This window comes from Vitis riparia, chromosome 19 (genome assembly GCF_004353265.1).
Source record: "Vitis riparia cultivar Riparia Gloire de Montpellier isolate 1030 chromosome 19, EGFV_Vit.rip_1.0, whole genome shotgun sequence".
In the NCBI taxonomy this organism is placed as follows: Eukaryota; Viridiplantae; Streptophyta; class Magnoliopsida; order Vitales; family Vitaceae; genus Vitis; species Vitis riparia.
The window spans coordinates 19,165,792-19,237,880 of record NC_048449.1 but is presented as its reverse complement, the minus strand read 5'-3'; the positions used below and the strand labels follow the sequence as shown (position 1 = coordinate 19,237,880).

Sequence of the window (72,089 nt, the reverse complement as noted above, 5' to 3'; positions counted from 1 at the left end):
CCAAGAAAAAGACATAGACTATAAGGAAACCTTTGCTCTCGTGGGTAGGTTAGAAGCTATTAGGATGCTACTTGCTTCTGCATGTTTCAAAGACTTTATTTTATATCAAATGGATGTGAAAATTGCATTCTTAAATGGTTTTATAATGGAAGAAGTCTATGTTGAACAACCACTCAGTTTTACAAGTTTTGACTTCCCTAACTATGTTTATAAACTTAAAAAGATACTTTATGGTTTGAAAAAGGCGCTTAGAGCATGGTATGAAAGGCTAAGCAAATTTTTCTTAGAAAATGGTTTTAAGATGGGTAAAATTGATACAACTCTTTTTATCAAAAACCAAAGAAAATGATATGTTTGTAGTTCAATAATATTATATTTGTTGCTACTAATGTTTCTCTATGTGAAGAATTTGCTAAGTGTATGCATAGCGAGTTTGAGATGAGTATGATGGGAAAACTCAACTTCTTCCTTGGACTTCATATCAAACAACTAAAGAAAGACACATTCATCAACCAAACCAAGTACATTAAAGACCTTCTTAAGAAGTTCAAAATTAGGAAACAAAATCAATGGGGGTAATTTGTTGAAATTAGTAGAGAAATAGGGGTAATTTCAATTTGACTCGATCTTTGCAAGTGATGATATGTTATACCTGATCTATGTGTGTTTTAAATTTCTCTTCACACCATCTTGTTGCATCTTATTTAGACATATATAAGAAAAAGGTCAATTCTTGACCAAAAATCAAAATTCCCATAGTAAAAAAAATAAAATAAAAAAAATATTCAAAAATGGGCTAAATAAGAAACAAACAAGCAAAATTTAAAGGGCATTGATCAGTATTGACCCAAGCAATTGACCAAATGGGGAACCCATCAACAAGTTTGTCGATGGCTGGGAATATTAAAAGCCTCCCACACTTCTTTTCTTGCCCTATTTGCTTTAAAACTTTAAGGGGTTTTGCCAATTCACTATCGAAAAAAAAAAGGTTTTGCAAGTTTATGGCCTAAAAAAACTAATTTAATGTAAGATTCAAGGCTCTCTTGGCTAGGGTTTTTGGTTTTTTTACCCTTTTCTCTCTACCCATGGTTGTTCCCAATTGTGACTGGGCATCTTCTATGGCTCCACGAAGAGAACCTTCTACTTTTAGGGCACAAGGAAAACATCTAGCTAAGGTAGTCGAGTCGAAGGCTTGTCTGAAGGCAAGATTTTACTCCTCAAATTTCAATATGGACAATGAGTACAAAAGGTATAAAAACCTCTTCTCACAAAGGAAAGTAGTTTTAGGCCAAGACATCAACTCCATCTAGTTGAGTTATTTTAGTTTTTAGGAGATATTTGCATGAATGGGATGGTTGTTTACAGATACAATTACTAAGTCGGTATTTTTGACATTAGTTCATGTATTCTACTCCAAGATGAGATATAGATATGGAGGACCTATGACTTCTAGTGTGCGAGGAGTTAAGATTCAGCTTGACCCAAACAGTATTAATTATATTTTCAATAGCTCGACTATTGGTATTAAGATATATGAGGCCAAGGCATAGCCCACAATCACGGGCTTTGATGCAGGAGAGGTGATTTAGCACATTTGTGTACTTCCTAATGCCACCCGGGTTGGCAAGCCTTCCACACATGGCCTTACTGTGATTAGTAGAGTGATCCATCACATGCTATGTTATAGTTTTTTGCCTAGAGGTGGTCATCAAGACAAGGTCTCATATTTTGAGGCTTTCCTCATTAATTTGACTTTGACTAGATGCAGGATCCACCTAGGCTACATCATGATGCATCACATGAGGGCATGTTGTGAGAGTGCAACTCGGGTGTTGTCCTATGGACACTTTCTCATGAAAGTGTTCAAAGAGGCAGACATTGACCTTTCTAGAGGGAGAGATATGTGGAGGTTACATGCATATATGACATGTATAATGACTTTTCAATAGGACAAACGAAGTTTGAGAGAGTAAAGGATGGTTCTTAGGTGAGGAAGACTATTCCAACTAAACCCAAAGAAGTGGTTCATCCACCCCTAGTGCACAAGAAGGGAATGGGATTAGAACTATGGAGAGAAATGGACCCACAGGATGGCTAGGGAGATGGACCTAAGCTCAATATCCTTCCACTCTAAATTGAGCATCCTACACAAACCACATAGGTTGAGACAAAGTACTTTATTCGGGATGCCTTCACCAAGCCAATGGGGGACAAAGTAGTCTAAAAAGGGTGTCTTTTCTGAGCCTATGTGCACTAAGCCTGTATTTATTGAGTATTTCTACATTGAGCCTTTTTAAATTAATCCTTCCTACACCAAGCCTACTTATATAAAGACACCACACCCTTAGGCTCTTCAAGCCCTTTTTGTTGATCATGCTTCCTAGACAGATATATTTGCTCATATTATCTCATTGGGGACTCATATGGAAAAGTTAGCTCTTGTGAGTGATAAAGTTTTCTACTTGATTGAAGAGTGTATAGATCAATACTAGACCAATTTCACCTCTTAGATTGAGTAGTTGGGGACTCGTATGAGTCATTTTTCGATTCAAATAGATTAGTATCACAAGGAGATGAGAGCTTAGTTTGATGGTGCGTGTCTCTACATGGATTAATCGTCTTAAGGCCTTTTTTGTCACCCAACATGTTGATATGATGGCCTATCTAAGATCAATCTTTCCCCCACCTTCTCCACAGCCTTGAGACCACTCAGAGTATTCCTCTAGTTTATTTTTGATATTGTCAAATGAGAAGACATTTTAGACACACATCTATGAGAGACTTTGCATATTTTCTTTGGACAGACACTTAGATAGTTTTGGGAGGATATTTCATATACTTAGATATCTTTTTAGACATATATACTCTTGGACATGTTATTATCCTCTCTACATACTTCATGGATGCTTAGTTTCAAATATATTTTGGATATAGATTACTATATGATGATTTGATGATTGTTGTGATTTTCACTCTCTTGGCTTTATGACATAATCATTACATGATGATTGTCTTGATTATCATTCTCTTGATTTTATGGCATGATTATGCTTTCATCATTATACACTTACACTATGTTATATGTCATTTAAGCTAAAGTATCTTGATATATATATATATATATATGCATAGCTTGATGGGGAGAGTTTGTTTCCTCTTAGATAATCAAGGTTTATCATCATAAAAAATGGGGAGATTGTACTCAAGGGTTCCCCTAATCATGTTTTGATGATAACAAATCATGGTTAATGTACTAATGAGTATAAAATCAAGATAAGCTTCAGGATTCAATTGAAAATTTCAAACAAGGAATCAAGTTAATCATCAAGGGAACCAATAAGTGTAAGATCAAGGGAACATGAAGACTATTCAAAAATAGGAACTAATATAAAATGTTCACTTGGGTGCACTTAGAAGTTTCAATTCATGCATCATTCTTATACTCGTTTTGAAACTTAAAAGTCATATTTTTTTAAACTTGAGTTCTTAACCAAAATCATTAATCAAAATCCTTTCAATTTAATTTATAAAAAAGTGCTTAAAGATGTTGTCTAAGTGTTAGAAAGAATTGAAATAAGTCTTGAGCCAAAATTTTCCAACCGATCGAGGAAGGACATAACTAGCTCAACCTATTAAGGAAACAGTTAACCAATTACCCTTTCCTAGTTGAGGACCAGTCAATGGGTGAATAAAATCTTCCCTCTTTTCTAGAATGGTTCCTCATCCGATCAAGGAAAATCCTTTCTCAATCAAGGGAAATCCTTTCTTGATCAAAGGACACCCTTTCTTGGTTAAACCCTTAACAGTTACTTGTCAAACATTTAATACCCAACGGCTAAACAACCAGTTGATTGGAACTCAATTGAGAAAGGCCTGTTAGAGCACTCTTTGGTGCATGAGGTTGGAAACCTATAAGTAGAGAGCTTTTCTTCATTTATTGCATAGAAAACACCTATACTTTAAACTCCTTTCCATCCTGCTTCTCACATTCAAAGCTCTCATTCTCTCTTTGGGTGCATTAATCTCTCTTTTGGTGCATTAAACTCTCATTTGAAAATCATCCTAGTGTACCTTTGTTGTTCATCCTAGTTTTCTTGTAGTTGTTCATAATTGTGCTAGATTGAGTGCTCTTCTATTCACATTTATTGAAGTAAAGAATTGAGTGTTAGTGCTTCAAGTTGAGGACATACTTGAAGAGAAGTTGTAGTGTCCATTGGAGAAATCCAATTTTAAAGACTTGGAAGCTTGGTTGAAGCTATAAATTAGTGGAACTCTCACTTGGGAGGAGTTCTAGGAGAGTAGACATGGGCGGAATTCGTCAAACCAATATAAAATTAGCTATCATATCTTTATTTTTATTAGTGTTTCATTGTTGTTTGAAAATAGTTTTTCAAAAAGTTTTTAAAACCCAATTCGTTTTCTCTTTTATGTGTTTTTATTAAATTAATTAGTCTTGTTTCACAATAGCTTTTAAGAAAAATAAGGTAATTTTTACATTTTTATAAGAGTTTTTATATTTTCTACAGGATTTTTCTATCATTTTTTAAAATTTTTAAAATGTATCCAAATACCATTCAATTAACTATTGGATATGACAATTAATCATCATTTTAATGAAATGTAGGATTTTCTTCTTGAGAATGGACTAGGCATATATATATATATATAGTCTCATGTAAGAGAATGAAAATTTTTAAAAGGCAACAAACATACACTAAGCACTATTATGTTTTCTACAGTTGGAAAATAATGAAAGAAAATAATTATTAAATTTTTCCTCAAACTTTCTATCATGCAAAGAAAACTTCAAACTTAATTAAAAATATATAAACAAAGAATGAGATAGATCATTCATCTATTATTACAATTTAATAATAAAGCTTATAGAAATTTTGTAACACAAACCATGATATTATTTATAAAGTAGAATTGCAAGATGGGTAGTTATCTAAAAAAAGGTAGACAAACAAGGACTTGAATCCAAGGAAGGGCAGATATGGTAGACTCTTGAGATACCATCAGAAAATAAAACACTTTATCATAAGTTGTCAAACTGAAGATTTTGTACAAAAATTTAGCTACATTAATTTGATTAATATAAAAATATATATAGCAACATTACTATAAAAGAAATTTTCTTATGATTCAATGAAAATAGCACGAAGAATACACGATGAAAATATTTTCCATTCATCATACTTGATTTGTATATATGAATATCAAACTGAAATATATAAAGCCTAGATAGATAAACAATATATGAAATAATACTAAAAAAACAATTGAACATTGAATTATTCTCACAACATGAACAATTCTAATTCCCAAACAATATTTGAAGTAAGACTAAAAATATTTTCCATTATCTAGAATGTGTCTAGATAATACAAAGCAAACTTATTTGAATCCATGACCACCCATTATCAACAAAAGGTGAATTTCCATTGTTTGACACTAATATTTTTGTTCTACTTCGGTCATAGAGAATGGATTAGTTGGAGGAGTTTGATTCACCACTGAGAATGGCAAAGATGAAGATGATGCCCTAGTCCATAACTCATTAGCTCGATGCTGCACATGCTTATGGAGCATTTGGATCTTTATTGCCATTTGCTCAAGCTCATGCATGCTAAGCTCACTAATAGGTTCTTCCCACCAACCCTTGCTTCGGTTTGGTACTTTTTTTCTAAGAATCTTCTCTCGCTCCTTTGCAACTTCCATTTTGCTCAATAGTTCGCTATATTTTTGGTGAAGCTCATTAAGTCTAAATCGTCGATGAGCCTCAACAAGATTGAGGGTATTGTCATTTGGTGGTGGGTTTTCATATAAAACCTTGTTTGTAATTTTCTCAATACTTGGTTGACCAAATGAGAATGCCTTACCAGCTGGGGAAAAAACCAAAACCCCAACTTCTGCACCACATAGGGTAGAAAGCTCACTTGCCTTTTTGTAAATTCCAGATCTACGTTTTGAAAAGGTAATTAGGCGATCCTCTTCATTGGGTATCCTCTTCATCTCAATCTTTTGGCGACCTTTAGTTTGCTTTTTCTCCATGATAAAAAGTTTGTTAGAAGACACAAATCAAAGAAATGAGATATTGTTTTTCTCATCTTGATGTTATGTGATAAATATAGAGAATGGACTTAGGAGAATAGCATACTCAACACCATGAAATTATGTCAACTTTCCACGTATAGAATTTATATTTTACTCTTTTTTAACATTCTAAATCTTGGGAACATTTTAAATGTCAATTATATATTTTTATATTTTCCTTATATTAAAATTAAGACCATATATTGATTGGCTACAATGTTACCAACTTTATCTTTTCTAGAACTTCAAACAATAGCATATATGTGATATTAGATAACAATAATCTTTATTGTTTCCTAGTTAATAAATAAAAATTTTCTTGAGGTGTTTCCATGAATGATTAATTCATTAATTATGCATTTTAAAATGAAAGGAATATGAGATTAAGAAAGAAGCCAAGGAAAGAGATGGGTAGAAAATTTTTTAAGAGATTCCAAAGCCTTCTTCCTGAAAAAAAATATATATATATAGAAAATTAATGACATATTTACAAGCATAGAAAAAACTATGACCTTTCTAAAGAGACATATATATACATGCCACCTTGGATCTAAATAAGCTAAAAAAAAAAAAAAAAAAAACAATAGTCAACAATCATCATGTTCATTAATGAATTTTATTAGTTCATTCCATAACAAAAAAAAAAAATGTTAGAAAAGAAAAAAAAAATAGAAAGAAATCTCAAATTCTCTTTATGAGAAAAATATAAAATATAAAATATTAAATATTAAAAAAATTTACATAAATATTTTCAAATTCTATGTTCTTTTTCTATAAGGAGAAATAAAATTTATAGAGTTCAAATATATTTGTTTTTATTTTTCCCTTTTTCATCCCTCTTTTTTTTTTTTTTTTTCTTCAAACTTTCTATGCTCCAAATGAAGCATAATTTTTTTTTTAAAAAACATTGAATCGGAATAACTTCTTCACCATAAATCTAAATTGACCTAAATCTATAGTAAGATGATGTCTTAATGATAGATTAAACTTTTTCATGGGATTCAAAGTTTTGCTCCTTCAAAATATTAATTGACAAAAAACAAGCTTTGGGTGAAATATATATATATATTCCCAAATATCATCAATTGGTCTTTCACAGCCTCAAAATTTGTTTTTCAAGTTAGTATTGTATAGTATTTAGGTCATTGCAATCATTAAAGAGAAGGAAGCTCAATTTATCATATTGTTATTGTCAAGAAAGGTTTACTCTCCATTGAAGAATATCATAGGACGTATCAACAAATTTAATTGTGATAATTTAATTAGTCATTAAACAAGGAATAAAAGATTTGGACAAGATTTTCTGGATTAGGAATTAGCTAAAGGTCTTAGACCCAAGTGTAGCTTTTATTGTCATGTTGTAAAATAATCAAAATTACTATTATAATATGTAAAACTATGAATATTAAGATGAATATGATAATTTTTACCCCAAATCAAATTTAATCTCAATTCTTCAAAGTGATGACTTATGTACAACTATGCATATCAAAATGAAGATGCACCAATATTCTATGTCAATTTGGGTGCAACCAACCATATAAGGAATGACCTATGCAACATCATTTATATAAAACCTTACAAGGGACAAAATGTAATTTATATTTGAAATTGAGAATATCTACCAATTTCACTTATTTGTAATGCTCAACTATGAACTATGAAAGTTGATTTCACAATAAAACATATTCTTGTGCTTTCTAATTTGAAAAAGAATTTAGTATTAGTTCATCAACATACAAAATACACCCTTGTATTTGAATTTGGTTTTTTTTTTTTTTTTTAACTTTAAACTTTCATTTGGATTTTTTTAGTAAAATCTACTATTTTTTTGTTAGGTAAAATTCATTGGGTATTGTAAGGACCAACACAAATTAGGCCTAAACCATATTTTCTCAATTATATTTATTTATTAATAAACTAAACCTCCTTCACATATCTATATCCATTGATACTGAAATAAGAATTTAATGGATAATTTCTTAAATATCATAATTTAGTTGAAGCCAATTCAAAAGGAAAATTAAAATATTTCAAAGTGATAGGGAATAAGAACTTTTATTACATTTTGAGAAATATCTTAGCAAATGTCATATTGCTCACTAAATTTCTTGTCAATGATCCCCATGACAGAATGGAAATTTTGAGCATAAACATAAACATGTCATGAATATTGGATTAATTGCATTATTTCAAGCTAATGTCCTACCTAGTTTTTGGGTGGATGCCTTAACTGATAATTTTTCCTCGTATAAATCAGTTTCAACACTCAAAATCTATAGTAGTTTAAGCATCTTCAGCCATCATTACTTTCCATGCTAACAACTTTGATACTATAGTAATCAAATATGACAAGCATTAATGAAAAATGCAATTAACACTATTCAATAAGTAATCATAGGAACATAAGTATAAGGCAAGAAGACCATACTTGTGTATTCTAGAGTAAGTCACATAATGCACATCTTCATGCTTATGTACTTGAAACTAAACTAGGTAAAAAAATAAATAAATACATGAAAAATTGTGAATATATAATAACTTAGACATAGTGAATAGGACATATAAAGACATACTCCTATATACATTAGTTTCTATGTTGCAAATAGTTTATTTCTTGACTTATAAACAACACTCCTTATAACAAATTAACAAAATAAGAAAAAAAAATTGTTTTTGCACTTTCTTTACTTCATTACTTCATTAAATCCAAATACATGTCCACAAATTAAAATGTCAGCTTAAAATTACTTATATATATTTTAATTCATGTTACAACTTTATTATATCAATAAAAGTTCAAAATCCATATAAAGATGTCAAAAAGATAAATCAATGCTAAATTTACAAAAAAAAACTTGTAAATTGTAACTAGCATCGATTATTTGCACACTTTTCTCACATATCACCCAATTGTGATTCTTCATCATCAACTACCATTATCTTAAATTTTGGTTTATTAAGAGGAAAGAAACTAGTAAGCTATCTAGCAACACTCCCATCAATATCAAAACTTCATCTCAATATATTATTTTATTTTCCTTGAAAAGAGAAGAAGCTTGCAATGCAAAAGTACTAAGTATTCAACTGTTTTTTATGCCAACCTATTTCACATAATACTATGAATCCTTTAATAGATACTCTAATTTCTCTCACAAACAAGAAAGAAAATGTAGGTTGTATAAACAACTTAAAACCTGGAACTTGCAATGGTGGGGTTGAAGCACCATGATTAGCCTATCATGAAATAGGTTCATTATACATTTTTGCTTCAATAAGATGTAGTTTCTTAAGGTATTCAAATCTGTTGGAAAATGTTCCACATTTCATATAAACTTTTTGAAGATCATTTAGATTTTGAATTTGAAAAGTTAATAACTTATTTTTTTCTAAAGCTTGTAGAAGTTTAAAATTGGGATGTCTCATTTTTTGATGCCATATTCCAACAAGTACTATCTTAGAGTTAATGACTTTAAGAGCTTATAAGTGTTCTTCTTCTAAAGCATGCAAATATCCTCTTTTATGCCCTTTATTGGAGTTTTTGTTGTGCTGATCCTTGATGACAAAACCAAAAGAAAATTCAAAAACACGAGTTATCATTTATGAGTTGGCTTACTGAAAGCAAATATTTCTTTAAATTAAGAATAACTACAACATCATTTAATCTAAGATTACCATGTGGTGTTTGGAGAAGTATAGTTCTAGTGTGTGTGATTTGAAAACCATGAGTATCACTAACAAATATCTTTTCCTTACCTTCTTATGATTTTGCACAAATAAGTTTACTTGTGCTTCATGTATGATAAAACTCAGAATTTGCATAGAGGTTTTAATTTCCCCTACTTTTATTTAAATTTAATGTTTCTAAGGCTCGAGAAACATTGTCTTACTAATGCATAATAATATCAATTGTAACATGTAATGGTAGAATGATTTGCATGACTATAGATTTGACATATAACTTTTAGAGTAGTTTGGTTGTTACCATTTTGAGTTTTCATATTTGTATGGTTGAGTTTTTCCTTGACTTTCATCTTGGAACTAAGATTTTGAGTGAAGCTTTTGTGGTATGATCATCCAATACGACTTCTTTGTTGAAATCTTCCTCCTTTATATTTCTCCGACTTCTACCCCTTTATATAAAGAAGGCCTTTGCATGATCAACAAATTGCTTTTACTTTCTTTTTTTTTTTTTTTTTTATTTGAATCTACTCATGACTTTGAAGAAATATAATAAACTGATTAAATTTACTATAAAGGGGTTTAGAAAACAAGATTATTTAAAAATCTTGATATTTTAGGCTGAGACCCCTTGCAAGTTGAAAAACTTTATCTATACTAGGTTTAATAATAGCAACTAAATTTTCACAAAGAAATCTAAATTTTTAAATCTAATCATCAAGAGTTGATGAACCGTCTTGAATGCAAATAGTTAGTCTTTTAGTTGGACTTCTTTCTCTTTGTTATTGGGTTGCAATTATTCTCGTAAGTATTTCCCAAGTTATGCTACTATTTCCATCCTAATAATGAATATGAAAACTTCTTTTAACATGACACCAAGTAACCAAGAAGTGAGTAGGTCTTTTTTTTTTTTTTAAATTTACATTTCAGATTCAAGATCCATACTTTTCTCCCAAGGTTTCTTCTAGTTTCTCACACAACCAAATGATGTGCTACACCAAAGCTTTAGATCAAAGGTATGACTTGAGACTACCAAAGAAAGAAATTAAAAAGATTTGAGCATTGATGGAAAGATCGTATTATCAATTTCGGTTCTTCATAGTTGGCCATTTTAAGAATAATAGAAGATTCCTATGATACTCTGAAGAAAAAATTGAAACTTGAAAATATTTTGGAAGAATATTTCTAAATCATAATTATATTGATGAAGAATTAAACTAGAGAAGTAAAAAAAAAAAATTAACAGCAAACCTATAATTTGCTATTATCAAAACATACAAGGATAAGTCATCTTATATAGGGTAAAGTTGAATTGATGAGAAAATAAAATGAAAAGAATGAAAGTTTTGAAATTTGTCAATGTTGATATTAAGCCTCCAACAATCCTCTCTCCAAAGTTTTAAAATTAACATAGTTTTTGTTTAGCATATTTCTTGCTTGAATGATTATTTTCCATAATAGATTATTCATTAGAAGTAATAAAATCTCTTAACTGTCATCACATGAGGATAAAGAGGGTACTTGAAATAGAGGCAAATTCTTCAAATGAATATTAACTTTTCAAATTGGCTTGACAAGCGTTCCATTTGTACTAGCTATCAAGAAGGCAAACATTGCAAGCTTCTTTTTTACCTTCCAAAATAAAATTTGCGATTTCCCCCTAAAAAAAACTCATAAGGATTGATGGGTCAGCCCCAATTTTTTCCACTCAATATTTAAGATACTATGTCATTTTCACTAATGGTTAAATAAGATTTACATCACTTTATACATTAAAGCACATATCTAATTTTTATGATTTCTTTGTAAAATTTCAATGTCTTGTTGAAAATTATTTTAATTGAAAAAAAATCACAATGACTAAGGGCTGAGTTTCACTTCCTCGATTTTTGTGAATCATTCTACATAATGTGATATTTCTCAAACACTTTCTTGTCCACATATTCCAAAATAAAATTGTTGGGAAATAAGAAATAATCAACTTGTAGTTCAAACTAGCTAAAGCTCATAAGGATGTTTAATGCAAATCTTCTTACCAAATTATGGTAGATGTGTTTCTCACGACAATATGACTTATCAATAGCTTATCATTATCAATTTTGAGTATGGAAACTCCATATCACAAGCTATTTAGAAAACGTCTTAATTATAGTGGTATGAAAAGTACTTGGTTGTAAGTGTGTCACTCGTCTAAAGCACCATGAGAAGAATAAATTCTTAATAAAAACTTGTCCTTGTGTTTTCATTGGATAGAGTCATTACATAAAGGATTTAGGTGTCTACATCTAATCACAAATAAAGTTTTTATCTATCAACTTGTGTTTTTTTTTATGAAAAGTCTTTCCTTTCAAAACTATAATCATGGTTTCTTTGTAATAATCTCTTACACTAACTACATTTTCAAAATTTGATGAGTGGTTTTTAAGATCAAATAAAAAGAAAATTGATCAAGCCATTAAACAAAAACAAATTGATCATTTTCTCAATCTCTAGTCCACTTCTTGTATCGATATATTGCATTGAAAATGAACCAACTATTACCACTTACGATTATTGCCCAACCACTGAACTTGAGAATCATGCTCATTCACTGAGGCCCATAAGAAACTCACTTATTGACAATGAACATGATAAGAATACAATAGTTCATAATTTTTTTTATCTAAGTGGAGAATCATTTGTGCTAACTGCCTATTTTTTAGAATATAGAAAAAAGTTCACAAACCATAGTTGCTCATTAACAACTCATGAGACCATGGCTATTGTAGGACTATCACTATCTCAAATGGTGAAACAAATTTCAATAGTAATATCCATCAAATGATTATATAAAAAAAAAAAAAAACTCATGGAGAAACCTAATTTAGGGCACAATATGGTTGTAGTTGTTGTAAAAACTCAACAAATTCTCAAACAAAAACATTAAAATCAACTATGAATTATTCCAATTAAGTAATAGCAATGCAAGAAGAAATTGATGTTTTGCGCCAAAAAAATACCAACATTGTTTGGTATAAACAAGTTTTTAAGACCAAATATAAGGACAATGGTAGTATAGACATATTCAAGGCTTAGTTGGTAGTCAAAGGCCTCACACGAATTCCATTGTTAGACATTGAAGAAACCTTTAGCCCTATAGTTAAACCAACCACCATAAGAGTTATCTTTTCCATTGCCATCATTTCAAAGTGGCAAACAAGCAATTACATATCAAAAATGCATTTTTGGATGGAAATCTCAAAGAAATGGTATATATGGAGCAACTTCCAATATTTATTCATCATTTATATTTAAACCATGTGTGTCTTCTAAAGAAATCTCTTTACAATTTGAAACATGCACCACATGCTTGGTTTGAAAAATTATCTCAATCATTATTTAGTTTTGGTTTCCATCATAGCAAAGACTCCTCCTTGTTCATCTACAAAACTACTTATAATATAATTCTTTTCTTAGTCTATGTAGATAGTGTTCTTATTACAAGAAGTAGCTCCTTTCTTATTCATCAATTGATGAACAAATCTGGGAAGGAATTTTCTCTAAAAGATCTAGGTAAATTGAATTATTTTTTAGGGGTGGAAGTCAAATATTTTGTTGGTAGCCGATTCTTATCTCAAACCAAATAAGTGAGCTTCTTACTTGTTGTAAAATTCTTAAAGCTAGTAAAATGTCTGAACATATGGGTCTTAAATCTTCTTTCAAGTAGATGATGATCAACTTATAGATCCAATTGGATATAGATGAATAGTTGGAGCTCTTAAATACATGACATTCACCTGCCCTAATATCACCTTTGTTGTCAACAAAGTTCACTAATATTTTTAGACACCTCGTCTTAATCATTTCAAGGAAGTAAAATGTATACTTCAATATCTAAAAGGTACCTTAGACCATGGCATTAGAGTTTTATCTCAAAGCACTCTAACTCTTTCCAAGTTTCATAATGCAAATTAGGTTGGATATTAAATAACAAGAAGAAGCACTAATAGTTTTAGCATTTTCATTGAAGCTAATTGTTTTTCATAGTCTTCAAAAAAACAATCCGCAGTTGTAAGATTAAGTGCAAAGTTCGAATATCAAGCTCTGGCCTTTACAACAACTTAAATAACTTACATCACCTATTTACTAAAGGATATAGGCATCAAACTAACCAAACCATTTAATTATTTTCAAAAAATTTAATTGCTTTACACACATCTCAAATTTTAGTCTTCTTTGCTCACACAAAGTGCATCAAGTAAAATTATCATTTGTGTACGATAAAAGGTTGTTAGTGGCTCTATTATCACACGTTACATTACTTTTTATCTACAAATAGCTTATGTTTAACTAAACCATGGCCACAATAGTCCTTCCTAGCATTCAAGTTCAAGCTTAGCAATCATCCTATTTCACATCTTAACTTAAGGGAGGTTGATGAAACACCTGGCATAGAAAGCAATAATTCAATCAATAAATTTTTTTTAGGCAAGAATATGTTAATTCTAAACCTTTAAAAGAGAACCATTGGAGGCTCAATATTAGCATTGAAAATTCCAAAACTATCACTTTTTTCCTTTTATTTTTTCAACAACTCAACATTAATATAGGAACTACCATTGTATGTTTTAGAATTAACAAATTTGTGTATATATGTTTTGGTGATAGCATATTTGTAGGTTTGTTCTTAAACCTTTCTTCTTCTTTTTTTCTCTAGTTTGAAATATTTGTATATATTTACATTTTTTATCAATACAATTCATGGTTCAACAATATTCTTTCAAAATCTTTTCAAGTTTCAATTCATTCTTCAACTTCCACCATGAACCTAAGCATTAAAATAATATCTTAGAATCAAAGAATATTTCAAGTAAACTTTTAATCCCCATGCAATGATAATCAGAAGATTCTATTACGTCTATCATGACTACAAGCATTAGAGTAGTATCTTAAAATCAAAGAATAAACCAAGCAATATAATGGGTTCTTACTCTTATTCCACTTACTTTCCATAATTTAGCGTATATTGAGTTGAACTATTATATTTTCCTTTATGCTCAAATATGATCAACTTCACACATTTTTAATCATTATATCCCATATATTATATCCAAAATATCGCATAGCTAGGAAAATCAATGTTTATAACTCTTGACATGTTTAAGATAGGATTTCTAAAACTTAAGAGGTAATCCAAGCTATCCCACTAGCTATCATCCATTATAGATTTTTCAACCTCATGAGCTCCAATTTTAATTGAGTGTTTTTATTTCCTTTATAAATCCTCTAATTGCATCCATCACCATTTTTTCAAGTGTTGCCTTAACTTTTCTTTGTTGCTTAGTCATGATAATGTTTAATGTGAGCTTGGTTTTTCTTATCCTCAATGAACTCAATTTAGAATAAGTGTTCAAAAATAAATAGTGTCATGTTATGGTTCACCACAAAATTCAATTAGTTTGTAGATCACTAATTAAATCAATAATCCCTTTGGATTGAACATATTGAGGTAAATTTTCATATGGTTAACACATGCTCTTTAAGGTCAGATTTAGGTTATGTAGAACATAGGGATAACGGTTAAGGGTATTTTGCTTAGTTGCTTTACCCTATTGCCTTGTCATTAGTTGCATCGTCTAAAATAATTTGAACAACATTAGTTTTGTCAAGCTCTTGAATTACCTTTATCAAAAGAAATGCTACATAATCTCCATATTTAGAATTTCCATTTAAATGAATCACTTTTAAAAACCCCTTTTTTAGAACCAACCATTATGCTCACAAGATGTTCTCCTTGACTATCTATCATATATGTGAAATTGTGGACATCCTTTTTTAATTCCCTTATATCTCTTATGAATTAGAGCAAATTAGTCACGTTCTTTTTTTCTTATGTTTTTACTTTTGTGTGCAACCTATCATAGATAGAAAGAGTACAAAACCTAATAGCTTGGAGTTACCCAATATTTGCGAGTACTTTGAAAAGTTTGGAGACTTGACTAATTTAATAAGTAAAACACGATTAGAAACATTTGAGCAATTTCCTTAACAATAATATCTCTTACAATCATATTGAATAACTTCTATGAAGTTCCAAGTCCATTAATAACATATTTTATTTTTTCACTTTCCAAGAATTCTTGTTAAGTTTATTATCATTATTATTAATGGACGTGCACGCTTATTAGTATTATTATTGCTCCTTCATGCTCCTTTAATGTTTAATTACATCATTTCTTATTGACTTGCAAGGTTACCATGGTGACTCTTTTTTACAAGAATTCTTAATAAGAGGACTTTTCGATAAATCATGACAAACAAAAATAATATTAAGAAATCGCTACCAAAAAATTAAGTATTGCCAACCCACTCATATTTACTTTTGTGACAAATTTAAGTTATCACAAATTTCTAACACACCTACTCCGTTGCAAATTGAATTGTCCATCGCCTATATATAACTATTTACTGATGGTAATTGCAACAAAAAATACCCATCGGCAAAAATATTATTGCAATGGATTTAAACCATTACAAATGTTCAACTAATATACTTTGTCACAAAAACAATTTACTTGTGTAAAAAAAATGTTGAACTTTCATAAACAATTTTTTATATAAAAATTACTACTCACTAAAACAATAATATTATACTAGATAATAATATCACACATAAATTGTTCTAAAAGTAACTGTTGTCTTATGAATATGAAATCTTTTCACCACAGTTGTAAATATGAAATCTTTTCACCACAGTTGTATGATAAATATGATCTAGACAATGACAAAACAATTTTATGATTATTTTTTTAGTTTCATATAATATTTATAGAGAATTTATTTTTTAATCATAATAGTTTTAACATTTTAATATTTTTTTAATTACTTTTTTATTGTCCATTTTATAAAGAAATTAATGAAATATTGTTGATATATATATCAAGGATGAATGATGAAAATATTGGTTCTTATGGATATATCGCAAAATATCGGTGCCTATTTTGACACAAAATTGTAGGAAGCTTTCTCCACATGTCCTTCCCAAGTTTAAGACCCTTTGGTTGTCCAAGTTAAGCAGATAATCCGTCTGGACCAAGATAAACTCCATTTGGCGTAGGAGAGATAAATCTTCTTCTTCCTCAATGCTAAACGGAATGGACAAACTAAGCTGACTAGGACTTCTAGACAGACAAACCAATCCAACAAGAAATTCTAGGCATTGGACAGATGATTGATCATACACAATGTCTGAGCGACAATCTAGACGACATTTATACCCAAAAATCAATGTTAATCAGTCTTTGCACGCAATCAGCGACATTAACAAACATAAATGCACAATCAACGATATGGTCAGAGATTCTTGCACGACAGCCAACAAATGGCACCAATCAACAGTTTTTGTTTGGCATGATTGCCCAATCTGCACTGAGATGATGACATTGACTACCTTATTAAGGCTTAGTATCCACCATGACGGTGATAATTAGCGCAAGAAAAGCATGAATGCACAATCAACGTTGTGATGATGGCACCATATGTTCTGTAAAAACCCTTTGAGAAACATGAAAAAGGTACGCGCATGCATACCCATTCAAAACAATTGAATTCACTTTTGCTGGTTTTTTACTTAAGCTTTGGAGAGGCGTGCTCGAACCACCTGTTCAGACATCTTTTTGTGCAAGAAAGAAGTTCATATGACTCCAATGAAGCTAGACGAACCTGTATCCAATTAGCACAACACCAACTAAAACATCATCTCATATATATATATATATATATATATATATATATATATATATATATATATATATATATATATATATATATAGACATAGATATATCAAGGATGAAGGATGAAAATATTGGTTTTTATGGATATATCGAGAAATATCGATGAATACTTTGACACAAAATATCAGTGAGATGAAAATTGATCAAAACTTATAAAAATATTGAGAAAAAAATCTAAATAAATGGTATAAAAAGTAATAATAGAAATTTTGAGGTTGTTTAATTAAAGAAATTGGTACATGTATGATATAATTTGTGGTCCAATAATAATATTTAAATTTTAAAAATGCATTTTATAGAGACTTATATAATTTGAATATATTCAACAACATAAAAAAAATGATAATACATGTATAAGTATTTTTTTTATTTTAAAATGATGATAATTTATTATAAATTTATATTTATTTTATATTTAATAAGTATACAAAATACTCAATAATTAAAATTAATTAATTTATAATAATTTTATTTTAATTAATTTAGAATATATATATATATATAGTAATTCATGCATGTATAATTTATAATATGTATTTATATGTAGATAATATTTATAATATAAATGCATAAGTATACGATATTTACATTTATGAATCTTATATATATTCTTTATATTGCAAATAACAAAGTTTGCATGATGATACAATTGCTTCCTTTCAAACTTGAGGTCGTGGGTTCAATCCCTAAAACAACATCCAAGCCAATATAAAGAACCAGCAAAGAGTGTTGTGGTTAGCCAACACTAGCTAACAACCCAGTCAATAATCCAAAACTAGCAAGAAGTATAACAAGGTGCTCCATGTGAATGTACTCTATATGAATTTTATGAAATCAAGATTTCTTTTATTATTTACATTTCCCAACCAACTTAATCTATTGGTAATAGCGATGATCCAAATCCATTGGATAGTCTATCACTAAAAATTTTTATTGGCGATGGAAAATTCTCATCGATAGACTTTTGCCACCACACCTTTCCCTAACTACCATGTGTCGGGATTATCAGTTGGTAAATGTTTATTTTGACAATGTATATAGTCGGAAAAAGAAAATTTTCTTGTAGTGAATAGAATATCAAAGTGAAAACAAAATATCATGTAGAGAACATAATAATTTAGGTTTTTTTGGCTTAAAGACTACATCCATAAGTGAAAAACAATGAAGAACTTTTATTATTGTGCACAAGAATATTGATTTTTACAAATATATCGAAGTTGGATTTTATGGATATATTGAAAAATATCAAAAATACTTTGACAAAAAATATCAATAAAATGGAGATTGATTAAACTTTGTAGAAATATTAAGGAAAACTTCAAAATATGATATAAAAAAATAATAATAATGCAAATATTAATCATTTTCATGACTTGAAAATACATTTAAAATAATTAATCATTATATAAAATTTATAATTTATTTATAAGAATATCTAGTAACAAAAGAATATCAAACATTAGAAATTTTTTCAAAATAAATTTTAGAAATTTTCCAATAATATTCATTTTGACTTAAATTTCCTAGCTTCACTCACACCTTTAAAAGGGTTTCATTAACACCTTTAAAAGGGCCCTTAAGTACCCTAGACACCAATTCACTTGACTATAAGAATAAGGTTAGTCATCATATTTGTTAGATTATCCACTATAAGGATTTTTGCACTATAATGTCTCCATGAGTAATCACACCTGATGATATGCATCTTAACATTAATATATTTAGTCATCTTATCGAGTATTTGATTTTTAGTCAAATGTATAATACTCTCACCATCATCCATGTTACCAAGCATAGGTATTATATATATATATATATATATATATATATATATATATATATAATATTATTAGAATAAAACCCTTAAAAGTATGACATGTGTAACAATATATAATTTTATTAATATTTATATTATAATTTTAGTTTTAGTTTATTTCTTATTTATGTATTATAGTTTATTTGAGCATTCAAGTTCACATCTATTGCATTATACATAACTTGATGTATATAGAGTGTCACAAAAGATCTAAGTTATGGGTTCCTTGCAAGTTGATGAATAGTTTACAATTGATTCATGGATTTAAACAATCTATCTGAGGTTGTAGTTCACTACCTTCTAATTGGAGGGATCACTTATCTTGCTCATCAAAATAAGTTTTCCATGGTGAGTGTACTAGTTTTTAGAAAATTGATAGACGATAAAACCTTTATTCACCATGTCGGAATCTTATGTTAAATCATCAAGAAAATTAATAGGAAGACATACCCATATCCATTGGAGTGCAACAATGGTGTTTCAATCTTCCACATCTGAAACGATGTATCACAGAGAACTTGATGTCACTTAATGATGGGATGTGAGTAAAATAGCGATACATTCCATTTAGACTAGGGACCATAACCCTATTTATACTTGTACTCTATTTTATTTTATTTATTGGTCTATCATAAATAGATTAAATAATATATATATATATATATATATATCTAACATTGCATAGCCCATACCCTTTAAGAGATACTTTATAAGCCTAATGAATTAATTAATTTAACTAATAACTTTTAATAGGTTAAAAATAAATAGTGCACATGTACAATTAATGTTAATATGTAGGCTCATAATTAGAAAATTTTCTCAACATTAATGTGTATGATTAAGCATTAGATAAGACTTATTGTGAATCATGAAATTGGATACAAGGTAATCAAGATTTTACCAAGTGATTATGTTTTATGAACTCTCAACCTTAAAAAAATATTGAACTAGTATTGAGGTCTTCAATGACTTTAAACTACTATTCATTAAGGCATGTTGTAATAGATATTATCAAGATAGGCACCATGATAATTCATAGGTTTGAGAAAATATGTCCCCTTAAGTGATCTTAAAGATTTTTTATCATGAAATTTGTGACTACAATAACTCATTTAGTGGAATTTGACATATACTCTTTGTGAGTTAGAACATGTTAGTTATTCAAATGATAGGAGAATATGAGACTTAAGGATTATAGAGGTAATCTTGAGAAATTGATACCTCATTAGATTATATACACCAGGTCATGGGGAGCCTTTATGTAATGGTTAATAGGTCATAAACCCGAGAAATTGATTAATTTGGACTTAATCAATTACCATCGTCTTGATATAATTACAAGGGATTGATTGGTGCTCAAATATGTATCTCGGAAGGGGATAAATGATGTGTTTTAGATATGAAAAAAGCATTAATCACTACCTTTTAAAATTGTACTAGTGTCTATAACATGTTATCTTGAGTGAAAAGACAACAAAGAGAAGAAAAAAAAGTGAAATTGAAGCAAACTCAATAACTAAGATAAAATGAGGGTGAAACCATGTTAAGAAAAAGAGTTGGCACTCATAGGAAGGAAAAAAATAAAAATAAACTAAGGCATGAAATCCAAGAAAAATCAAGGAGAAATAGCAAAAGAAGGCTAGGAAGAGGAGGAACATGAACAACAACCCATGAATTTGAAATTGTATGCAAAAATGAATAGAAAAGACAAAATGAGCAAAAACTAACATTCCAATTCAAAATTTTCAAATTAAGGATAAGCATTTTGAATGGAAGAGCAAAAATAGAGCAAATGTAGTGTGTGAATTCAAAATTGATCCTATTTTAAATTCAACAAGTGCATTTTGAATTGAAGATTTCTCACTTTGAATTTGCTCACCAAATTCCAAAATCAAACAATTATTTTGTATTTTTTTAGTGTTCTTTATATTTTTGGAAATACATTGCTAGTAAAAGGTTGTAAATGTTGTTTTGAGATAGTTTGTTTAATGATGGATGGATATCTAATTTTGGATAAATGTGGTTCAAATCAATTTTTAGAGCTAAATATAACATTCGAAGGAATTTCAAAAATTAGAAACATGATTTTTGAGTGTAAAATGAAAAAAAAAATGACAATGAAAATCCAATTATCAAAATTTTCAATATCTATTTCGATACAAAATAGGTCATTTTGAAAGTAGGCCTTATATCAAATTGGATTTCAAAATTTCAATATTGGCTTTAGCATATGAACACTACAAATTTGGAAGTTTGATGGTCTTTATCAAATATTTTTTATACTAAGTACTCATGTATCAAAACATTTTATACTAAGCTACAAGTCTTGAAAAATAAAGTTTGTATCAAATTGAAATCAATACATGTATATTTAGTATCAAAATTTTCATATTATCTACAACATTTTGCAAAAAAGATCTCAATTTCTTCATTTGTCAAAATTTTCAAGGTGCATATGATAAAAAAATTTATAAACAGGTTTACACATTTTAATATAGTTGTCACCACCTAGGCTAAGGTATCCAAGTCATTCCATCATCAATTTTACTTTTTCTCTATTTCAATTTTTGTAGTTATTGATTTTTCGAAGGCTTAAACATCACTTATATGTGATTCCCTACATTTCTAAGCTACATAAATAACCCAAGGTCTATTTTTTTTTAATGAGTTTATGTTCATTGATCTTAACAATGGAAATGAGGTTAATACAATTTCTCTAGTGGAGAATCCATTGAGAAAAGCTACTAATGGATGTTCAAATATTCCTACTTCTATAGTTGTTGCCATTATTATTTGAGAAAATTGCAGGCAAGCAGCTATTTGTTGAAGTTCTAAGAGATATTATTGAAAATGTTGCTCATACTATTACGACATCTCATGATCCTTAATTCCCATGGACCTCTCATTATTTTAGGTACATTTATATTTTGTTTTGGTTTATTTTATTTTGTTTTAGGATTTGTTAGTTTGACTAACTTGCTCTATTCTTAGATGATTTTTGTTTTGCGAAGCAAAACATTATGTTGAATGGGAGATGAATGTAACATTTTTTCACCTTTATTCTATTTTGGTTTTTCTTATTTGTCATATAACAAGGAATTGTACAATTTAGGTTGAAGTGTGATACCTTAAATTCTTGAAATTGTTTGCTTGTTTACTTAAGATATCACTTTTCGCTCAATTGAGTTGAGAATTTTCCTTCAACAAGTGTTGAATACTTCTTAAATTTCAAGAATTTATTTTAATACTCTATACAAGAATTTAAATAGATTTAAAACATTATTTCTTGGTTTTGATGATGCTTTGAGAGACTAGTTATTTTGAATTTGATATGAATTGATTTACTTTGTTATAAAAAAGATTGATTTGGTTGTTAGGTAGACATTTTAAGTTTTCGTATCTTTTTTATTTCTTAATTCCATTAAAGACTCAAAGCACATATAATGTCTTTAGAAGAAATATTTTTTACAATGCATGGTTAAGGTTTCAGTGTGTATATTGATTGGAACACCTAAAAAAATGAACCCTATTGCTAAAATAATTTTTTTTTTTTTTTAAAAATACATAAAAAAAAAGGTTTTTAAGGCAAAGTGCAATGATTAATGGCTATTGTAGTCTTTAAGCCTTGGTTCTCATAACCAATTAGTTTGGAGTCACCAATGCCTTATTTTCTACATGAGTGGAAGGGTTTGTTATCACTTAAACTTGAACTAAGTTGGAAATTAAACCTTATTTTAGTACTTAAAGTGAAACCTGAGGAGTTAGTGGCCTTAAATGGTTCTTAAAACCTGGCCACTTTGATGAATACCTAGGAGGTACTAGTGTAACCTTTTCAAGCCGTAAGCAAGGAGATTTCTAGCTAAAAAAAAAAAAAACAAAACAAAAAACAAAACAAAGGAAAAAAAAAAAAAAAAAAAAAAAAAGAGAATGAATCAACATATGTCTTGCCTTAAAGAAAATAGAAAGAAAGAAAGAAATGAAATTTGAATAAAATAAAAAAAGAATAAGAAAGGTGTTTTCCAATTGTACTCAAGGGTATCAACCTTATTCTGGTTAAAGGAGTGTTCTTTTGTTAGCCAATGTCCCCTATCACCATCCTATACTTGTTTTTTGCTCATTAGTGGTTTGGTTGCAAATTTAAAGTTGTAGCCTTTTTGCATGCATGGGATGTTCAACTCTTGATGGTTATAAGAGAGAATGCTAATCTCAATGCTTGGTGATGAAAGAATCCCCAAAGGATACCCTTATCATGAACATAAGGCAAGTGACACCATTCCCCTTATGAAGTCATATTACCTCTTACATGATAGTAGGATGGATTATGATGTTAGATGGTGAGGGGAAAATGGGTTGCTAGTGAAGAGATTACTTGTTAGGTAGCATGGTCAAATTTATGATCGATAATAACTCAATTGTGCACCTAAGTCAACAATCAATGGTGCCAATATCTAATGTATTTTTAATGGATTTGAATCTCTTTAAAGTACTAAATTTGCCAAGTTTGTATTTTTCAAACTAGGAACTATTCTCACTAAGTTTGCTTTTCTCAAATAGTTTTCTTTAGACGACCTTCCACAATACTCTAAACTTTCACTAACTCTAGCAAATGTCTTCAAAAGTTGAAACTAAACATCAGTACCACCCAAGTTTAGATTCGTTTAAATTTTGAGAACTTCATAACCGATAAGGTGAGAATAATTTATTCACTTGAAATATCTAGCAAATACCTAAGCAATTTTATCCAATTTTGCCTTTGTGCAGTTTTAGCCAAAAGTGAGTTGATTGGGTCTATGCATAAAACTTTCTCATTGCTATATTTTTTAACATCTCATTTTAAAAATAGGAAGTGAAAATAAATTAAGAGCTTGAAAATTAAATAATAAGAAAAATAAAAGACCTATGAACAAAGAATAAGACCACGAGGTTGGATTGACTTCATAGAAGTAAAAATTATTTTTGTAAGTTGAATTATAACTCTTCCACAAGTTTTGCGATGGCAATGAAGCACGTTTTTTCAGGTACCCGTCTTACTTCTTTCTTAATAAGATAAGTTTAAAGTTTAAATAAATAGGTTTTGGACGAGTTTGAGATTTTTTTTTAAAAAAAAAAACCGAGACAAGTTCAAGTATTGCCTTATCCCATCTCGCCCTGATTATATATAAAATTAATTTTAAAAATTGATTTAATTTAATTTTTATTTCCCTATTTTTAATATATAGATGATAATAATAATAATAATAAAATACTTTTAATAAAATAAGTTTTATTTATAAAAATATATTTATTCTAATGTAATTAAAAACATTTAAAATAATTTTTAAAACATTAAAAATTTTCAAGAAAAAGTAAATGGGATAGGACAGGAGAATATTTGAATTAGTTAGGTTGGTGTCAGCCTCCATGTTCCTCTACACAAGTTAATCTTACAAAATATCTTTTAACTTAAAAAAATTATAATACAAAAATAAAATAATATTGGTTTAAATTTTTTTTTTCAATAATGCTAGCAATTGCTTCCAAATTATGAATTTTTTCTTTTCTTTTTTATATATAAATATATAAATTAATCATTGATTTAAAAGATCTAAAATATAAAAAATTGGTAACAAGTGGAAGCAGGAGTTTATTAAATAATTAATATTTTTAACATCTAATTTTAAAAATAGAAAGGGGAAGCCATACCATTGGAAGAGTGCAACTGATCAAGGGGCGTGGAGTGGAAGAAGATTGGGGAAATGGGAGGTGGCAGCTCCAGCAAGTACAGTTGCGGCAGTGCTTCTGAAACCCTAGAATGGATACACGCTATTCACCAATTTCTCACTCCATATTCTTTCCTAATCAATGCTCACGTAGTCAATTTCTTCAATGATCGACTCTGGGAAGCTATCGATGAAGATTGGATTGATTGCCTCAAGAATGAGCCTGTGGACCATCTTCTCCAGATCCCATCTGGAATATTCCAGGTAAAAACTTCAATAACTTTTGGTTTCAAGTATGATTGAGTTGTCTAAGTGCTGAATATGTGCTGGAAATCTCCCAAATTTGGTTTCAGGATCACTGGCCTCCTTCGCTTCAGCAATTTGTCATTGCTTTAAGCTCCCTTGTGCTTCCTCGACATCAGGCAGGGTTGCAGTCGGTAATTTTCATATTTGTTATATCAATTCCAACTCTTGTATCTATTTGTTTCATGGATTACTGCATACTTTGTTTTGTAACTGGTAGTTTTTGGATGTAATTTAGCAATTCCAATTCTCAGTTCTAAGTGTTTCATGGATTAGTGAATACTTTGTTCTATTCATTGTTGTCATACAAGCCTTAGATCATACCTTTTTAGCTTCCTGAATGAAACAAAATTATGCTTGGCTTCTGTGACTACCACAGCTAACACATTTTTATGGTTCACCTTGGATAACGGCTGAGCCCAAAAAGGTTCAATAGTTGTGGAGGATTGAATTATTTGACTAGTCCCTCTGAGCCTAAGTATTGAGTCTTCTTCAACATTAGCAGCAGCTATTGCTGAAAAAGTTTATCTTCTTGGGACAACCCTTGGCCTGTTTCCTTTTTTTTTTTTTTTTTCTGTTGCCTTTATTGGGTCATGCCTCTTCTTGTCATGGCCTTTCTTCATGGCTTGCCTTTACCCATTGTCTGGGATTTGAACTCAGCCCTTAATTTGTAATCCACCAAGCAACTTGCTGCTGGCTTGAGTGTGGGTAAGTCTTGAAACCCCCTGCTATAAAGTTTTGCATAAGCCCCATTACTACGACCCTTGGAGTCCATTCTTATAATTGACCCACTTGACCTTTTGGGCATGTTATTTATGACCAGCCCCAACAAACTGAACTTGTTGACACAATCAACCATAGTGCATGCCTATTATCTCTTTATTGAAAACTTTTGTGTCAACAATGTGGTGTTGAATGGATGAACAGGTTTCTTAATTGCTCTTTGGCACCATCTAGGGAAAGATCTAAGTGCGACCTGGCACTCTATTATCCTTTGTTAGGTTTCTCCAGTGGAGCTTGGCATGAACTGTACAATGCCTTCTTGTGCTGGTAAATCATTTACTTCTTTAATATGAATGGCCTTAAGGCACTGCTCCACTTCTCGAGGAAAAGTTTCAAGATCTCTCATATTCTGTATCCCGTTGATGAAATCCAGTTTTGAGAATTGCATTTTGGTTGGGCCATTAGTACTGCTTGATTGTCCACCAACCATGCTTTTTTTTTTTTTCTTTTAACTAATCAATTTAATCTACATGCCCCTTCCATGAACACATACTTCAACTAGCCTTGTGTTATCCCAATGAAGAATCCAAACACTGTTTGAAGACAATGCAGGCTGGAGACTTGTTGTGTGGAACCAATTTAGTCAAATGATCCCATTTTGTGCTTGATCCATGACATGCATACCACATGGCATGCCTTAGGAGCCTTGTGGGAACAATGTGCAATGGCCACCACACAACTCTGTCTAACGTGCTATTGCAGCTTATCTCAACTATCTGTTGGAGTATTTTGGACTTGTTCTTACATTTTCTATCAGTTATTTGTTTTTTCTTTTTTTCCTTTCTTTGGTAAGGATCTATTGTCCTACACTGTACGCACTAATTCATTTATGAGTTTTTTTCTTATAATATTAAAATCGGAATACACAATTAAGGTTCTAATCTTTTCCAATTTTGGACAAATCAAATCTTAGTTAAAGGATCATTCAATGTCTCAAACCATGCCTTGGGAGATTGTCTTAGGCCATATAAAACTTTTATCAGGCATTACACTTTCCCTCACGTCCTGAAGCTCTAAATCTCGGGTGAGGAAGTATATACACTTCCTCATGAAGGTCACAATACATGATGCTTTTTCACATCCAAATTAGGAAGGCATTCTTTGCTACAAAACTGATGTTATATAGACTTATTTTTACTTCAGCATAATGCTAGAAGGGAAAGGATGATTATGTTATAGACCAATTAGTGAGGAGAAAAGAGGACTTTTGTACATTTTCTGAAATTTAAACCTAGCTATTTCCTTCTGGAAATAGTTTATTTGAGAAATTGTTCAAGGATTATACTGGTAGCTCCTTTTACTCAAATTGAGTAGTTTGACTTGGCTTTTTGTTTGTTTGTTTCTTCTCTTTTATTTATTTATTTTTATTATTTTATTATTTTTGGTTATTAGACTCAGTAATTTTTTTATCTTTTGTGACTTTTGTAGATATTGCCCAACACGGGCATGACTTCACTTGATAGTGTTCTTACTCAGGGCATGAATATGAAGAAAAAACATGAGGTAGGTCATTGACCTGTTCAGTTTTTAAACTTCATTTTTCTTTTTTCATCTTCTCCTTTTCATTTTCTTTTTTCTATATCTCATGGAATCTAGGCCTAGAAAAATTTAAAGTGAAGGTTGCACTTGGATAAACTCCTAACTGAACAATCCAAACATCAGCAGGTCCTGCTTCTTGAATGATTTTAATTTGTCAAGAAATATATGGTTAATAACTCAGGCGATAGATTTTGGCATGGATGATCAGGGTTTACCAATTTACTTGATTTGGCTTCTAGGGAAACAGCTTGAAAATGTTGATTCATGTCCAGCACGATCTTTAGAGATGGTTTTTATGTTTGGTCATTGGCTTCTAACCAAAAGATTTCAAATTCCCAGTTTTCCTTCTTTTCTTTCTAGACATTGAATCTGTAAGGATTCTGTGATTTGGAGGAATGGCTTTTGTGGACAGGTAGAGGTTCTTTCTGCTGTTGTGGATTCAATTGCAAACAGTGTGGGAGCTGATACAATAGTAGATGTTGGTTCTGGTCAGGTGGGCCCTGTTCTTTCTTCTTCTGTTTTCCAATTTTGTACATGTGATCCTAATGTTGAGACTGCTTAATTTTTTCCCTTTTTTAATCCTCTCATTTCCATTTGAACATGTTCATGCAATCAATTATTAGCCAGGCATTATATGCCATCTTAGCTGATGCATGCTGATTCTAAGAGTTGAAATATCTTACTGCATTTGGTTAATCTAGGTGTATTTTGATGTTTATTAGGTACATGTGGTTTTTTAGAATGATTTTAACTGTTTAAGTTGCCATTTCCTGCTTGTAGAATTGCAACAATTGATTAGAATTTTGAGGAGCTGCTTCAGCTTTTATTTGTATATTGTCCTTTGAGAGGAAATGTGTATTCTTTGTTTTTCTCATTCTCACTTTTTGGGATCAATCATCCTTCTTTTCACAGCCTCATTGATCTCTTCACTCTCTCTCTCTCTCTCTTTCTCTCTTCCTCTTATTAATAAACAGGTACAGTTTTATAGTTTTTACAATAAATGTAACGAAAAGGAACTATTTTACTCTGTCTGTATTGCAAATCTGAATGATTTAAATTGCCTCGATTAACCAATGAAAGATTAAATCATATCATTCCTTATCCTTGGACTTGTTTAGGTCCACTAAGTTAAATGAAACAAACCACAACAGATAGTGATACTTCAGTATATGACCACCTGGAGAGTAGTAAAAGATCAATTGTTAACAATGATGGGAAAACAAGCTACTGTAATGTATCTATAGTAATATAGAACCATGTTTAGAACATTGAAAATGGAGGAACACTGGAAACACCTAGGTTGAAGTAGCAAACCCATATGGCACATGAAGCAATAATAAAGACATAAAGTAACTGCTCCCACAATGGAAGGAATGACTATCACCTGTCCCAGACATATGTCATTTTACCAGAAAGGCCCCTAAAAGAAAGAAAATCTGAACTCAGTAGCTAAGAAGGATAGTGAGGGCATAATTATTCAACAAAATGCTTTGGATGTAGCCCAAATGGTTAAGAATGGTACACAGGATCACATGGCAAAGAAAGGACATTTGTTTACACATGAGGAAGCAGAGAGACTGAGTCAAACCCATAAACTATTAAAGGTGGGAGCATCAAGCAGTTATAGAGGACATGAGAAAGGAATTTTTTTTACTATGATACCATATTAATGTAATAGGGAGAAAGTATCTCCATCAAAAGTTTAATAGAGCAACTTGGGGGAAAGTCTTAACTTTGGATCAAATCCAAAGGAGGGGGTTCTATTTGACAAATAGATGTTTCCTTTGCCTCTCTGAAGTAGAAACAGTTGATCACATTCTTCTTCATTGTGCAAAGTTGTGGGTTCTTTGGGATATGCTTTTTTCCCTCATTGGGGTGTCTTGGGTTCCCTCCTGCTTGGTGAAGAAATCTCTTCTTGGGTGGCATGGGTCTTTCATGGGTAAAGCTTGTAAAAAGGCTTGGCAAGTGGTCCCTTTATGTTTATTTTGGACAATGTAGAAGGAATGAAACTTGTTAGCATTTGATAATGAGTTATCAATCCAAAGATTGAAAAATTCTTTTGTATGTAATTTGTGGTCTTGGTCTAGGGCGTCTATAGAAATGAGCCCTAATTATTTTGTTAGCTTCATTGATTGGTTAGGCTCAAAGTAAAGGCAGGTGATTTTTTTTTTTTTTTTTTTTTTTGATCAATAAGTATAAGATTGTATTGCAAAGAGGCGCTAAAGAAGCGACCCACCAAATTACAGTATAAAGGGACTTACCCCCTTACAAAAGGCCCAAACATCAAAGGACAAGGTAGAACAAAAAAACCCCTCCCTTAACGCATACACACCCAATCTATATAATCTATTAAGGTCGAAGGACCATCTTTTATCCACACTTTGGATTCCGACCACAAAAAATACACAAAAGATGCTTTCAGCCTTTGAATGGACAGCTCACTATCCTCAAACGCAATTGAATTTCTAGCCTTCCAAATAACCTAAAACAAGCATAACGGTCCCAATTGCCACGCCACCTTCCTTTTCTTTCCCACAAAAGACCCCCTCCACCCTAAAAGGGTTTCCTTGACCGACCGGGGAAAAACCCACGAAACACCAAAAAAGGAAAGGAACACCATCCAAACTTCCCTCGTTTTTTCGCAATGGATAAGAAGGTGATCAATTGTCTCCTCACTCTTATGGCAAAGAAAACATCTATTTGCCATAACCCAACCTCTCTTTTGCAAGCAATCCAAGGTTAGAACTCTCCCCCAAGAAGCCTCCCATGCGAAAAAGCTCAATTTGGGCTGCACACAAGAGTTCCATATAATTTTTGAAGGGAAAAGAGCAAGAGACCCCGGCTGCATAGTTCTATACAAAGATTTCACCGAGAAGTCCCCCATTCTTTGATGCCATCCACTTCACCTTATCCTCCTCCTCCCCCCTAACCTTCTTCCCCTCCAAGCAACTAAATAGTCTTTCCACTTCTTCCAACTCCCAATCGTTGAAAGGTCTATTGAAACAAGGGTTCCAACTTCCCCCCCATTCCCCCTCGGCTGTCCACACTTCATTTACCCACGCCTCTTTGTTCGATGCCAAAGCAAATAACGAAGGAAAAGCCTCGCTCAAAGGGATGGTTTCACACCATTTATCTTTCCAAAACTTCACTTTCTCACCATCACCCACCACAAAGCCAACAAAAGGGGTCACATGATGTCCCATTTTACTTATTGCCTTCCACAACCCACACCCATAGGCCTCCCTTGACTCACAAGATCTCCACCCTCCTCTTTCCTCCCCGTATTTCCCTCTGATCACTTGGTTCCATAGAGCCTTTCTTTCATTTGCAAAGCGCCACACCCATTTGCCAAGGAGAGCCTTATTGAAGGCCCCAAGATTCTTAACCCCCAACCCTCCACTTCTTTTGTCTAAACAAACAATTGACCACTTTACTAAATGTGGTTTTTGCACTAGAGCCCCGCCACCCCACAAAAAGTCTCTTTGTATCTTCTCCAATCTGATTCTAACCACTCTAGGCATCTGGAAAAGCGACATAAAGTAAACCGGTAAATTTGCCAATGTACTCCGCACTAGAGTAATCCTCCCCCCTTTTGAAATGTATTGACGCTTCCACATAGCCAATTTCTTTCTGAATCTTACTTCTATTCCATCCCACGCTGCAACGCTTTTAAACGGGGCACCTAACGGCATTCCCAAATAAGTGGTAGGCAGTTTTGCCACCCTAAAACCTAACTCATCAGCCAACTCATCCACATTCTCAACTCTACCAACCGGAATCAGCTCACTTTTCTCCAGATTTACTCTTAACCCTGACATTGCCTCAAACCACATTAACAACCAGCCCATATACAATAACTGATCCTCCTTTGCTTCACAAAAAATCAGCGTATCATCAGCAAACAACAAATGTGATATCTGGATCCCTACGCCTCTTCTTCCCCGAATCAAACAAGGCGCCAAAAACCCCCCAGCTACTGCCCTCTTTATCAAAACGCTGAAGGCCTCCATCACCACTACAAAAAGGTACGGCGACAAGGGGTCTCCTTGCCTTAACCCCCTTGAACTTTGGAAAAAACCCGTAGGACTTCCATTCACCATAACTGAGTACCTAACAGTGGATAGACACCACTTTATCCACCTGCACCATCTTTCCCCAAACCCCATCTTCTCCATCACTGCTAAAAGAAAATCCCAATCCACGTGGTCATAGGCTTTCTCAATGTCTAATTTACAGAGAATCGCCCCTCTATTACTTTTCACAATGGAGTCAATTGCCTCATTGGCAACCAGCATTGCATCCATAATCTGCCGTCCCTCCACGAAAGCATTTTGGGCCGTTGAGATGACCTTTGCTAAGACACCCTTCATTCTATTAGCCAAGACCTTAGCTAGCCACTTATATAACCCTCCCACCAAGCTAATTGGCCTAAAGTCCTTCAAGTCCTCTGCCCCCCCTTTCTTAGGTATCAACACTATAAAAGTTGCATTCAAACTTCTTACAAAGCTCCCGGTCTCATGGAATTGCCTAAAGAAATTCATGACCTCTTCTTTAACAAAATCCCACGAGAATTGCCAAAAGGCCATTGAAAAACCGTCAGGGCCTGGCGCTTTCTCGCCACAACAGCCTGACAAAGCCCTAAAAACCTCCTCCTCCGTGAAAGGCTTCTCCAGCCCCTCCGCATCCCCCTCTTCCAACCTTTCAAACATCAAGGCATCTATCCTAGGCTTCCACCCCCCCGGATCTGCCAGTAGCCCCTGGTACTCCCTGCATACCACCTCTTTGATTTCCCTTTCCTCATTGTACCATCTCCCGTTCACTTTGATTCTATTCATCTGATTCCTTCTTCTATGAGCATTAGCCATCTGATGAAAAAACCTTGTATTTCTATCCCCTTCTTTCAGCCATATTTCCCTTGACTTCTGCCTCCAAGACGTTTCTTCTAAAAGGACCCACTTCTTATACATTTCTTTTGCCTCCTTCCTAGCTTCTTCCTCTTCCAAGGACAATTCCCGGTCCCTCTCTTCCTTGTCCCAGAAATCCAAAGAATTCCAAGCCTCTTGTTTCTTACACTTGATCTGTCCGAAAACCTTTGTGTTCCAGTTTTTCAGAATCGGCTTTAAAGCCTTTAATTTCTCGCTCAAAATATAGCTGGCTGTCCCACTAATCTGGATCCCCTCCCACCAATTCCTTAGCACCTCTTTGAAGCCTTCCTCCTTCAGCCACATGTTCTCGAATCTGAAAGGTGTGGGCCCTCTCCTCATCCCCCCTCCATCAAGAATAATTGGAGAATGATCTGATACTGGTCTAGCCAAAACACCTTGAATACACTCCCGGAAATGAGCTTCCCAATCTTCAGAGATAAGAAATCGATCAATTCTCGATTTTAAGAGATTATTAAAACCTCCACTCCACGTGAACATCCCCCCCTGAAGGGGTAAATCCCTTAGCTCTAACTCCTCTATCACTTCTGTAAATCTCCTCATTGATGGGGACAATCTACCTCCTCGGCTTCTCTCAGTAGGGAATCTTATCATATTGAAGTCGCCAGCAACACACCACGGTTCGCTCCATAGCCCTTTGATGGCCCCCAATTCGCTCAGAAACTCTTCTTTCTCCACTTTCACAGAGGGCCCGTAAACTCCTGAAAACACCCAGCAAAAACCATCCTCAACATTCTTGAACCGGCAAGAAACTGAATAATTGCCCACCTCCATTTCCTCCAACTGCAGCACCCTATTGTCCCAGAACACCACCACCCCTCCCGCCGCACCCCTTGAGTTCAAAGCCCCCCATTCCAGACATCTTCCTACCCCTAAACTCCTCACAATTGCTCTCATCATCTCCTGCAATTTTGTTTCCTGGAGACACACTAAATCTGCTCTCTGGGTTTTAATCACATCTTTTATCAGTTTCCTCTTCTCTTTGTCATTTGCCCCCCTTACATTCCATGACATAATTCGAATCCTCATGTAACACACTCTTGATACCCCCTGTCCCCTCCTGACCCGCTATAATTCACTGACCATTCTAGTTTCTTCAACTCGCGATCAAATCTTGAGGTTCTCTGACCTTTCCTCTTTTTTCCGCTTAGATTCTCGCTTCTATCTCTTCTGTCCCTCATTTTGTGGAGAAGTTTCAGAATATCCCTCTCACAGCCCTCTGTTGGCATTCCCAAACAGTGGCAAAACTTTGCCATACAGCTGTAATTCCACGACTCCATATCCTTATCCTCCTCCTCTCCCCATTCCTTCCTTCCATCTTTTAGCGGGAAAAACCCGCTCGTACTCTTCTCTCCCATTCTCTCTTCTGCCGGACGCATGCTTAGAGGGTTGATATTTAACCCCTCTTCGGTTTCCTTCAGAATGACTTCATGACCACATCTCTCCTCCATCTCAAGCAAAGAGCCCCCCATCCCAGAGAAAGGAGAAGAAGAAGAAGAGGCCCGACCCCCCCACACGCAAACAGTCGAGGGTTTTAAGAGTGAATACCTGGAAACTTCCTCCAAAAAGCACTCGTCCGTAACTGAGCAGCGTTCTGGTGTCCCTCTCGCCGCTAAAGGCCCCATCCCTCCGACTAGACTTTCTTCGGCGAAAAACTCCTCAGTAGGCACAAGGAAAGACGAAGCCCTAGCTTTTTCGCCAGGTTCATCCCATGGAGTCTTGTAAGCAAACGAGGCCCAGGCTGATGCTAAGATGGGCTGTCCCTCTCCTCCTGCCCCTCTAGATCTGATGTGCAGCCAGCCCAGCCCATCCTTTTGAAAAGAAGATGGGCCAACATCGATAGCCTGCTCCACCGAGGTGTAATTTACCCCTAAGCTGGAAGGCCCACCATTCTCTACCACTTTGGGCCTATTGTCCAAATGACCCAGCCCATTGATTACTACTCAAAAAGTGCTATTTGATAACTTCTAATTAATCCTTTTAAGCACTTTTGAGTAGTAGTTAGTGCCTTTTAACCCAATTAGCATGTTAAGGCCCCTTTCAATCAATACTAATCAAATTGTGTAAGTTTTGGTGTTTTTGTTAGTATTTTGATCACCAAAGCATTATGAGATTGAGGAGAGTTATTTGGAATCATTGGCAAGCAATAGGAAGCTCAGAGGCATGAAGAATCAGAGCCTTGAAGCTCTTATGCCATAAGCAAAGTGGAAATGCAAAGGGGAAGCAAAGAGGATTCAACCATGGAGCACTCTTGATGACAGTCACTGCAGCTAGTTTTGGAGCACTTCCTGATGTTCAATTTATGCATACAATATGTCATTTGAAAGCTTGGGAAGTCAACAATCCAATGCCTCAAACCGTGTGCAATTTGGATCTGAAATGAGGAAGCTACAGCCGTTGGAAGATAACTACTCCAAGCTGAAGGAAAGAAGACTTCAGTAAAGTGCTGCGAAATCACCATTCTTGTTGCGGAATGGTTTCGCAGCCTTTTTGCACAGTGCTATGGAGTTCCCCTGAAGCTTCACGCCGCGATGGAAGCCAAACACCTCAAGTTGGAAGTCCACTTTGCAAAGGTGTTGAAGCAGTTGGTTGCTATGAAGAAATTTCGCAGCTCCTCTTGAGTACCTGCGAAATTTCGCAGACCTCATCTTTCACCTGCGAAGTGGTCCTTAGTGCTTCCTGATATTTGTAACCGACTCTTGGAGATATTTTTCATTAGATTTTTGTTGCTTAAATGCCTAAATTCTCCTTGTAAGTCACCAATGATAGATTTCCTTAACTTTTAAGTTAGGAATTTAGCAAAATACCATGGGATAGCTGTACTTGGGATTTTTGGTATAAAAGGGAGCCCGAGGAGCCTGTTCTGAGGGTGTTCTGTCTGTTGAACTTTTTGTAAATTCCAAAGAAAGAAATACAAAGAGCTTTAGCTCTTGACTACCTTACCTTCTCACTTCGTATTTTAATATTTTTTCTAAGTTATGCACTCTCTGAGGAATTTTCCCCAGAGAATGAGTAGCTAAACCTTTTAGTTCCTTGGAGTTAAGGTTGCCGGGAAAGGTTCCAAGTGCATCAATCAGAAGCTTTGTGGTTTCAGCTATGAATGAAGAGTAAGTGTGTCCCGTGAATGGTTTCTAATGTTTTTAGTTAACTTAAAACACCTTGGAGTCACCTGGGCCAACACTTGGTAAGGCAAGTGATCTTCACCCATGGAGATGCACTAGTTTACCCCTTGCGAGCCTCTGGTAGGTGACTTGAAGGTAGGATTTTCTAGAATAGCCAACACTTGGTAAGCTTTTGGACTCTTAGGAGACATCCATTAGTTACCTCTTGCGAGCTTTTGACGGATAATCCAAGGTTAAAGATCACCTTGAATGGTAAAAGCTAAGTGAGAAGCTTGAACCATTGCAAGTTGCATCAATGAGAGAATTAAAGCTGAAATCCAATTGAGGGATGCATTTATGCAGCACCTGTTAGAGAATTGACTTAGTGTTAAGTCTCTAATGTGAGTAATTGAACCAAGTGACCGGAGCTATGCTTTTGCATGAGAAACCTCCCCTGTATACCTGAATCTCCAAGGAATGCTTTTCTTCTTAAGTTATTTTCATCACTTGTTGTGTTGTTAATCTAAGTCCAAACCTTTTTCAACCAAAGTTTGTGTTTTATTTCTTAAGCTAATCTTGAAATGAAACAACACCAATTCACTTTGAATTGGTATCATTTTTTACTTGAGTGTCCTTCCCAGTGGAACGATCCTAGAGCCACTATGCTATAGTAGCTTTGTATTTGCTACCCTAGTTCATGGTGTTATAGGTTAAAAATTTTGTTGATTACACCTGCCATCAAGGAGCACCAGCTGGACATACATCAACTGAGACACCAATTAGGCATGAATCACCCATCCCGCTGCACTAAAGAAATATCTACCCTTGAAGCCCGCTTCTCACCCTTATTGTCCATCTGGCCCAACAAATTTCTTTTATCACTTAAAGGGCCTTCTTGAGCGGCCCATTCCCCACCTCTGCTTGACTGGCCCCTTTCCCAACTAACCCTTGGCCCATTTGTCACCTTTAGTTTTTCTACCCACACCTCGGTACTCTCATGCTCCAGACTTTGGCTGTTTCTGGGCTGAGTCACTTCACACCCAGACTTGCAGCTATCAAGCCCACCCACAACGTCTCTTTCACTTGAGCCCACCTCTCCTTCCTCCTTGCCATATCCTGCCATCCCATTAGCTGAAACTCCCATCTTGTCACCATCATACTTTTCTTTTCCCGTTCTTTTTCTGACTGCACCTGATCCATCTGCTTCAGCTGCACGCCATTCTTCCTTTTCCATCCCACCGCTGTTCCCGGCGCGTGATCCCTCATCCCCTCTTTCCCTCATCCTTTCCCCCTCTCTCCAACTCAAGTTCATCATCGGCTCCACTGCTGAAACTCTAGGCTGCACCTCCCACCACAGACGGACTGCATAGCAAAAGGACTTCACCACTAAATTCAAAGTTCCTGGAAAAAAATTCCCGCCATTCTTTACCAAAATCCTGGCCCATTGAAGTTGAGAAAGGTTCTTTGTATCTTCATCCACCTCCACCAGACCTCCACAGCAATCACCAATACTTTTGAACATTTCTTCACTCCAACAGTGAAGCGGAAGCCCCACCACCCTTACCCAAACTTCTTTTGTTTGGCTTCCGACCTGTAAACACCCAGCCTCCTCGTTCCATCTCTCTAGATGCAGCGGCCTATCCTGAAATCTACGCGTCCCCCTGTTTAATACCCTCTCTGCTTCCCCTTCATCTTCAAATTCCAACAAGAAGAAAGGTTCCCCCAGCTTCAACACCTTAACTCCTTTCCTAAGGTTCCAACTGCGTTTCCCCCAGTATTTAAGCGACTCTAACTCCATCTCCATCGCTGCCCCTTCCCACCTACCAACTAGGCAACGCCCCAAAACTTCCTCCCTCCTCCTCAGACCCCTTCCTCCAGCCTGAAGCCACAGCTCTTCACCAACCCTTCCAGCCGGTCCTTTAACCACATCTAGGAAACTTTTTTCCCCCCCTGCTTCTTCTTACCACTGCACCCATCTTCTTCATCATCTATTGTTGCATCCTTCTTTTTTGATTTGAATTGGGTTGCTTCTACACCTTTGTCTTCCTTTTTAGTAACTATCCCCAACGCCCTTAGCTTCTCGGCTAGAATGGCCCATCCTCCTATCACGCCCTTTCCTTCAGGAAAAACTAAACAAAATCTCTTAGCCTCTACATCCACAACAGAGCATAAGATATATCTTCCTGCCCCGTTTACACGCCTCTCCAACCGGAACTTTCTTCCCTCTTCCTCCCAGACTTTAACCAATCTACCTTTCTTATCCTCCCTGCAACATTCTTCAAAGCATTCCAGAAGCTTCCTCAAACTTGATACCCCAAACCTGATCCAAGTGGAAAAGCCTCTACTCCTTTCCACAATGACACCTTTTAGTTTCCCTTTGATTTCCTCTATAGACACCTCAAACGTCTTCGATTCAATCGCTACCCAAACCTTTGCCATGCCTAGACTCGAACACTATCCAAGACATCAATCTTTCCATGCTAGGCTATCCTCTCCATCCCGGAGAGAGAACAGAGAGAGAAAGTTTTGGATTTTTGGAAGTTGTTTTGACACTGCCAAGTCAATTTCTGGCAGATTCCCATCTCCACTACCAACCTACCTACCCACACGCCCCACACCCAAAAAGAAAGGAAGAGAAAGAAATTGCAGTAAGTCCTGGTGATTTTTCTCATCTTTCATTTTGTTGCCGAGGAAACAAGCAAGAAATTTTGAGTCTTATTAGTCCCTTTTTGTTGCTCCATTTCCACCCTTAATAGAAGAAAAGCACCCCTCGCATTGTCAAGGAAAAGGTTGTGCCCCTCTTCCTCAATAAGCGAAGCTCTCAAACTAACACCACTTTATGGTCCACTTCAATTATCTCCTCAATCCCCAAAAACACCCCTCTTTTCTGTGGGCATAGTACCCTGACAACATGGTATATAAGCAGGATAAAGAGCAGAAATCAAGAGTCAAATATGGACTTGTTGCCCCCTCATTGGTGAACTCAGTCTCCATCACTAAATATTTGAAACTAGTTCCAGAGGTTTGGTTTCATGAATACAGTTGCGTAAAGGCAGGTGATGTTTTTACTTCTTTCCCTTTCCCTCTAGGATGAGCCTTTAAGCTTATACTATATACTTTGAGTGCACTGTTTTTGGCGTCTCCTCTTTTCTATATATACTTCTTCTCTTTACCTATTAAAAAAATCAAAAGTTTAATAGCTCCCTATGCTCCAAAAAGGAAGTCATCTTCAACAACATACAGTATGAATCCATAATTTGCCTTTCAATATCAATATCATTTTTTTTTTTGAGAGATTCCTTTTAATACCAATATCATATCTTTATCAATTTCAGTTTTCAACTTTATTTTCCATGTCCAGTGGCAATGTTTAATTTTCAGCATCAGTCTAATAATGTTTACTGTTCATCAGAAACATTGTTTACTTCTTATTATCTTTAAATTTCTATCTTTTTCACTTTCTTAGCACTAATTCCCTTTATTGTTATCACATGCTTTTGGTTCAGTATATTAATTTCAAATCTACACATTCACATTTCAACACATCTAGCTTATTTCATTTTTGTTTCTTAGTTTTAACTTCAACTTAGTGGTTTTTACAGTTAGTTTGACTAATCCAAGTAGAATGTATATTGGTGTGCTAAAGCTTACTGAATGATCCAGATGCCCTGACTTGGAGACATATAAAGTGAGTAGCACTGAGTGGTGGAATGTGATCTACTGGCTTCTAATCAATTGTTTGTTTATGACCATTACGGATGTTCGATTCTCTTTCTTCCCTCCTAACACAAGGATTTGATAATTTGACCAAGGGGTTAAATTAGGAATTGAGTTACACAACTATAAAAGATGAGGGCAAGAAATTGGAATGTGCTATAAAGTCAAAGTGTTGAAATTAAAGAGTATTGATAAGCTAAATGGAAATGTTAGCAAATGTATGTACATGTCTGCAAAGGAAATTATGTGATAAAAAACCAATTCTAAGAAATCTGTAATGATGTTGGAACCTAGAGCTCATTTGGGAGTGATTATCATAATAGAAGCGTTTTTATCCTGTAGCTCTTTTGTCAAAAGTGCTTCAAACATAAACATTTTTATGAAGAATCAATTAGTGTTTGGAAATGAGTGAAAAGAAGTGCTCTGATAGTGGTTTTTGGTGATATGTATGTTAACAGAAAGCTGATTGTTAAAAGAAGCACCTATCTAGTGTTAGTCTAATAATCAGCTTAAGTGTCTCTCTGCATGTTTAAAACTTTTTCAAATGTCTAATTTTGGTAATGAAAGTCTTCCAAGCATTTGGAAGCACTTTTAACCTTTCAAAATCACTCCCAAACTAACTCTTAATTCACTAAGATATAGAGACCTGAGAAAGTAAATGCTACCATTGTTATGGAGGTCATTGCTTTATGTTATGGTGATGACTTTGTTATTAGTAATGAACTCTCCCAATTTCTTTGCAACACTCCTACTCACATTTTTTTAATGGTTGATGGGGTTGACTATGCCTTTTGCTGTCTGACACTTTGGTATTTGTTCTTTCTTAGGTTTATCAATTTCTTTGTTATTCTATACTATTGGGATTACTGATCAAAAAAAAGTTATTCTATACTATTGGGATCTTGTGCAATTGCTTTTGGTTGAATTACTTTGGCTTCACCATCATTTTTAGTGGCTGATTTTCACCTTGTTGTCTTTTGGGACACCCTTTTGGTACACAACATATGGCTGAGATACATAGCAAAATGTTCTTCCTATCATGGAAATATCGACTTCATGCCTCCATTATTGCTCCACTTTCCTCATTATTTGCTCTATGTGACAACTTCTTGCGCATTTATTTTTTGGTTGAACAGATGCCATCTGTCTTCCCTGTTTTTTTTTACTGCTAACTTCAATTATTTATATCTCCTTTAAAGCTGTTCAATCTGTTCAATCTTTTTCTGCTGTTAGCTTATATTCTTTCCCTTTGACTATTTTTTTTCAGTTGTGCTGCTATGGGGCACTTGTCTCCTTCCTGATTAATTTAATGATTGCCCTCCAGTCACACGTCCTTTCGAAATTTGATTAATTTCTGTTGGTGTTGTTACAATATCATTTTTGTTGCATTTCCTCCAATGAATTCTAGGGACCTTCTAAATGCAAATTATTTAACTATCAAATAGAGGATTGCACAGTGCTACATTTATGACTAATTACCATAATACTATATCAGTCTACACAAGCACCCTAGTATTGGATTGGGAGGAAGATTAAAATTGGATAAAAGAGCAAGAATATAAGCTTGTGAGTAGTAAAGATAAAAAATATCTGTTCTGTTTTTCTCATCAGTTATGGGTTTGAATCAATGTGAAGTGTTTGGGAATTTTTACATCTTGATATTTTCTCGTCTTTCTCGAAAGATAAGGAGAAAAAAGGTTTCCACCAAAAGAAAGTTTCTGTTATAGGCTTGTATGACCATGAAACAAAAAATATTTATTAGTTCTATCACCAAGTATGGTTTTGAATCTAGGGGAAATGCTAGTGTCTTTGTTGTCATAAGATTTTCTTGTCCTTCTTGAATGATGAGGAGAACAAAAGATTCAGTCAAAAGAAAGTGACATTTGAAGTTTATCAATGCTTTAGTTGTATAGGGGAGGGACCTGGTGTTTTTTGAATCATTATGCAATGGATTACAAAAGGAATACTTTTAACAAAGATGTGAATAAAGGAAGGGTTGGTTGTTAAAATATGACTGATCTCAACCCCAAAGTTGTCTAGGCAAAACTTCCACACAGTTTGCCTATTGTCTTGAACAGATCTAACTCCAAAAATGTATAGGAAGCCTAATTAATCCAACCCACACCTCAGAGCTCACACACTGCTCCTGAAACACCTGCAACACGATTAGTTGGGGAAGAATATTATTCCCTTGAAAGCCCTGAAACCTTTTTGAGTACCAAGTCACAACCCTCTTTGATCAAATCTTGGGGAAAAGGCTGCCATTGAGAGCATTCACACCGACTCAACCCTTCTTCCACCATACCCTTTTGGTCTGGTACTCAATACAAAGCAAAAAGCCATGACCTATAGAACTATTTCACTGTTCAATGAAAATATTTCTCAAGGATGACAATCTTGAAGCAATAGAGGAAGCTTCCAAAGCTAAATCACCATCCATAGATCCTAAATGCAATCCCTACTTCACTACTGCAAAGGATCTTGAACCTCCAGTAGAAATATTGCTGGCCTGCACAACTTAGTTAAGTGAGTGTCACCCTTCTCTGGCCTAGGGAATGAAATTCTTAGGTTAGAGAAGGGTGAAATTCTTAGTCCGGAGCCAAAAATAGGGAATCTATAGAAAGGAAGAGCACCCTTTTTCTTTCTGCACCCTCTTCCTTTCTAAAGCTTCCCTTTTTCTTGCTCCAGCATTTGATGAGAAGCTTGTTGGAAGAGTGAAAGCAAACAAAAACTTTTATGCCTGTGGAAACGTGTGTGAGGTGGTGGGAGGAAGCTGCCATGCATCACCCCATTCACCCCTTTTGTTTATTTGTGAGTGAATTCCCAATGCTTTCTTATCTATAATTTTACAAATTTCGTTTTTCCTTCTTCTTCCTTTTTTTTTTTTTTTTTTTAAAAAAATAGGAAGTTTATAATATATTTTAAATATTCAAACCACCCAGAAAGTTCTTATAACTATATTCAACTCCCATAATTCCTGTATGAATGGTAAGTTTTAATAAATGTGATCATGCCTTAAATACTTGAATTTTAAATTTTAACTTTATTGTAGCCTCATACATTGTATGTTGTTAGGCTACTAATTTACCCAAAAGCTTAAGGTGTTATGTAATAAAAAAACAATGAACATCAAGCTAATTTGGATTAAAGTCCTAACACTCCGACTCATGGGCATGCTCCTTTGGGCTTCTACTTAAGACTCAATAAAAGTGAGAGATAAAGAAGCTGGCAGGTTCGAATCATGACTTCTCAAAAACCAAGGCTCTAATGCCATTTTAAGCTACCAATTCACCTAAAGGTTTAAACTATTAGGTAATGGACGGACAAATAGTAAATATCAAGAAATTTTGGCTAAAACCCTAACACATTTGATCAAGCAATTGCTGGTAAAACAATGATGGGTTCTAAGTGAATGGAAGGGGAGAAGAAGAGCTTGAAAATCATTTTTTCTCTTTTACTCGTCCACTGTAACTTGATGAAGGTTTTGGTTTTTTAGTGGTCTCTATTCATACATCTTATGGTGTTTTATGGATTTTCTCCTATTAAAAAGCCTTATTTAAACTACAGATTAAAAAAAATGATTTCTGACTATCAATTCTGTGTGATAGGTGTAATCTTAACTGTCAATTGAACAAGATATTTTATAAATCTTCTTTCCTTTATTCATTTAGCCTTTTTGTCTTTTTGTTGGGGTTGGAGGGGGAGGAGGAATTAACCCAAAAGAATTCCCTTGTGGAGAATTCTAAAAATTGCGTACATTTATTTGAAAAACAAAAATGATTTTGCTTACTTCCTATATAACTTTGTTGTCTTTTTGTGATTCAAAATTTCTTTTAGGGCTATCTTGCACAAGTACTTTCCTTTCAATATCAGCTCTCTGTGGTTGCAATTGATTCTTGTTCTCATCATGGAAATGTTACAAATGCACGTGCAGAACGAATCAAGAAGCACTATGCAGCTCAGATGCATAAATCTGGGTACAAGATCTGATCACCTAAAATTGTTATTTCTTTTTTATTTTAGTTTTTTGTTAATTTTTTTATTGCAGAATGGAGCCTAAGGTACCTCTCAGGCCACTGGCAGTATATTAGTACATGTTCTACATGCTTAGTTGAGCTCATTATCTGGTCTCATTTAGGAATCTCTCACAAAATTACTTGGTTAAGTATCTATTAGCTCATTTTTTATCAAGTACATGTAATTGTACAAATCCTATTGTATTTTTTTTATAAATAAATAAAATTGTTAGTGGATTTATTTCCTAACAGCTTAAGCTCTTAGATCAATTGGTAACTCAACATGGTATCAGAGTTTTGGTTCACTACACTTGTTTAGTTCAAATCTTTTCTTCTCTTTATTCCACCATCTGATTTGTTCATAATTGTGATTTGTCTGTCCACAAGCTGGTGTGGAGCCACATGTAAGGAGGGTATTAGCTTGGTATACATTGTGGGCTCATTTCCAAATAGCTTAAGCTTTTAGGTCAGTTTGTAGCTTAACAAAAATAAAGAGCTTTTAGGGGTGAAGGATGCCTACAACAAGCTGGTTGTTATCAATGCTTGCGACTTTCCGTATAGAGGCGTTTGGGTGGATAAGGTCCCAACCAAAGTGGCGTTTTTTTGCTTGGGAAGCCGCGTGGGGGAAGATTCTTACCTTGGATAGGCTTCAAAAACGGGGATGGCAATTTCCTAACCGATGTTTTTTGTGTGGTTGTGAAGAGGAGAGTGTAAATCACATTCTTTGCATTGTATAGTGGTAAGGGCCTTATGGGAAATTATTTTTGCCCTAGTGGGGGTTCAGTGGGTGTTCCCAGAGTTGGTGAAGGAGGCGTTATTCAGTTGGAAGGGCCCCTTGTGGGGAAAAAGAGGAAAAAATTTGGAATTCTATACCGTTGTGTATTTTTTGGACGGTATGGAAGGAAAGAAATAGGTTAGCTTTCAAGGGAGGGGTGTTAAATATACAGAAACTCAAAAATTCTTTTGTTTGTACCTTGTGGAGTTGGCTAGGGTGTATATTGGAGAGGAGTCCTCTTCACTCTTAGGTTTTTTGGAGTGGCTAGCGGCCACTTAGGGAGGGTAAGGGTGCTTGTTTTTTTGTGCTCTCGTTTTGAGGCAGATTGTATACGTCCTGTATGCTTGGTGGCCTTTGCCCTTTAATATATTCATGATATTTATCAAAAAATAAAATAAAATTGTATGTACCATCCAGCTAGTCTAATATGGAATTTAGGCTACATATTAACCACATGAGTGAGACTCATTAAATGCATGGTGCTGGTACCCTGATTTTGTCATAAATGGTCAACTTGGTTGGTACCTTAGATTTCAATAATTAAATTTTATTAAATTTAGATTCCTTTTCTATGTTTCCTGTAGTTCTCAATGATACTGATACTTTTTGCTCTATTAGGTCAGGGAGTAGAAGTTTGAATGTGCCAAAGACTGTAACATGCCGTGTAATGTCTGCCGACATGTTGAAAGCCGTGAATGAGATGTTACTGTATGAAGATGATGTTCAGCGTCCACAGCAGATTGGACAAAGCGTAAGCCAACCTTCTCATGCAGGACTAGATAAGAGAAGATTGCCATCTTTGTGTGATGTAGATAATGAGTCTTCATTTGTTCTTGCTGGACTTCACGCATGTGGAGACCTTTCAGTAACAATGCTTAGGTGAGTAATGAGGTATGCTTAGATTTTCAAACTTGGTTTTTTTAATTCTGGAATTTAATGAAAGAAGCCCCCCTCCACATTGACTTACAGATGCAAATTAATAGATAACTTGTGTCAAATATATGCTAGCCTCCTGTTGTTACAATGAAATGCTTCACTTCATCCATAACACTTCGGCAAGAGGAGTTTATCCATTAATGTTTCTTTGGGAGTGGCACCTTCTATCAAATCTTTATGGCTGGAAAAGATCGGCAAGCTTTGACTTGGGTGTTCCCTTAGAGATGTTAATGAGGCTTGATTGTGGCTAACATCAGCCCAAAGTAATGAGATGATTTATAGCTCTAAAATGGCTAGAACTAGTTTTATATGGTACACCTATGTTCACTACCAATTGCTCATACCAGTTGATCTGCTAATGGACTCAATATAAAATCTGGGACACTTTCATTCCAAAATGCAAAATTTGTCAATCTGTAAGTTTCTTCTTATTCTTTCCTTTTTAAATTCTCTCTCTTAGCAATGAAATTTGCCATAACTTGATTAGAGAGTTGCCAAACAAAAATAATGTTCTTTTATCATTCTTCTGTTGCTAAGTAAAAAGTTGGTCTTGCATTTGAAACTAGCCGATTTCAATTAAATGATCTAAATAAAGCTATTCATGTACCATATTTATAATAAATAAGGACATCCACAATGTACCACATTTCAATGTTATTCATGCACCTTGTAATCAGTCTAGTCTAGCGTAGTAAATAATGGGACATACCTTTGACCCATTTCTACTTCTTATATCCATGTACCATAGAAATCCATTTTGCAAGTTATTATAATAGATTTATGATGATATATAGCACTATGAAGTGAAATGGACTTAAGTTGCCTACAACTCTCATTGGCCACTTAATAAGCACCCAACTACGCTACTAGTCAAATGAACTATTCTCAACAAGCCAAGCTTAAGCAATTAGGCTTGAGTAGATGAGGTAGGTTATAGGCATTATGAGGTGTCGTTTTGTAAGATAAAAAGAAAGGGGGTCTAGGTGTTAGAGCCTTGTCTACGCTCAACGAAGTGTTACATGGAAAAAGGTGTTAGAAATTTTCTTCGAAAAGGGATTTTCTGTTGAGGTAAAGTTTAGGGAATAATTGAGAAGTTGGTGTTACCATGAAGGAAGGGAGGCTATGGTGTTGGTTCGCCCATAGCTGTTAGAAGAGGGTGGGCATGTTCCATTAGAAAACTAGGCTAGAGGTACTTAATGGAGAAGAGTTAAATTCTAACAGGATGTTTGGTGTGGCAACTCTTCGTTGAGAGAACCTTTCTTACTCAATACTCCTTTGCAGCTTCTTAGGTGGCTGATTTTTGAGAATATTTGAGTGGGAAGGGGCTTTGGGACCCATATTACTTTCGGCAGTTCCAAGTTAGATAACATTAAGAGTTTGTTTAATAAGTTTGGGGGAAGACTTAGAGAAGATGAGGATAGGTTGGTTTGGGATGGTACGAAAGATGGGAAGCTCTTTATTCAATCCTTCTATCATGCTTTGGATGATGGAGAGGCTTTCCCCTCCCAGGAGGTTTAAGAGTCTAAAGTGGGATTTTTTGTTTAGGAGGAAGTTAAGGGAAGGATTCTAACATTGCTACATCATACCAAGGATTCTAACCTCGGATCAACTTAAAAGAAAAGGGTGGGTTCTTGTATATCATTGCTACATCATACATATATAAGAGAAGAAGAATTAACTAATCATATCCTCGTCCATTGCAAACAAGCAATTTGTCTATATATATATATATATGTATGTATGTATGTATGTATGTATGTGTATATTGGCTTTATTCGACATCTATAATATTCTCTCCAATTTAGTGAAAGAGGTTCTTAAAGGTTAGCATGAGTGTTTTATTAGAAAGAAAGGGAGAAAAGGCTGAGGGATAGCCGCTCTGTGTTTCTATTGAAGTATGATGTATTCCTCAGTAAGAAACATCCTTTTGAATTGACATGGATCCTTTGTTAAGAAAAAAAAGGAAGAAAGCTTAGGAAGTAGCTCCATTGTGTTTATTTTGGACCATTTGATTGGCTGAACTCTAAGTAGGAAAAGAGTGTTTTTTGTGTCTCCCTCTGCTTTGTATGGCCTTTTGGCTTCTTTGTATACACCATGTATATTTTTGTGCGCTCTTTTGTTAGGTACTTTTAATAGATTTGATCTTTGCCTTTTAAAAAATAATACTATGGTGAACATCCTGTGTTGAGGGATACAAATCCATCCTAATCACAATCCATACAATTGTGAATCTAAATCTCCCTGCTACAAACAAGGACCGCAAATCCAGGTAACCACTCAAGGGGTGGGAAACCCCCATAGTCAAGTTTTTTTTTTAATTACCTAACATATACGAGGGAAATATAAAAACACACGCACATATACATATCTAGGTATTTATTTATATACCTATATTCATGTGTTGTATATATTGAATCAGGACATTTTTGGAGTGCAAAGAAGTTAAAGCAGTGGTTAGCATTGGTTGTTGTTACAACTTACTATCTGAAGAAGTATGTGAGAGTTCTGCTTCCCAATGTGGTTTTCCAATGAGTACCGGTATTAAATCTGCTGGCTTATCACTTGGAAAAAGTTCACGCGACCTTGCTTGTCAGGTACAATTTTATCTTGCTTTTCTTATTATTGTTCAGTTTGCAATGGAGGCCTTCAAAGATATTCACTTATCCAAGTTTGTGTCAACATTTTGCATATTACTAAGAATTGTAAGCAAAATGTGGTACCTTCTCTCATTTTTATTTGTTGGATCATGGACTTGAAAGAAGGTTAGGCACCACATCAGTGGGTTCATGGAATTTAACTCCACATGGATGCAGATAGCAAAGGTATATGTTTATTAGGCAATTATGTCCTAGATGACCCCGACTAGAGTTTTCTCTGGGTCCAGTCTTGCATGTCTTGCCCCTTTGGTTGGGTAACTAGAATTTTGATCAGTGACACTTTCTAATGTCAACCAGTTAAAGCTGGAAGTAAAATCGTTGAGAGAATGATATTGTGTAGGTTTAGAAGTTGACTGATCTCTGTTAAACTGAACTATCTGAGCTTTGTGAGGAAGAATCTCTTCTTTTGGTCAGTGTTTTTTAACCTCAGAGAAAACCTTCAAGAAGGGAGGGTAATAAGATGTCACTTCAAACCTGAGATGCCCCTTGATGTCTTCATTTAAGTAAGCTTGAAGACTTGTCTAAATGCTGAGAATTTTGGACCACCAAAAGGAGTTAAATATTTGGCAACTGGAACTGGTAGAGTTGAATAGTAAGTAGTTTATAGTTCTTTTTTAATTGAACTATTGGAAATCATTTTTTTTTTTTTTTGATCAATAAGTATATGATTGTATTGCAAAGAGGCGCTAAAGTAGCGACCTGCCGAATTACAGTATAAAGGGACTTAACCCCCTTACAAAAGGGCCCATACAACAAAGGACAAGGCAAAACAAAAAAATCCTCTCCCTTAACGCATACACACCCACTCTATAAATTCTATTAAGGTCGAAGGACCATCTTTTATCCACAATTTGGTTTCCGACCACAATAAATACACAAAAGATACTTTCAGCCTTTGAATGGACAGCCCACAATCCTCAAATGCAATTGAATTTCTAGCCTTCCATATAACCCAAAACAAGCATAACGGTCCCAATTGCCATGCCACCTTCCTTTTCTTTCCCACAAAAGAGCCCCTCCATCCTAAAGGGGTTTCCTTGACCGAAAGAGGAAAAACCCACGAAACTCCAAAAAAGGAAAGGAACACCATCCATACTTCCCTTGTTTTTTCACAATGAATAAGAAGGTGGTCAATTGACTCCTCACTCTTATGGCATAAAAAACATCTATTTGCCATAACCCAACCTCTCTTTTGCAAGCGATCCAAGGTTAGAACTCTCCCCCAAGAAGCCTCCCACGCAAAAAAGCTCAATTTGGGCTGCACACAAGAGTTCCATATAATCTTCGAAGGGAAAAAAGCAAGAGACCCTGGCTGCATGGTCCTATACAAAGATTTCAACGAGAAATCCCCATCCTTTGATGCCATCCACTTCACCCTATCCTCCTCATCCCCCCTAACCTTCTTCCCCTCCAAGCAACAAAATAGCCTTTCCACTTCTTCCAACTCCCAATCGTTGAAAGGTCTATTGAAACAAGGGTTCCAACTTCCCCCCCTTTCCCCCTCGGCTGTCCACACTTCATTTACCCAAACCTCTTGTTCGAAGCTAAAGCAAATAAAGAAGGAAAAGCCTCGCTCAAAGGGATGGTTTCACCTTCTCACTATTGGAAATCATTTTTACTCATTAGGCATTAGAAAGAGCATAGATGATTGATGAAGTTAATATCCATTTTCAGGTGAGGCAACAATAAAATGGTTGTCATTCTCACTCAATCAGGTGATTAGGGTTTTTAGAGTCTTAAATTATAGTTCTTAATGAAACGAAGTTGCATTTAGAGTCTTAATTTGCAAATGTCATTGGGTTATGCTTTGCATTTTGTTGGAAAACCATGCTGATCAGTCTTTTTTTTTTTTTTTAGGCATTGTACTTTAGCCTTATATAGATATATCCATTCACCTCACTGCTCTTATTAGAGTGCAGAGAGATGGAGTGTCATGGGAAAGGATGCTGGTCTTCATAATTTTGAGTTGCATGCTTTCCGGGCTGCCTACCAGATGGTATGTGCTATCAAACAACATTTGTCCCCCTTCATTTGTTTTTTTTTTTTTTTTGGATGTTATTGTTTGTTTCTTATTGTCAGACTTGTAATTGTCTAGTGCAACTACTCAAAATATTCTAGGCAAACCATAATATTTTGTGTCTATATGTGCTACCTTGAAAATCTTAATGGTTCTGATATTTTTGAGGCCAATATTTGCATGTATTCAAAGCATGTGGTAGTATTATGTTGGTTTAACTCATCCATAGCAATATCAAGAGATCTTGGCACTTCTTTTATTAAAAATAAATAAATAAACCAACCTGACTAATTCAAGCCAACCTTCACTGGTTGGTTTTGGTAGTGCCCCTTGGTTGGTTTGGTTTGGTTTAGATTTTTCTCTTACCAATTAAGTTCTGTTTGGTTGCTGTAGGAATTTTTTATAACCGAACTAACCCAAGCCCATGTCTTCAAAGCTTTAATAGAAAAACCTAGAAAAGAACCTTTTATTTTATTTAGGACTGGCCTGATGGCACTCTCTTACCCTGCTGCTTATCCTTAGAACACAGAACCAAATACATTGCAATTTTGACATTTATTAGCTTCTATTATTTCTGGTCTCCATTCAGTGCAAGGCACATGATTCAAATGTCCATCAGTTATCTGGTTCTTTGTATTTGAAGCTCCATCAATGTACTCTGCAATATATCATTGTGGAATTTCCTAAGATATGTTGGGATATTTCATGAATTTCTCCCTAAAAGCTGTCAGGAGAAAAATGTTTGGAATATCAACAATATCCCCAATTTACGGTGAAAGTATGAGTGATATCTTGACAACAGTTGCTACAGATATGTGTTTTGATCTTAAGCTTTTATTTCTCTGTTCTAAGTTCTAACCTTGTTTTATGCTGCCCCAGAAAAAAGAAAAAAAAAAAAAAACACAAAAACACAAAAGAACAAACAAACAAAATGGGAACCTTTGTGAACTTTTTACCTGATAATTGTGATGTTAGAAAGCCCTATTCAATTGGCACAAGGACTTCCTGCATTGTTTCATGATATAATACTCTTTGATCGGAAGAATAGCTTATGTACATTGATACAAGCATGCATGCAAAATCAAATCAAGACGACCCAGTGTTCATGTGACATGCTAGGAAATGCACACCATTTTTTTAGAATTTTTTTTTCCAATACAACTCAATTCCTTTTTTATAGGTTGTTTAGGAATATCACCTTTTTGCCTCTCCTACCATGAAGACATCATATTTTTTGTACCTTGTGAAGGTTCTCTATAGGTATTATCCAGACGTTTTGATTACAAGCCCTGCTATAGGGCGTCAAGGGAAAGCTTTGCGCCGCCAACAGCAAAGGAGGAATTTGGAGTCTTCCCTGCATCCTGAAAAAGGTACACATTTACCTCTGTCTCAATCTCAATAACACTGTAGGATGAAAAGAAGCTGCCCAACCAAGTTGACAAAATTTGAACCTGGTGAATAAGGAGTGTACTGCTAATAAGTCTTCCATATTGCTGTCAGTTTTTCCTCCTTTGTCTTGGAATTGATTAGGCCTTAAAGGCCTACCAAAGCAAAGCTGTACAAGCAGTGTACATCCAGGAGAGCTTAGACCCATTGTAATGATGTGATTCAGCTTAAGATAGTCCTCTGCGGGACTAAATTAGTGTAGTGCGTATGATTGTTGTTTTATGATTATTTATGTGCTACGGGGAGACATTTGAACTACCCGTCAAGATGACTGCAAGTTACTATTGAAACATGTGCTGCAGATGACAAAGCAGCTTTTGCAATGGAGAAAGATTCCTTATTTCAAGGGATTTCTTCTGATGAGACTACCATATCTGACGCAATTAATTCTGTTGATAAGTATTCCCTCTTTGAGAAATTTTGCAAGTCTGGGTTGTGCCGCCTTGGTCTCAAACCTTTGCCAGATGTGAATTTTAAAGAAGTGTGGGAGGAAGCTGCACCATTTGCTGTATGTTACTCTCAGTACCTAATTGATTTTACTTGCATATTTATATATGTAACAATTCCACTTCACTTCTATAAGAGAAAGCTTGCTTGATGTTTAACAAAACTCCAGTGTATCATATTCTTTCAACTCTATGCTTCATTAACAGAGTTGGTATTTCACCTTTACATCAGCATCTATGAGGGATGCCCATGTAAAATTATGGGAATCCCTGTGGTTTATTCATGGTGATGAATCTTATCATTCATAGCATATGGTTTTTTGGTTGTAATGAGATGTGTTGTTACAAAGTCCAATGATTTGATTTGTTATATTGATATTAGATGAGCACTTTAAAGTTTGTTAAATACCTGTCATGGAAATGACATGACCAAGGTTTAGGTATGGGATATGTTTCCAGCTTGCTTAATTACCCTTAAACTTACCTAGAGAAGCTAACCTCATCTCTGATTATGGTTCTCTCAATTATGGTGTTAGGCTTTTTAAGAATCATGAATATACTTAGAAGCATCATAAATTAACTTCCAAGACTTAAAGAGATTATACAGTTTCTAATGAAAGAAAAAGAACTTCTAAATCTCACATTCTCTTTTATGAGTGAGCTTGTCTATTCATAAATCATGTTGAAAAAAATGTTCTACAAAATTTCTATACAAGCACTTCATTCTTATAATTGTGGTACATTGTTGGTGTCTTCTTAGTGTTTAAATTGTATTGCAATATGTTATTTGTTAAGCTACCAATTTAACTCAAAAGCTTAAGCTGTTAGCTAATGCACCAACCGTGAATATCAACCCAACTTCGGCTAAAGCTCAAACACTATGCCAGACAAACAGCCTTCTTCGGGCTTGCTCTTGCACCTGTGCTTGATGAATGGGGGGAATAAACAAGCAATAATGTTTGAATTCATGACATAATAAAAATCAAGGCTCTAGTATCATGTTAAGCTACCAATTTGACCCAAAAGAATAGGCTAATAGGTAATGGATCAAAACACATATCAAGCCACTTCGGCTAAAGCCCCAGCAATATGATTTATTTATTTGTTATCATTATTTCAAGGCATGTGTCATTAAGTTTGAAAATTATGAAATACTTTAGATCCTGTTATACTATAATACTTTGTCCTAATTCATCACTTGTTCTCATACAGATTCTTCCTTGTGGAAATAAATAACAGTGTGCATGCCATTCACTTTATTTATATAAGTCAGCTGGGTAAGCACTGATTAACATCACAATTCCATGCAGGAATTTATTGGACCTTATTGGTCTCTTCGTGCTGCTTTAGGACCTCTTTTGGAAACACTTATTCTGCTTGATAGATTATTGTTCCTCCAAGAGCAAGGCAGTTCAGTGGAGGCAATCATGTTGCCTATTTTTGATCCTGTATTATCCCCAAGGAATGTCGCCATAATTGCAAAGAAAAGAAATTGACACAAATTTGAGAAGCATTGAGTTAGATACGGTGCAACTTGCATGCAGGTAATACCTTCTTTTTGTTAACCTTCACAGACTTACAGGTGGTTATTTATCTGATATTATATAGTCAAAATGGGAAGCTGTATTTTTCTTTTCCTGATAGGTAAAAATTCAATATTACCATTACATGGAATTGAATCAGGAACCTCCCCACGAACCCCACCTCAACTCAGATTTTTTTCCCCCTCTGCATGTCTTAAGCTACTACATGGCTTCTTCTAGGCATGAAATCTAAATTCAGCAGCTGCCTATTAGGTTCTGAGGATCACCATTTTTTCTTTTCCTTTATGTTTTACTCAATCATCCTTCATGCATATATTTTTTTTGTTGAGTCAGCTTCCTTCAACTTCTTTGTCAGGGCCCAGAACCCGTGGTTTAATTGTTAAGGTGTTGTAGTTGTTTATTCCATAATATAGTACTTTGTTGAAATTAAAAATATGGCGATGTCCCTGTCATTATGGGCCATTATGGCCTGAAATAAGATAAGCACAAGAGCTCAGAGTCCTCATGTCCTCATTGCATTCTGGCAAAGACAAATTGTGAGTTACTTATGCATCTAATATGCTATTTTAGGTGCTATTTACGGTCTATTCAATTAAGGCTTCTGTTATTAAATACCAAAACAATTCCAAAGCCGTTAGTTGTTTGTATTTGTCTAAAAACAAAATGATGCAACAGGTTGATTGCTGAATTTCATTGGAGTGTGCTTGTCTTGTGTTTCTTCTGGTGGGAATGAACAGGTGTATGACCAGTCTTTCCCTACAAATCTCTATTGCTTAGGAGGTTGGAATGAGTAGGACGGCTTTGTTTGCATTCCAACTTTCACCAGAAACACCTTTGAAGCTTGACCCATTCCATGAATTCCTCTTGAACTCATAAAATTTTCAAAGAAACTACAACACAAGCCAAGGTACTATCAACTTGGTACATTGTATTAGTTTAATCGTTAGCTGAAGTAGACAGATGGTAGAGTCTGATTTATTTATTGGTCTGTATCTGAGGAAGAAGATTCTTCTAACTAATTTGTGGAGAGGAAGACATTGCATTTTGTTAAACTAATAGGGGGATCACACTTGTTCACATTTGACTGACTTTTTGTCTCTTTTAGAAAGTTGTAGTCTTGATTGGATTAGTCTTTGGAATCCAAGTAGTATTTTTGCCCGTGAAACCTTCTACCTGATGATTTTTAGTTTTGATAGAAACCGATGCTAAAATCATGATTTTGAAAGGATAATGACCAATTAAAGAAGTCTCCCTAAATTTGAAACAACTCCCTATACAAAGCCAAAACTGGGCTCTCTCGAATGTGATATTTTTTTTCTTATGAATCCTTTTCATAAGTCTTCTTTCTTTTTTTTCCTATTGAATTACCCAGATAAATTCAAAAGCTCTTACTATGCTTAAAAAAAAAGGGCTCTTTGTTAAGCTTTTGTAAACTGATTATTGATTTCCAAAAAAGCTTATATCTGAAAGCAAAAGCCAAAGCATGTGATTGAACCAAACAAGTGAAAAAAAAGAGGGAAACTCTTTTGCTTTTTGACTATGACTTAACTCGATGTGAGGTTGACATTGAACTCGTAGCTTTAAAAGGATAATTTGATACTACGAAAAAGTTTTATTAAATATGAAATAACTTTTCGTGCCGAAAAAGAAGATTGAGAAAAACCAACGTTGTTCTCGATTCCACGTCCTCTTTTAAAGACCTTAAGCAAAGAACACTTTTACGGACACATAAGACTTTTGAGGTAACCAATGGAATTGGGTTGTAGTGGACGATAAGTAAGATGTGGCTAGCAGTTTGGATGAGAGCAAGATGAAATGAACCATTGCTATCACTAGAAAAGGAGTCATTCAAAGAAATAAAAGAGGAGAAAAGCAAAATACAAGGAGTCCACTTCATCGTCTATCTCTTAAAAGATTCCTCAAAAGGTTAGCCATTTATGCTAAATACGACTGTTGAAACTTGAAAGCTTCCTTTTTTCTCTTCCTCCTCTTTTGCTTTCACTGTCATTTTAAAGTTGGATGATAGTGTCAATGTCTATTTCAAAATTATTTAGGTTGGACTTCCATTTTTGACCAGCTTGTGGATTGGGCTTTTCTAGTTTTGGATAAGGAATAAATAAACGGATGTCGATTGAAGTTTGATTATGAAAATTTCACTACATATTTGGAAAAAGAAAAACAAAGATATTGGAAGAAAGAATGAAGATATTTTAGTGGAGTTTTGGAGGTAAATCTTAGTACGGAAATGCATCTTTTGGAACTTCTTCCATTAGGTGTCAAATTTTAATTCAAACTTCCATTGCTTTACGCCATTTACTTTAATATAGCCATGAAACGAATAGTTTATGGCAAGAACTTGATCAAGTGGGAATAGTTGGTGACAGTTGAGTTTTCCACAAAAATCTTGTTAAATATTGAATTTCTAAGCCTCATTTGGATTTTAAAACATTGGAACAAAAGAAAACGAAAATTGTGAAAAAATAAAAGTAAGAAGAAAAGATTAAAAAATGAGGAAAAAAATAATTTAAATTTATAAAATTTTCACATGGGAGTGTGAAGAATTTGAATATAGGAAAGTTTTTAAGGAAGGTTTATTTTATACTTGTTTTTTAGAACAGATTTTTGTTTTTCAAAATAAAAAAATATAGAAAACACGTTTGATAACAAAAAATTGTTTTCTATTTTCTTTTAAAGATAGAAGCAAGGTGTTTTCAAATAACATATTTTAGTTATTTTATGTTATTTTCACTTGTTTTTAAGATTGTTTTAAAAAATAATCATACAAAATACGTAGAATAATTAAAAATAAAACACAATATATAAAAATTATTTTTAAAATATATTTAAACATATTAAAGATAGGTTTTAAACATTTTAGGTTTTTAAACATAGTTTTGTCCTACAAAAATCAAATAAAATTTTCAAAAACTGTTCTCAAAAATTATTTTTTAAAACGGTTATAAATAGCACTTAAATAATTTTTATTATATGTTATCTTTAAGGCTACTTTATGGATAAAACTGATATACATATTTATTTATTTATTATTATTGTTTCTTTAGTGTAGATTGATTGATGAAGTAGAATCTAGATTAAATTGGATAAAATAAAGTGAAGTGACCAATTCCAAAGTTGATATTTATCATACGATTGTATTGTCAAGTAAGGCAATGGTGTGTTGAATACGAAACTATGATTGGCATGTTTCTTGTCGAATCAACAAGCGGGTGCTTGCTAGGTAACTACCCTTTTTCTCCCAAAAAGCTCTCATCAATGTTGGACAATATGGAATATTCGGTTCAAGAGAAATCGTATACTACTTCTCTTGACTTTTTTCTAACATATAATATTAAACTTTATATTATCGACTATAAAATAAATAAAATATTAAATGCTCTTTTGATTACACTTTATTGTTGATATTTCTAAAATTAGAAAAAATAGCAACTTTCATATAAAGTTCTTAGAGACTATATTGAAAAAGTAACGATTTAAAAACCGTTTTAAAAAACTGAGGTATTAAAAAAATTTATCTTAAAATTTAAAAATTTTGAAATTATAAAAATAAATTTATGTTTTTATATAAGAGATTATGACAACTTTCATATAAGATATAAAAATTCTTAAGACTTATATTGAAAAATAATGATTTAAAAACCGTTTAAAAACTGAGTATTAAAAAAAAATTATTATCTTAAAATTTAAAATTTTGAAATTAGAAGATAAATTTATTTTTTTTATATAAGAGATTATATTTTTATATATAATTTATTATTACTTTTCAATTTTAAAAACAAAAAAGTAAAAAGTATATCTAAATAGACACTAACTTATCATCGACATAACTAGCTTTTCCCTAATAACGTGGGCACGTGTTGGCAAGAGATACTACCTTTCTATCTTATTCTATAAAAAGAAGATATAGGAAATATATAAAGGTTTTAAATAGACTAGTCAAATTGTTCCTATTTCAAATTTTTATTACATTAAGATCGTGATTATTTATGACAAATTTTTTAATCTGATTACTATGATTGGAGATACAATCTATGGCTTTTGGTTTTATTATATTTTTGTGCTTTTTAAAATCATTAACATTTGCTATTAGAGTTATACTTCTAGTTTGGCATTCGATTTTATCTTTTTGCTTCATTGAAAATTATTTACCATTGCAAAAACTTCATTGTGTCAATCACATTTGTGATGTTTATTTTGTTTGGGTCTTTAATGATTTTATCGAAATATATATATATATATATAATATATATACATCATTTGGAGATCTATATAAGATGTCTACATATATATATATATATATAGACATACGTTTGAGATTTTAAATATTAAATTATGATATTTACATTATTTGAACTCACTACTACTATGGAATAAATTATATACTCATATCTTTGAATTATATATATATATTATATATATAATATATATATTATATATATTAGATAGATAGATAGATAGATAGATAGACACACTCATATTGATGGTGTGCTTAATGGGGTTTATTTCTATAATCATTTGTTTCAATGATAGTCCATGGATACAACTTTTGAAATTATGCTATATATCTATGGATGTCAACATAGAGAACGGTTGATGTATTTGTGATATATATGAACTTTATTGATTATCTTTTGATGAAATTTTCATATAGGTAATGCACAAAATATTTTTGACATAGACCAAAGAAATTTGAGGGAGAATTTTTTTTCTCTCTATTATTCAAATTGATTATACTAATGATATTTATGCATGAATGGTTGAGACCATCCACCTTAGAAAAAAAATCTAATCCTTAATTTTAGGAGAGAAAATCTCTCATAAAATCAAGGAATAAGTTAGAATTGGAAATACAAATGTAGTATAACTATGACACAACTATAACACAATTGTAACAAAGTTGTTAATACTGGGAAAAGAAGAATATTTTTGGCCTTCATTATCAAGTTGAAGATCATAGTTGACCTTTATTGTTGACCTTAAGAACTTGCCTTTAGTTTGCATCGCGCCATTGTTGTAGGCAAAGCCTCAAGAAAAAAAAATTGTGAAAGCAGCCAAGACTTCAACAAAACTATCACTATCACCTTCTTGTCTCAACTTTCTCACCATCGCCCTTGGATCTTCCTTGACGTTGACATTCTCTTCACCTCAAACTCCCACCCTCGCACCACTACAAACTCATTGCAAAATAGAAATCATGCCATCTCATTGCCATTGTCTTTGCCAACGACAACAATCATTGCACATAACGTCTCCTCCTCACATTGATTCTCTTTCTCACCATTGCTACAAGTGAAGATTTTCTTCTCCATGTATCGTCTCTTGTTCTCATTGCTAGTGCAATGTATATTGCAAAGAACAATAGACAACGAGAAGTGTTCCTTGCACTATAGATTTTATTGGAAATCGAGAGTGTCAAACCTCCGACACATTACTACAATTGCCACTATCCTACATTGACACTAGTGGGAACTCTAACACAGTTTTAAGCCCTAAGAGTAGTCTTTAGGAGCCTTTTTATATTTCCAAAAAAAAAAAAAAAGGAATGAAAAATATGTGAGATATTAGAAATACCGCTATGCTACTCAATCTAAAGAAGTGACAACTAATCACACATAAGAGAATTGCAAAATCTTCAAGTGGCATACAGGCTTAATAGGAAGAATGATTTAAAATGGTCACAACTTGTTCGTACCTCTCTGAAGGAAAAAAGAAATCAAGTCATCTCCTAGGAATTGGACCAATGAGATGATACCCTTGGTTTGATGCTTATGATGAGTAAGACTTAATGATTATGGTATGGTTGTAGAATTCAATATACTTGAATTAGTGACACATGTATATTCCTGACAACTGTTAGATATAGTTCACTAGACATACTTAAAGGCACTAGATATAGCCCAAGTATACGAGATAAAAGTTAAACTAAACTAGCGAAATAGGGAAACAAGACAATTATAGAATATTCCAATATTGAAAAATCTATGGCAAGAACTTGATCACTATTGATGCACTGAGACAAATGTTTAAAAAATGCAATAATCATGAAGATTATATCGAAAAAATTGAACCTATGATTTCTTAGTTGATCTCAATGCTGAGTTTGACTAAGTTAGAGTTCAAATACTTAGCAAAGAGCTCCCCAAACTTGAATGAGACTATCTTTATTATTAAATTTTAATTGCATATAAATTAAGATAATAAGGAAGAGAGAATGCAAATACAAGATTTTTATAGTGGTTCGACGCAACCCAGCCTGCGTCCACTCTCTTCTATCTTCAATCCCAAGTTTGAGGTTCCACTATTTCAAGGCTTCTAAACCAAGCCTTCAAGCAATACAATTGGATTATGGTTCCAATCCACCCTCTTAGACTTTTGGCTCCAAGCACCCTTTACAATCCTCAAGACATACCCACTCTTGAACAACCTCTCAAGTGATACCCCACACTTGAGAATCCCTAAGTGATACCTCACACTTAGATTCTTCCTCTCAAGGATATACAAATAATTTCACAAAATCCTAGTACAAAACTTTAGGCTCAAATGATACAAGAAAGCTAGGATTGAATGGTGCACTAAAAATATGCAAGTTTTAGAACAATGGTGCACTCAAAAACACTCTCCCAAGGCTCAAATATATTCAATAAAGGTTTAGGAAGGTTAAAATTTTGAAACAATGAAGATTGAAGCCTTTTTATAGAGGAAAAAGACCAAACTAGCCATTGGGAGTTCGACCGGTTGACTACCCGTTAGCATTTAATGCTTGGCAGGTGACCGTTGGACCTCAACCGCCCCTTTCAACCGGTTGAGTTGGAGGTCGACCGGTTCCTCGATCAATTGAGCTAAGGATCGACCGATAGAGGTTCAACCTTGATCGGTTGAACAACTATTCTGGAAGAAAGAGAAATTTTTTTTGCACTCTTCGACCGGTTGAACTAGGGGTCAACCAGTTCCTCATTCGATTCAACCAATAAAACTATTTTTGGCGTAACAACCAACTTTTTCAACTTAAAAATCTTTTAAACAAGTTTGGAAAACATTTGACACAAGGTTTTAGTTGAAAACATGAAATCATCCAATTTTAAAATATTTAAAATAAAATAACTCTTGAATGATTTTGGTGCATAAGTGAAGAATGTAATGCATGAAAATCCTAGTGCACCAACAACCTTACAAAGAGATCTTATGAAATTTGGGTCTTGAAAAACACTTATTTTTTAGGTCTTCTTTTTCTTAATAATTTCTCTTTGGCTTGATTTGTCTTTGTGATTGCCACTTTGGAAATCTTCTTGCCTAATCACACTTGAAATAGAATCATTAGTTTTAAATCTTGTTTTGTTATCATCAAAACCGAGATTAACCAAACCTTGGTTTCACACTTTTTACCTTACTCACTATTTATTTCAAGACCAGGACTTGGGGAAGATGATTGGACTTGCTAAGGAATGGAATGAGCTATACTAGCTTGAGACACCAAGCAAATCATTCATGTCTTTTCTTTATAACCACCACCTTTTCAATAAAGAAAAAAAAACTAGATTCATCAACTAGACTTGGACATTCGTATTTAGAACTCTTAAGATCTTAATTCCTTCTCTATTTAGGAAATTTAATGTTGAGATCTTTCATTGTGATGTATGTGAACTCACCAAACACAAGCATTTAATCTTTCCCACCAATAATAAAAGAAGTTCAAAGTCTTTTCATCTAATCCTTAGTGATATTTTAGGTCTTTCCCTTATCCCTAATATATCTAGGGCTTATGTCTTTCATTCTTGATTGTAATAGGGTATCTTCTTATGTGAACACAAATCTAATGTGAGTTTTGTTCTCTCAAATTTCCATAATAGATAAAAAAAACCAATTTGGTATTTCTATCAAGAGGTTTCGGTCCGACAATGATAGAGATTATTCCAATCAAGTCCTAACTCCATACTTTCAATATGAAGGAGTAATTCATGAGTCATCATATGCAAACACCCCACGACAAAATAGAGTTGTTGAGAGGAAAAATAGTCACCTTCTTGATACAACATGAGTTTTTTTGTTCCAAAAATATGTGCCTAAATCTTATTGGGAGAAGTTGTCCTAACCACCACACACCTTATAAATCGATTACCTTTGAAAGTCTTAGGTTTCAAAATTCCATGGAAATACTCTCAATTTTCTGATTCGCCTCCAGTTTTCCCTTCTAAGTTCGTCTGGAATTCTCAAGTCCCTTCAAAGTCAAGTCCTTTGTCTGGTTGGTGCTCACAAGAAGGTTAATACTAATGACTTGCTACAGTTGAGAAGACCCTACAAAGCACTTAGTCTCGACATTTGTAAGTTGTGCATGAAGCATGGAGAAACAGTAGATCACCTTTTTCTCCATTGCTCTTTGACGATGGGGTTGTGGCACAAATTATTTCAATTAGCAAAGACGGATTGGGTCCCCCCAAGGAGCATCTTTGACATGTTATCTACTAATTTTAATGGTTTTGGATCTTCTAAGAGAGGGATTGTTTTATGGCAAGACGCGTGCATCGCTTTAAAGTGGGTGGTGTGGCGGGAAAGAAATGCAAGGATTTTTTAGGATAAAGCAAGGAATTCAGAGTATCTTTGGGATTCTATTCGTTTCCTAGCTTCTCTTTGGGCTTTTTATTCTAAGGTTTTTAAGGGGATACCTCTTAACGTGTTATAACTTGATTGGTTAGCGGTGTGTAATCCCAATGGGTTGGTCTAACTAGAGAGTTCGCTTGTTTTTTCTTTGTATTTTTATATTTGATTACTTTTAGTTTTGTTTTTCTCTGGTGGGAGGATTCCTCATCCTTCTCTTGTACTCCCTTTTTATCAATATATTCCTTTGTCGTTTCCTATCAAAAAAAATAAAAAATAAAGCCCTTAGTCCTGATATTTGCTTTTTGTGTATGGAGAATGGAAAAATGGCAGATCATTTTTTTTTTTTTTTTTACATTGCCACATTGACTTTGGGGTTATGACACAAACTATTTAGAATAGTTAACTTGGATTGGGTCCCCCTAGGAGTATTTGTGACACGATGACCATCTCATATAAGGCTTGGGGAGCTCCATGATAGGCATAGTTCATTGGCAAATTACTTGTCTTGGGTTTTTTGGGTTTGTTTGGCAAGAAAGAAATGTTAGGATCTTTTAGGACAAGGTGAGGGCTTGAGAGACTCTTCGAGATCTCATTCCTTTCTTTTTCTCCTTTTGCCTCTTGCTAGCATTTAAGGATATTTCTCTTGATGTGATCCAGAGCAATTGGTATTCAGTGTGTAGATCAAAAGGTTTAAGGTAGCAAGCATAGAAGCATTCCTCACGTTTAGTTGTTTTTCTATATATTCTTATGTGGTACTATACTGATGTTTTAGTATTTTGGAGATTTCAAACATACTTTTTGATTAGTTCATTGTATTTTGGGAGAATTCCTCATCCTTCTTTTGCACTTTTTCTATCCATATTTAATACATTTTTGTTTTTTATTGAATAAAAAGGAATATTCTTTTTTCTTTTTGTGATTCTGACCTCCGCTTTTTCGTTCACTACATTAACAAAGAAGTTGAAGGATTTGGCGTCTATTTAATATATTTTTGTTTCTGATTGAAAAAAAAGAATAGCCTTTCCTTCTTTTTATGATTCTCACCTCCACTTTTTCATTCACTACATTAACAAAGAAGTTGAAGGATTTGTTGTCTACTACCCTCTTGCTTTGGTTCACAATTTGGCTTCTAGAGTCGATGACTTTTGAGACTAGACTAGAACTCTTCGTGCAAATACTCTACCTTTGTTCATGGAATTGTTTTGTTCGCAACATTAATAAAGAAGTTGAAGGATTTGGTGTCTACTACCCTTGCTTTGGTTCATGATTGGGCTTCTAGAGTCGGTGACTTTTGAGAGTAGAACAGAGCTCTTCATGCAAATACTCTACCTTAGTTCATGGAATTCATGGAGTGCTTGCTTTATAAAATAGGAAATTTTTAATCACCTTCCCATGCCAGGCATCAATCAAATTTTAAAGTCAGTCTGAACAACATAGTCCTCCCTTGAGTCGGATAACTAAGCTGTAGCTTCATGTCATGATTCTAATATTGGCTTTCAATTTGTGATTTCTGAGTGCTATTTTGATTTCCTAAGGTCATAATCTTTAAATAAGAAATTATGTCAAAAATAAAAAATGTGTTCAAGTTTGATATATCATTTTGACTTCTATGATTATCCCAGATCTTCAAGTTGCCCATTCATAAAATAATGTATGCAATTTTATCAATCAATCCATTTATTAACATTGACACTTTGCACATTTTTTATTCATTTCATGTTGTAGATTTCATTAAATAATTGACCCATCACAAAAATGATTTCTTGCTACTTGAAAATGTTCTTACTTCTGGAGTTTTTTTTGATAAGTAAGCACAGAATTCATTAAAAGAGGCAAACTAGCCACAAAGTATACAGGGGGTAGACAAGGCTACTAAGGCCTCACAAGCAAAAACCAAAAATAAACCCACCACCTTATCTGGAGGCTAACCACTCCAGAAAGCCTATGAGGGAATGCGGCTCCTCTCCAATATACAATTTAGCCCAACCCCATATATTACAAACAAAAGAATATTTAAGTCTCTGAATTGCTAACTCCCCCCCCTTTAAAACCTAGTATATTCCTCTCCTTCCAAACTGTCCAAAAAATAAATAACGGAATGGAATTCCAAAGTTTTTTCCTTTTTTTCCCCACAAAGAATCCCTCCAACTAAATAAAACCTCCTTTACAATTTCTGGAAACACCCATTGAACCTCAAACAAACCCAAAACTAAATCTCACAGCACTCTAGGCACTGTATAATGTATGAGAATATGATTTACATTTTCCTCTTCACAACCATAAAAAAAACAATGATTGGGGAGCTGCCACCCTCTCTTCTGGAGTCTATCAAGAGTCATAATCTTCCACCAAGCGGCTTCCCACGCGAAGAACACAATTTTAGTTGGGACTCTCTCCGCCCATATTTTATTTTTTGGAAAAACGGCCGTCAAAGGGCTATCCAACAGGCTGTATGCTTCCTTTACTCTAAACTGCCCATTTCTTCCTTCCTTCCAAAAAACCGAATCTTCCTCCAAAGTTCTTACTTCTGGAGTTATTCAATGATTTATTTCGAGCGTGCTATGGTCTTAATTTTTTGACCTATTGGAAGTTAAAATTTTAGTTGAGGCTGATGTCTCTTTTATATACTTTCTTTTCCACTTGGTGTTTTTCCACTTCATTTGGCTGATCTTAGCTTCCATTATGACAATATCGACATCTTATTTACTTTGCTAGTTTTTCTTGTTGATACTTCTGTTAACTGTTCTTTTTATTTTATTTTTTTTTAAAAGTTATCAGTATGGTTTATCTCATGGAAACTAATTGCAGCCATAATTTTGATCCTATGTGCAGTGGTTTTCAAGGTATATATGATGTTGAGCATTTTATTGCGGTACTGAGGTTTGATGTACGGATTGTGGAAAGCATTCCTGAAACACGCAAAAATGGGAAAACCAAGAAGATAAAAGCTTATCAAGTAGGATATTAACATTTGGTTTCATTAGGTCCATCAAGTTTGGAGCATTTATCATTTCTTATTTGAGATATTACATTTTTTTTCTTTTTTTCCTTGGTGGCTCAGCTTCGCCCCCTAGAGATGCCCCCATCAGTTGGTATGCAACAGATGCTCTGAAGAAGATGAAGGAACCATGGTGCTATTTACCTCACTCCCTTTTCACACCGTTTGGCAGAAGAAATTGACAACCCTGAATACCAACGCTTGAGGTGCAGAGTTAATTATCATGCTCTCAGATTTAAGCCACATATTATGAAGTTAAGCAATACAATAGTCAACAAACTTCGTGCACAAGGTCACTTCATGTCAATACATCTTCGGTTCGAGATGGATATGCTTGCATTTGCAGGGTATGTTCCTTACCTTAGCATATGGGATTTAGGAAAATTTTCATTCTTTTTTCCCCTTTTTGTTTGGTATGTTCATGATAATTGGAGTTTGAGGGTTAGAAATCTATATTTGGCATCTTGCAAAATCATTCATGCATTTCGCATTTGCGTATATATGTTCTGTTAGAGGGTGGATGGAAGAAATCTAATAATCTCTTGCCTACAGCCTCTATTATTGAGAGTAATAAGTGCCCCTCTAGTCACTCATAGAGCAAGTTTGTCAAAAAAACGATACAATCCATACGAAACTAGATATAAAGTACAAGGAGACCCATTCTACCTATGTTGTTGAGATTTTCCATGGCCTCATTGTTCATTGAGGTTGTATTTGGACCTTCTCGCGCTTGTGCTGATACTGGATGATAAATATCTTGGATAGGTTTGATTTACTTGAGGATACTGTTGTGGTTTGTTAATGTTATAATAGAACAGTGTTCTATAATAACCATAGGTACTTTGAAAACATATTATTTTTTTTATAAAAGAATCCATTGATGAATGGATGAAAGGGAAAAAAGAGAAGGCAAACAAAAGTCACCCACTGAAAAGATCTAACAAATATCCGAGAAAGATCTCTTTTCTTTCTGCCATCAGAGCTCAAGAAGCAGTATGCAGCCTGTGCATTGACTACTTCCTGCTCAAGACACTGAACTTCTGTATATAGTATATTTTTATGGGAAATATCCTTGGAAATCTCCACCAATGGGGATGGAACTAAAATCATGGCAATGGGGAAAAAGAAACTGAAAGTGAAAAAAGAAGAAAAAAAAGAAAAGAAAGAAAATTGTTGGAGTGGACAATATACATTGTGGGCTCAAATCCTATAAGCTTAAGCTTTTAGGAAAATTGGTTGTCTAACATGGTATTAGAGTCTCATATGATGGGAGGTCGTGTATTCGAATCTTGCTGCATGTTTATTTCCTCACTTTATCGAGCCCACATGTAAGCACAAAAAAGGGCTACCCATGAAAGAAAGTGTTAAGAGTACATGATATACATTGTGGGTCCTATCCTACAAGCTTAAGCTTTTAGAAAAATTGGTTGTCTAACAAAAACCTTAAAGCCTCTCACTAAGGCCTTCTAGGAGTTGCACTGGAAGAAAAATAATGAAGTCTTACCATTGAAAATTGCAAAGTGTGCAGAAAAATTGGTACTATTCATTATTATCTCATTTTAAATCAATTACCCTAATCTATGGCTTTGGAAAATCCAAAAAAATTAACAAACTACATAAAAAAAAAAGATACCATATATGTAGTAGCTTATTTTTTTTTGATAAGTATATATATAGTAGCTTATTAAAACTCCTAATTATTTCCTAAAACTTTTAAAACATCCCCTTAAAATAAAAATAAATAAATAAATGATAAAGACTTTTAGAAAATGAAGATTCCTTAAGAAAATAGAAATTTTTACCGGAGGAGACTTTTTAAAAAATAAGACATTTGAAAATATGAAAACTTCTTTCAATGAGAAATTTGCAATATATACTTCCTAAATTCTAGATAGGACCTTAATACCAACCACTTACTAATCATGATTTTAAAGAAACTTAAAATTTCCATAGGCGTCTTTTTCTTCCTTTTATTCCTTTTTGTGAGTAGGCCTTGGAAACTTATCCTGATCACCTCTCCTCGTCGATTAAACTCAAACCTGTACATTAAGGCTGATTCCCATTCTTGAAAAGCTATAAAGAGGCTAGAGGTTCCAAAAAATACAACCTTATAATCCATGACCCAAGCTTCCTCTTTTCAAACCATTGACAAATTTCTACATGAAGAAAACATCCTTCAACACCACTCCTACACAATCCAATTAAATCAAAATGTACCTTGCTTCGCTATGGACGACCAAATCTTGTGCACAAAATCTTGCAATACATTCCTAGTATCCCCTAAAATCCATGTGTCTAAGGGAGGTAAAGCATATCTTTTGAGTCTTCCCTTCCAAGTCTGCATTTTATACAAGGCACAAAATGCATTCCTTATACAACTACAATGTGCAAATTTAGATCAAAACAAGGGAATTGATTCCTTTACATGTACCCATGTTGCTGAACAAATGCGACAAGTGTGATCAAGTTCAAAGTGTTATGAGGGGAAACTTACTAATCAAGGCGTGAGTAGTATGGATGAGGATGGGTAAAGCTCATTCCCATAATCTTACACTTGTGACTTGGTAAACATGAAATGCAATCTAAGTTCTCGAGGGAATGCAATTTCAATACTGATCTCTCTCTCTCTCTCTCTCTCTCTCTCTCTCTCTCTCTCTCTCTTGGCTAAGGGATGGTGGTTTGGGGGCTAGGGGGTTGGCTAGTAATGTAGCTCTCTAGGAGATATGGGGGGAAAGTGTTGGTTTGGGGTGGATTCGAAATCCTTTGAGATCTCAAAGGAGATGGTTGAAGGAAAAATAGTTGGTTTGATTGCAGAGAGGGGTTGGGGTTTTCCTCTTGGATCAGATTTGGCGAGAGAGGCCTTGTTTGGTTGTTAGAGGGGGTTGAACTTTGTTGTGACAACTGTAATAGTAAGCTTGTTAGATTGGAGTGGAAGGAAGGGGGAAGGGTTTTTAAGTTGGAACTTCGAACCAATAACGTGGGAAGATTCTTGCAGTGTTTGGTTTTGTTGTCTGAGGGGAAGAGATTTGCCTTAATTTTCCCATAAGGAACGGGTGGTGGAGGGGGTTGGAAGACTTTAGCAAGTAAGTTGAGGAGCATTGGTGTTATGCTAGCAAACAACTCTTCATAGTTGCCACAAGGGATTGTTTGTCAAAGTAGGATGTGTGCAAAAGAAACATCACACAAAGATTTTTCTTATGTAGGTGCAATTACTAGTGGTAAGAAGTCAATGGGAGAGGCTATTTGGATCCAGGACAGGCAAGAGGATATAGAGAGTAATTTGGAGTGTTTGATGCATTGTCGTGTGGGTAGCTAGGATGTTTTTGTAGATGATGCTCCAAATTTGGGTTCACTAAGTTCGTGGGTTAGAAGCAACTAGAGTTTGGTTGGGAATCTTCATCTAAAGTGGTTGGATTGTGATGTGATTTTGTTAGTTTTTGATACTGCTGAGGGTGTTGTTTTGTAGAAGGAAAGAGTTTGAAGATGGATTGGTGGAGCCTAGAAGCTGGGTGTCTCAAGGAAGGGGCCCCTACTAAAGAAACTTGGGTAAGAGTTTCTAGGCTTCCTGTGGATTTGTGGGGAATGGAGTTCTTTAAGAGAGTGGGTAATGCTTGCGAAGGTTTTGTGACTATAGATGTGGAGATAGTAGAGAAACAACATTTACACTAGGTCAGAATTCTAGTTTGCTCCAATGGGAAGAGGATGTATGGGCTCTTATATGTGGTGGTAGGGTCTTTAGCCTACACCATTGAGTTATGGTGGGGGTCTCCACCGAAGTTGTTAGGGGTTTCATCAATGGAGGATTATAGGGTGTTGGAGGTCAGGGACAATTGTGAGGGGTGGCCATGTGTGACAAGAAGAGTGGGGGTAGACGTTGGGAATCATGGAAATTGTCAAGTGGCATCAACATGGCCTTTGCGTGTCGACCTAGCTTTAAAGGGTGCAATGCCCTCTACTCGCAACAATGCTTTGGAGACTAAAGGAGTTGGGTCAGTGGGCAGAGACTCAAGCTCTACTTCTCCTTCGGGTTGGGAAAAGGGAGGGCCTAGCCTTCCCATTGCTCTTTGCGCTAGCCCGCTTTGGCTTTTGAGTTCTTTGTTTTGGGCTAGGTCTTTTTTGTTGAGGGCCCTTGCTTTTGTAGACCCAGTGGTCTTAAGAGGCCCCTCATACTCTCTGGTGAAGGTTTGGGGGTTCAGAAGCTTCCTCCTGATCCTTGCATCTTGTCAACTGCTTTATGCCTTGAGTTTGGTTCACCTTCTACTGATGTCGCCCTCTTGGTTGAAGCAGAAGGTTTAGTGAGTTTGGGTTCATTTTCTGCTTTCTTCTTGGGGGGTAGGTCTCTCGCTCTGTCTCCTTCTGCTTTCTTCAAAGGTTTAGTGCTCTTTGTACACTCGGTGTCCTTGGTAAGTCTTTTTGTTGTGCTTTTAATATATTTGGTTATTTACCTATCAAGGAAAAAAATATTCCTTATACGTCTTGTACATTAAGCTTTCACTAACCTAAAAAATAAATTGGCCCACAAGATTGAGGGAGATTGAGGGTTAAGATCTTTCTTTTATTTTCCCTCCTTATAATTAAATAAAAGGTCATTAGTTGGTGTTGGTCTGCCATATGTCCTAGGAAGGGTGAATTGGATAGAGTCCCTAACCTCAAGAGTTTTTGCATGAAACAGCAACTCTCGGGACCCTTGCCATTTCCTCTAATAGTCATGATTTCCGATACATAGACTCTTCAACTTTGCTGACATGATAAGACAAGATATGTGGGGGTGGGTGTGGGGATCCTTCTTGGATATTCCTATCTTGATTTGGATATTCACTATTTTTTTTTTTTGTTATATCTTTTCTAAAAATATGGATAAAAGAGAAAAGAAAGAGAACATTGTTTTTGTGAAGAACGCCTTAATTATTTGCTTCTAAATTCACTTTCAGTTGGTATTTTCTCTTCATTATGTCATATATCAGTGCCATTCAAGATCATTTTTCAGCCAGACTTCTATATCCTAATATTTGAGATGTGAAGGATCGGATATCTAGACACACATCCACACTTGACACCTACACCCAACTCATTTAAAATAGGTTATAATTATAAAAAATTCTTTCATCTTTCCTTATGGTTGTTATTCCTATAAATAATATGTCACTAAAAAACTAAAAAACCAACAAATTATTTCTTTTTCTTGTACAATATATAATTTTCTTTAATATTTTGTTATCTTCTTCTACCATTTCATAGAGAAAAATACTCAAATTTTTAAGGTTGTAGAGACCCATGTGAACAACTGTTGGAATAAGGATTATAGATGAATTTTGTTCGGTTGAATGGAGGCCCTAGTGGAATATTTAGATCGGTGTATTGTGGGTGCTCTTGCCTTGTTTTCACCTTAGATTTTTGTGGATCATGACTCTTTATTTTCTGGAGGCTTAGCATATGGATTGGTGGTAAGTTCTTGGTTTACCCACATGTGAATTCTATTATCTCAGAGTTTCCTTTATTTTGCCCAATAATTGCTGATTGGGTCGTGTTTCAGCTTACAATTGGAAACTGAAGATCCTACAAATATGAATGGTGATACTCCTTCCAATGGTCTTTATTGTTGTTATAATGAACTCTTGCAGATGCTTAGATATCTTTACCCCTGAAGAGCAACGTATATTAACCAAGTACCGGAAAGAAAATTTTGCAGCAAAAAGACTTGTTTATCATGAAAGAAGGGCCATTGGAAAATGCCCATTAACTCCAGAAGAGGTAATCTTTTTTTTTTCTTGGTTTTTTGCCCTTTTTTTCAAGTGCCCTCCTGTCTTGTTGAAGTTGTGCATTTGCCTTGATTGCGTACTATTATCCATGCTTGACAGTGGATTCCTGTAAAGGAAAAGGCATTTTCTAAAAGGAAGCTGGTTTGACTGTAGAAGTAGAGTTGCCTTGTGGCTTCTCAAAGTCAATGAAATTCACTATTTTTGAACAAATCTTTTCCCAAATTAAAAATTATTGGATGTTTCATGGCCACAATCTTTTCTTTACCTGGTGATACTGGATCTTTAAAATCTGGCGCCATTTTAGGGATAACCTGATAAATGTTAGGGTTTGTTATAGCTTGGTTTAAGGGTGATTAAGAATTTGGTTAAGAGGATTTAGCATTAGAATAAGGGTTTTGGGGCCTGTTTTGATGATTTAAATGTGTAATGTTTTCTAGAACTACAAAACAGTATCTAATCACAAAATTCAATCATAGAGAAGGAAAAGGGAGGGAAACAAATATCTAGGTAATCATGCCCTCAAGGCCAAAGGTTAAGCTGAAAATTCTCACTGGATGGGTCATCCTCCCAGCAGTGTTGATGTCCGCCCATTCTTCTTATTTATCCATTAATTGAAATAGCCTTTTCCCTTTATTCAATAGTAAGGTAATGATAATACATGAATTCAACCATTACAGCAGCAACCAACAATTCCTGTATTTCTTCTCTCAATCTCTTTGTTTCTCCCTCCTTTAAAAGAGTTAAATGGAAGATAACTAAACCCTTATTTTGTATTTTTATGAAAAGAAATAAAAACCTCGAGTGCTATACCCAAGAGACAAGACTTAAAAAACATACATGCCAAAAGCCCAAAACTCTTTAACCCATTGTATATTGAGGCGTAAACTATCATAAAATATTATAAAAAACACGAAAATGCCAATGCTCATCAAAACTGTTGAGTATTTGGAGCTTAAGCCTCAATAGCTGGGAGGTTGGAATCCTCAATAGCCTTTTAAACACTGAACTTAAATCAGAAAAGAACCAAAAAGTTCGAGCTGATACATTGTAGCATTTGCATGAACTGGGCTGCTATTGTAATCTTAACCATATTGCATAATAGCAGCATGAAGATTAATGGCACGGTATTTAGTTTTTTTCTTCTCCAACTTTGAATATAAAAACTATTAACAATTGCATCTTAGAATGATGCAACTAAGAAGCCAAAACTCACTTTTTCCAAACTAAAAAGGTTGAGTGAAATGCTGCATCCATTAATGGAATAACATCTTGTGAACTGTGCAGGCATTTGTCGCATGATTAAGAATGTGAATGCTAACTGATTTTCCCGATGGCTTATCTCAGATACTAATTTCTCTCAACTGCAGGATATGCATGATGATTGTGATCACAATCATTATCATCAACAATGAAAGCATGCCTCTATCTGAG

The 72,089-nt window shown here is 34.2% G+C and overlaps 3 protein-coding genes and 1 pseudogene across 3 annotated transcripts; 2 read left to right on the top strand and 2 right to left on the bottom strand.

Annotated features, from left to right (window-relative positions):
- Positions 1-5,454: 5,454 nt before the first annotated feature.
- Positions 5,455-6,054, bottom strand: LOC117908292 (agamous-like MADS-box protein AGL62). Its single transcript, XM_034821902.1, has one exon. It carries the CDS (start codon positions 6,052-6,054, stop codon positions 5,455-5,457), a length of 600 nt encoding a protein of 199 aa, XP_034677793.1.
- A 19,015-nt stretch (positions 6,055-25,069) lies between these two features.
- Positions 25,070-54,453, top strand: LOC117909095 (protein RRNAD1-like). Its single transcript, XM_034822995.1, has 12 exons — positions 25,070-25,329; positions 25,419-25,502; positions 27,580-27,654; positions 28,103-28,183; positions 43,386-43,428; positions 44,866-45,121; positions 47,598-47,772; positions 49,748-49,831; positions 51,102-51,222; positions 51,601-51,806; positions 53,055-53,288; positions 53,964-54,453. Exons 1-11 carry the CDS (start codon positions 25,102-25,104, stop codon positions 53,238-53,240), a joined length of 1,539 nt encoding a protein of 512 aa, XP_034678886.1. The 5' UTR covers positions 25,070-25,101; the 3' UTR covers positions 53,241-53,288; positions 53,964-54,453.
- Positions 33,467-37,561, bottom strand: LOC117909094. The gene is made up of 2 exons (XM_034822994.1): positions 36,529-37,561; positions 33,467-34,562 (listed from the first exon to the last, which is right to left on the bottom strand). Exons 1-2 carry the CDS (start codon positions 37,536-37,538, stop codon positions 33,659-33,661), a joined length of 1,914 nt encoding a protein of 637 aa, XP_034678885.1. The 5' UTR covers positions 37,539-37,561; the 3' UTR covers positions 33,467-33,658.
- Positions 54,454-64,680: 10,227 nt separating the features above from the next.
- LOC117908291 overlaps positions 64,681-72,089 on the top strand; it is an 8,751-nt pseudogene continuing 1,342 nt past the window's right edge.

Coding starts and splice junctions, on each gene's coding strand:
- LOC117908292 (XM_034821902.1), bottom strand. CDS start 6,054: ATGGAGAAAAAGCAAACTAAAGGTCGCCAAAAGATTGAGATGAAGAGG.
- LOC117909095 (XM_034822995.1), top strand. CDS start 25,102: ATGGGAGGTGGCAGCTCCAGCAAGTACAGTTGCGGCAGTGCTTCTGAA. Junction 25,330..25,418: donor TCCCATCTGGAATATTCCAG/GTAAAAACTTCA, acceptor ATTTGGTTTCAG/GATCACTGGCCTCCTTCGCT. Junction 45,122..47,597: donor CTTTCAGTAACAATGCTTAG/GTGAGTAATGAG, acceptor ATATTGAATCAG/GACATTTTTGGAGTGCAAAG.
- LOC117909094 (XM_034822994.1), bottom strand. CDS start 37,538: ATGGAGATGGAGTTAGAGTCGCTTAAATACTGGGGGAAACGCAGTTGG. Junction 34,563..36,528: donor TCTTTAGTGCAGCGGGATGG/GTGATTCATGCC, acceptor AGTAATCAATGG/GCTGGGTCATTTGGACAATA.